The 72,089-nt window shown below is 34.4% G+C and overlaps 2 protein-coding genes across 8 annotated transcripts in view; both read left to right on the top strand.

Annotated features, from left to right (window-relative positions):
• LOC110114443 (protein ANTI-SILENCING 1) overlaps positions 1 to 31,228 on the top strand; it is a 63,190-nt gene extending 31,962 nt beyond the window's left edge. Inside the window, exons 6-13 of one of the 4 annotated variants that reach the window (XM_028696683.1) lie at positions 7,822 to 7,914; positions 17,752 to 17,830; positions 17,991 to 18,081; positions 28,359 to 28,463; positions 30,034 to 30,142; positions 30,478 to 30,594; positions 30,680 to 30,789; positions 30,870 to 31,228. In XM_028696683.1, coding sequence (XP_028552516.1) covers positions 7,822 to 7,914; positions 17,752 to 17,830; positions 17,991 to 18,081; positions 28,359 to 28,463; positions 30,034 to 30,142; positions 30,478 to 30,594; positions 30,680 to 30,730 — 645 coding nt within the window. In that variant the 3' untranslated portion in view covers positions 30,731 to 30,789; positions 30,870 to 31,228. Of the gene's footprint in view, positions 1 to 7,821; positions 7,915 to 17,751; positions 17,831 to 17,990; positions 18,082 to 28,358; positions 28,464 to 30,033; positions 30,143 to 30,477; positions 30,595 to 30,679; positions 30,790 to 30,869 lie in introns of those variants that run through there. The other 3 variants (XM_020847322.2, XM_028696684.1, XM_020847323.2) reach the window with 3 other exon arrangements.
• A 10,836-nt stretch (positions 31,229 to 42,064) lies between these two features.
• Positions 42,065 to 68,081, top strand: LOC110114440 (histidinol-phosphate aminotransferase, chloroplastic). 4 transcript variants are annotated; one of them, XM_020847319.2, is made up of 10 exons: positions 42,065 to 42,425; positions 48,517 to 48,600; positions 49,644 to 49,798; positions 49,914 to 50,011; positions 53,837 to 53,945; positions 54,109 to 54,266; positions 58,352 to 58,494; positions 58,595 to 58,735; positions 67,616 to 67,769; positions 67,878 to 68,075. In XM_020847319.2, the coding sequence occupies exons 1-9, from the start codon at positions 42,216 to 42,218 to the stop codon at positions 67,745 to 67,747; spliced, it is 1,230 nt and encodes a 409-aa protein (XP_020702978.1). In that variant the 5' UTR covers positions 42,065 to 42,215; the 3' UTR covers positions 67,748 to 67,769; positions 67,878 to 68,075. The 4 variants fall into 4 exon arrangements, with proteins under 4 accessions (XP_020702978.1, XP_020702979.1, XP_020702977.1 ...); XM_020847320.2 differs by having other exon boundaries at positions 67,616 to 67,792; XM_020847318.2 differs by having other exon boundaries at positions 67,616 to 68,081.
• The last annotated feature ends 4,008 nt before the right edge of the window (positions 68,082 to 72,089 follow it).

The raw sequence follows: 72,089 nt of genomic DNA, 5'->3' as shown, positions 1-72,089 counted from the left end.
TTGGGAGACATTTCATTGTCAGGACAGATCAGCGAAGCTTGAAATACCTACTGGAACAGTGGATGGTGATGGAAGAGCATCAAATGTGTTTGTCCAAGTTGTTAGGGTATGATTTTGAGATTCAATATAGACTAGGGGTCGAGAACAAGGCGGCGGACGCGTTGTCCAGATGTTTGGGGGAGCTGCAGATGGTGGCATTATCCATTCCTTTGATGCTTGACTGGGAGGCTATCAGGGAAGAAAGTGCTAGAAACGAAGAATTGGGAAGGATCAGGTCAGATTTGATGAAAGTGGAGGGTAGCCATCCAGGCTACTCATTAGATGGAGACAGACTGTTGTACTAGGGAAGATTTGTGATGCCCAGTACCTCGATCCACATCCCAAATTTACTGCAGGAATTTCATGGAAGCGCAATTGGGGGCCATTCAGGAGTGCAGAGAACCTATAAGAGACTAGCGGCCGAGCTTTACTGGAAGGGAATGCATAGAGATGTAGAGGAGATGGTGGCAAGGTGTGAAATCTGTCAGAGGAACAAGTATTTGGCTATGTCACCAGGGGGACTACTACAGCCGTTGGCACTACCGGGATGAGTCTGGGAGGAGATATCCATGGATTTCATAGATGGGCTGCTGCGTTCATAAGGCTTCACAGTGATCTTTGTGGTGGTGGATAGATTGAGCAAGTATGCTCATTTCATTCCCCTCCGATATCCTTACACCGCGGCAACAGTGGCTTCAGCATTCATTAGAGAGGTGGTCAGATTGCATGGAATACCAGAGGCAATCGTGTCAGACAGAGATAAGGCGTTTCTCAGTCATTTTTGGAGGGAATTGTTCAGGTTACAAGGGACAGTTCTAAAGAGGAGCACCGCTTACCACCCACAGACAGATGGCTAAACAGAGGTAGTCAATAGGAGCTTGAAGACCTATTTGAGTTGTTTTGTGTCAGAGACACCCAAACTTTGGGCCAAGTGGCTGTCTTGTGCAGAGTACTGGTACAACACCTCTTTTCATTCGGCTTCACAAATGACTCCATTCAAGGTGATGTACGGAAGGGACCCCCCTCACTTGGTCCACTTCGGGAGTAGCAGTACTCCAGTTTCTTCAGTAGAGGAGTACTTGGCGGAAAGGGATCGAGTGTTAGAAGAATTAAAGAGACATCTACTGAGAGCTCAACAGATTATGAAGAAACAGGCTGATGGGCATAGGAAGGACATCCAGTTCGAAGCAGGAGAGAAAGTGTTCTTAAAGCTCCGACCATACCGGCAGAAGATAGTGGCCAACAGGAGAAATGAAAAGCTCGCTCCAAGATACTTTGGTCCTTATGAAATATTGGAAAAAATTGGAGCAGTAGCATATCGGCTGAGACTACCACCCACGGCGACTATTCATCCGGTTTTTCATGTATCACAATTGAGAAGAGCCATTGGGGATTATACAGCCAGCTCGGAATTACCGGCCACACTTACAGAGGATTTAGAGGTGATTATGGAACCCTTAGAGTTGATAGGGGTTCGTCAGAAATAAGAGGGAGCAAAAGAAGTGCTGATCAAGTGGAAGAATTTGCCGGACTACGATGCCACGTGGGAGCCGTACGAGAGGGTGAAACAACAATTTCCTGTTTTCACCTTGAGGACAAGGTGATTCTTTGGGAGGGCGATATTGATATATCAGTTCAATCTCAACCGACCCAGGTGGGGCCGGCACTGTATACAAGAGGAGGGTCAAACCGCCTCCTTCCTACACCGCCTAAGGGAGGGACCCATGCCCAATTTGTTTGGATTTAATTAATTAAAAATATTTAATGTCTTTTGAATTAATTAAATACTATCTTATATTTGGAAAGAGGATTTAATTAATTAAAAAGATTTGATATCTTTTGAATTAATTAAATACCATCTTATATTAGGAAAGTAGATTTAATTAATTTGAAAAGATTTGATATCTTTCAAATTAATTAAATACTATCCTATATTAGGAAGTTTTTAAGGAGGTGGAGAGGGCTATTTAAAGGGCATGAAGGGGTTAGGGATAGGCATGCTTGGATTGGAGTTTCTCTTGGAGTCTTGTGAGGTTTGAGGGCTCTAGACCTTGCGTCTAGAGATTGGGAGAGAACGATCCTCCTCTCGAATAGAGGATCACTTGTATCTTTCTTTCTGTATGTTTTGCTTTGCTTGTTTAATGCAATCTACTGTTTTGGGGCTGTTTTCGCCCAGTTTTTGATTATTTTCTCGTTGTTTTCATCCAATTAGTGAGTTTGCTTGCGAACTCAAGTATTCCCCGAGGGTTAGTATTTCCTATCAGAATGCTGCTGCTAGGTTGATGACATTGATGGAGAAAGAACTCAACATTGGTTGCGGAGTTGCAAACAATTCTCCTCCTCCAACCCTCTAGTATCAATGTTTATTTCTTGTTATCACATTTGCAATCATCATTGCAATTGAGTCCATTTTGAGTTATTACTATAATCTCGGTTTCCAAACTCCGACATGCTACAAGGGTAAGCACATTCTCCCACTTGCTTTTATCCCACTCCTCTTCCTCCCAAATGTCATCGAGCATAAGTGAGAACATTTTAGGCATCACCCAAGGACTTAAGCTCCTTTGAAATGCATCAAGTGACTCCAAATGAGGCTTCTACAATTTAGGAGATTCCAACACATCCAATGAATCTTTTCACATCAAAGTTGTTGGAAACACAAAACCATATTTTAAGATCAAACTCCTTTGTCATTTCATCCTTATAAACATGCTGCAAGAGAGTTGTCTTCCCTATACCGCCAAGGCTACTCTTGGTAGAAGAGGAATATTGCTCAACAGATCATATCAGTTTTAGGCAAGGATCCTATTTCACATGTTTTGCATAGCTCAAGCGGCTGCTCTTGCTACTCCGGCTTTGTGCTTTCTAAAACATGAAAGAAATTACCAACAGAAATTGTTAACTTATCAAGTTTCTTCACAACCTCCTGCTTTCACATGACGCTAATTCCTCTCCAGCAAACTCCTTGGTGAGGGTATGGCATCGAATGGGAGATACATCGGATAAGAATGGGGAGAGAAATAGAAGTCACATGAGGAGTGCATGCTGTTTAGCCGAGGGATTTGATAGAGATTTTTTTTAGTAAATTTAGTTAAATAATAATAATAATAATAATAATAATAATAATAACTCTTTTTTAAACAACATATGTGTGTTTTGATCTTCCTCAAATTAGATGTTGTTTGCGCATAGAAATTTTTTTCTTTGCCTTGCATATGAAATTTTGTTTTCTTTTCGTGTAGCGACTTATGCAATATGAGTGTCCTTTGTAATTTTTTCGGATATTTCGTTGCAATTTATTTTGTGAAACGAGCAAGTATTGAATGATTTTAATTGTGATTCAGGTGTTTTGAACCTTATTTACATAACATTATATCTGATATCCATGGTCTGTTGTGATCGTAGAGTCCTCCTTGATAACTTTGACTCTCTAGACATGTTTGCATTATCTGTTTTCTGAATAGAGCAATGATTAGATGATTTTGATATATGCAACGCATTTAAGGCTAGACAATGAATCTATTACATGTTGCTTTCATTGATAGATTCAAGTCATGGGATTTAATCAGAGGTGAACACTTACACGCAATATTTATAAACATCTTAAAATTCTCGTCTTTATTATTAAAAACCAATATCCATATGCTTTATTTAACCTAACATAATTATTTAAAAAATGATGATATGCTAATATGCGTATTAAAGTTTGAAATTTTAATTAATAATTTTCAAACTTATATGACTGCAAAACTATATTTTTGTTATAACATAATAAAGTACATTTTTTTAATAGATTTTATTTTTTTACAATTACTTGTGGTCTCTAAAATTCATACCCCAACTCAATCAAGAGTATTTTGATATTTGGGTCTAATTTTTAAAAGGAAGATTAGGTTGCAGATAAGATATCACCTAGAGATTTCGCTCTAATTTTACGAGGATTTTAATGATATGGTTCTAATTTCTCATAGGCATAAGTGATGCGGACATCGATACGAAGATTTGGCGCATCTATCATAGGAGGCGTCGTAAATCGACGGCTATAATTTAAATATTCAATTATGAGTTATTTTTCTGAATTTTAGTTCTTATTTGATGTATTTCCTGTCTTACCCCTAGGTTGGTTTATGTGAGTGTTGTGGCCCAATGGACAATTTTGTATTTTGAGTTTTCTTATGTTGTGACCTATATATAGGGCCTTAAGCTATTGTAATAGGGATGGATTATTGATATTAAAAATTTGTGTTCAACACTTGTATTCTTTTGAGAGGACGGTAGTGAGATTCCTATGGGAAGGAATTAGAGTTTTCACCAGCCGCAGGATTAGTCCGGGCTCATGACTTGAAGTCCCTTGGAGAATGGCTAAGCATCACCCGTCAGTCTTCGGAAGAGTCCAAGGCTCGCGGGTTTTATCTTCTATCTTTGTTTTTGTTTTTTTCCTTCTTATTGTTCCTAGTCGTTGTCTTCATCCTCTGCCTACGTCCACCATCGTCATCTCCATTTCTGCCATAAGCCGCCGCCACCTCACCAAAAAATCCTCCAAACCGCCGACCATGACTCCCTAGCCGCCGGCCTCATCCCCACTTCTCCGTCTTCTTGAAATTTCCTAATTAGGTTGATGTTTTAATTGGGATGATCAAAGATTTCAAATCCTTTTGAATTTGAATTCGAAATCTTTCCTAATTTGATTGTTCTATTTTAGGAAAGTATTCGAATGACATCCTTTTGAATATTTTATTCATTGGGATTTAAATTGAAACTTACCTAATCCCAAAACCTAAATTAGGAAGGCCAAATTGACTCCACAATTTGCTCCCCCATCCTATGCTAGCTACCGGCCATATAAGGCTCAAAACCGTCGGCCCCACTTCAAGTCTTCCCTTTTGGATTTCTAAATTCAATTAATTGGGAATCAATTTAGGACCCAATTAATTAGAATCCGGAATTTCGAATCCTTTTCCTTTTTGGCTTAATTTTATTTTTAGGAAAGTAAATCCATGACAATTTTGGATTTCAAATTTCAAATTTGAAATCTTTCCTAATTGGGTTTGATCCATATTTGGAAGGTTTTAACTCTCCTATTCAAAATTCAAATTTGCATTAGGAGTTAAATGCCCCCTCAATTTCCTCCCTTTAATTAAGGAATTAATCGCAGCTTTAAATATGAAATTTAATTTCAGATTTAAGGATTAATTCACTTAAGTAATTGGGGCCCACTGATTTGAAATCAAACCCCTCTCCCTCCCTCTCTCCTAGGCCGGCCCCCTCTTCCTCCTTCCTTTGCCTAATTAAGAGCCAATTAATGCTCCTAATTAACTCCCTCATTAACTCAAAAAATTCCTCCACAAATCCCTCATTTCAAATTCAAATTCCCTCTCTCATATTTCTGAAATTAATTCCTAATCTAGGAATTTGATTTGGGAAATAAAATTCCCTCCTCAATCCCGCCAGCCCCTCACTCCCACCTTGGCTTTAATTAATATTTATTTCCTTATCTCCCCACTTTGCTCATAGCCGAATTTCCTCAAATCTATTTCCTATTTTATTTCCCAAATCACTTCACTGATTTTGGAAATAGAAAGTCTACATTTTTTTTTCTATTTTTTCCACCGTCTCCCTCCTCTTAATTATTCCGGATTGTTTCCCTAGTCAAGAACCTGGGATTGGAAATTCCTCTCAGCTTTTCTCTTCACCATTAAGACTAGACTTCTCCCTCAAACTTTCTCCACATCCTAGTCTATTAAAACCTGAGACTTCATCTCAGATTTTTTTGTTAGAAATCTGGACTGAGATTCTTCTCAGGTTTTGGGCAAAGAAGTCATTTTTCCTTCAGATTTTGGAGAAGAGATCCTCTCCCTAGCAAAGCCGTTTTTCCCATTCTACATCAATAAGCCTTATGATTAATTACTCCTCCAATTGATGAGAGAAATATTTTGATTATGACTAGCTAATAGGTACTAAATGATTGGCATATAATAGTTGTAAATTTGGTATATGGCTGAAAATTTATCACTTTGAACTTTTAGCGGATGGTAGGGGAAATTATGAGCAACCCGTTCTAGATCCCCGAGCTTTGTCATTTAGTCAATAGAGATAGTAGACCTAACTTGATCGAAGGATTATTGCCAACAATTATGGGTTGCTTCGTCCAAAGGAATCTTATAGACTTGGGATAAATGCTTGTCTAAGGGGACGAATTTAAATCGACCTTAGCTAATAGTTGACTTTAAGTTCTACCAAGTGCACCCTATGATTTATCTCTGAACGGCTTTTTTATCCATTGGAGAACTTATGGGCTTTTACCTTGATCATAGTTTAATTGTGTCATTTTGTGATGAAATCACCTTATCAGATCTTAACCATTTGTTGTGGTGCCATTTAATGAGAAAATTATAGGCAAATGACACGTGTAACATCCTTTCTAGTGAGAGATTGTTTAAGGATGAATTATAATGATACAGATAACAAGTTGTTTATGAGCTTGTATTATTGCTTTAAGTTTTAGGGTAGTTGGTTTTTATAATTTATGATAATTTTTTAATTTTTATACAGATATAGCCTTAAAATAATTTGCATTGGTATTTTGGTGCATTTTGAAAGTAAGGTCCTCTTGGATTGAGATTTTCAATCAACAAGATCGTCATCGGGTATTTGAGTGATTTTTTTATTACTTGAGGCTTGACAATTCTGCTTGCTTACTAAAAATAGATTGATTAAAGCATTAACTTTGCAAGCTACCTACAACATATCATAATTTTTAACAAATTCTATATTAAATTTAAAAATTCCTTGATACGAGTGAAGGTGATAGTGAACTTGATGAAGAATGAGATGTTAACAAGTTAATTCATGTGGAGTAAGCGAGTTAAGTGGCCATGGCATGGGCATATGGATTTTACATGGGACGAGAGCTTGGGGAAAATCCAAGAACCTGTCGGAGAATGCGGAAGGAGAAATGGGCACAACAATTATGATATATTGGTGATGAGGACTAATGCTATAGAAAACAAAAATTGATGTGAGACTATGTTTAAGGAGATGAGAGATGGTTAGGGGCAATCATGTCGGTGGTGGTTGCGGTGAGACCATACTTGGCAATAGCTTGGAGATCAGAACATGGGTGGGAGAGCTATTGAGACAACTGTAGGTCTTAACAAAAACATGGAGGAGTCGAATGGGGAAGGTAAACTCACACAAGATTCGGGTTATTAGTGAAGCATGAGATCTCCATCAAGATGGAATTGCTTGTTTGCATCAAGTATAAATGGCTTGCGGATATTGCAATTAGCATTAGAAATTATGGAAAGACTACCTGAATGAAAGATCAACTAAAAAATCTATCACATGACTATTATAGAAAAGTAATTATGACTTTAACAAAGGGAATGTGTGGTACAATGTTTATTGCAAAATACAAAATCAAGAAAAATTTGAAGGGATCTAGTTTTTGTTATTCTAGAGAAATATTTATGGTAAATTCGACAAAAATTTTTCTGAAAAAATTTCTTAATAACTTCTGCTGGTATTTATGGTTTTCTTATATATTATGTATTTATATTAATTCTACAAGTTTTAGAACTCAAAAACCCTATCCTGAGGGGTATCTTTAGTGGACATAAATATTCATATGGTTCTTTCTAATATGTCCGTTGATTTTTCTTTAATGTTCTGAGAATATTTGATGTTTAGTTCCAGTAATTTTTTATTTTTATTTTTATTATTTATTTTTTTATGTTTAGTTCCAGTAATATTTTAATGCTTATATCTTACATTAATTTTCAGCCTTGGAAAGCAAGAATCGAAAAAGCTCACCACCAGGGAAAACTGATGTTTCTTGAAAACTTGGACCCATCTTATTCAGCAAGTGAGATTGAGGTCTGCCATTCATACTATCCTATTTCAAATATAGAATCTTTGTTTATAATCATAGAAAGATTAGTGAGCAGAAAATAAAATAGAACTCCCAAAAGATCACACACACAAATATTCAGAAAAAAATTCAGTTAATTACAGTTTTAATGGCCCAGAGATTGATATTTTTCGGTTCTTACATCATTTTAAAAGATTATTCCTTGTAAATCTTTGAAGCGCACAACATTCATTAGCCAGGTTCACTGTACTATGATAATTGAAAATTTTACTTGTTTCAATTCAAATGTGCTCCTATACCAACATGCAAATGAAAACATTGCGCATTGTTCTCATTTGTCAAGCTTCTTTGTCCGTGTTGTATCATTTTCCATAGTCATAGATTTCTTTGTTTATCAATATAGTCTTAGTAATTTTAGTGTTGATTAATTAGTTGCATTCATTGGCGTGCCTTTTTTTTCCACTTTTTTTCAACTAATATCTACAGTATCTATTTTTTTTGGCGATGCTTCTCTCTTTGAGAGATGGTGGAAGTCTTGATGCCGTTCTCTTTTTGACAATTGCTAATTATATTGTTGAAATCTCTGTTTAAAATTGCGCAATAAGAGGCACGCCTCTGCGCAATTCTTCTCTTTTTGACAATTGCTAATTATATTGTTGAAATGATGATTTTGTGGCATGTTTGAAGCATGTCTTGCATTCTTGTGAACTATAAACTACTATTAGGTGTTATGACAGTATCATAGTTTCCAAATGCATTCCATTTAGTTGTCTTACTTGACGACCCAGTGACTCTCACCCATGTTTGAGAGTTATATAAGGTTTCATTACAAAATGATAAGCGGAGATTACCACCAATACTACAAAAAACACACTTCTTTTAACTTATTCAATCCAACTCACATTAGTTGATGAGATACTTGTGATGGAACTAGCTTCCAAAAATGAAACTAGATGTGCTTTTGACTGCCAAATTCACGAATATGTGCAGGCATTCCCTGTGTACCACACATGGGTGGTCTGTTATAAATAAAGTCTAGTAAAAGTGTGAAGAGGTCTTAGAGAAGGTACTGACTTGCCATCACACTACATCTTACTGATTGATCCATGATATGATGGTGCAAGTGACCTCAACCTTAAGCCATGCTTGTGGTTCAAGTAGTAAAGCCTACATCACACCTCCCAAAGCTGTTTGCATTGCAAGGAGAATTAAGAGAAATGACGATGAATAAGAAGCTATCAACTTACCTTATTGTTTCTTGAAGATTGCACCAATACTTTTAACTAGTTATTACAAATTGATTTTTGGAGTTTGACCTTAATCTTGTTGATAGGTGAGGGCGCCAAACAAACATGGTGTTAATGGAGCTTTGGTGGATCATTGCATACGTTTTGTGAACCACCGTGCATTCATGCCCAACCTTCCACAAACAAGCATGTCTTGACAATGTTGATAAGGTAATTAGATTTAATAGATGCAATTTACCAGCTCTTTTACCTTGCCTCATAAGATCTTTATTCTAGTCCCCTTCTAGTAAGAAGATCAATGAGTGCATCTATGACTGAGGTTAATTATATATTATTTAACATAAACTAGAGCCGCAAAGAATTTGAGGAAATCTATTGACCAACTGCTACAAATTGTTACAAGCTTGGAGATTCGTAGGGATAAACAACAATTGGGAATACACTACAACTTGAGAAAATAGGGGTTTGAGGAAAGGAAAGAGGAGAATAATCATAGCAAGGGGCTTAGATCATTTAATTGCATACATAATACTCTCCAATTGGAAGTATATAGAGCTACAAGATACTGTAGAACTCATTAATGACCTATTAGACACTAATATCAATTAAGTTACCTATTAAACACCATAATACCCATTATAAACTAGTCACTATTAGACATTAATATCACTTAAGTTGCCTACTAAACACCATAATACTCATTATAAACTTGTGATTACTCGCAGCATTTATAACCTAATAACTCAATCTAATGACACACTACAGGTAGTGACTAACAATACCAACCTCTTCAAATTCTACATTGCCCTAAAGTTCGAATAACATAGGAAAATAAGATAAATCCATTTGAGAAACTTGTGTAGAATCTTCTGGTTATGGTAGGTAGGAGAAAGTATTGGTGAAACTATAGAAGCTGTGCTGTTATCGAGTCTTATTTCCTTCTGATGATATGCTATGATAATAGAGGTGTTGGCCATTCATCCCACAGCTCTTTTGTGTCCTTCAAATATTACTATGATTGTAGTCATCTCGGTTAGGCATGAAGTTTCTTCAACAAAAATTACAAGTAATATAAAGTCTTGTGGTGGAGCAGGAGAGGATGTTTAGAACAATTGTGTTAGGAAACACTTGAAGATCTCAAGTGAAACCTAATGATCAAGATACAATTGATCCTCTTTTCGAGAGGAAGATCTCTCTCCTAAATCTCTAGACGCCACTGGAGCCCAAAAACCTAGCCCTAAGAGATCTCAAATTTCAGCCAAATTCAAGATGCCCTAACCCTAGGAAAACAAACTATTTAATGCATACAATCCAACAGGAAATCTTTAAACAATCCCTACATTCAAATTTCCCTCCTAACTCCCCTAAATATTCTTCCTAAACAGCTCGGTTGGCCCGGGCATGCGTTCGATGCGTACTGGAGAGGCGGAACTTTCGCCTATATTTCGCCTGGGCTAGTCTTGTGTGGACCGATTGGACCGGCCTCTATTTCGCCTAGGCTGATCTTGTGTGGACCGGTCTAACAAATTGCTTGTCATTCATCGTCCACACAAATTGAAAATGAGACAGTTTTATGGTTGAACATGGGTTTGCTATTTGGAGTCTTAGTTGGACTGTTGGATCAGGAGTAATGTAAAACTTTACGTAAACTAATTGACACCCAACGATATCTAATTAAACTTCCAAACCCAAAGAAATGGACTAAGAGTTAACAAAGAATAATTGATTTAGTTTTGACGATGAAATTTTTGTCATCAATTCTTGATATATTCCAACTGTTTGATCTTTGTCGTCTAACAGATGTTGCGCTTAACTTTCATGCTGCCTCCTTTTCCTAATGTCGAGTCTTGAATAGGAAATAATACGGAACTCCCACTATGTTAATATTGACTTAGCTGTATACTTCAATAGCCAAGTAACTATTCATGAGAACAAATGGTGGATAAAATGATCAAGAATTAAGAAAAGGAAAATAAAAGGAAAGAACTACATAGAACCTGTTAAAGGCTATTACGGGTGTAAATGAGTCAAACCGAACTCAAGTGACCCCTAACCTGATCTTGAGCTTGATTAATTAATCGAGTTTGAGCTCAGGCTTAATTCCATGAGTTCGAGTTGGCTCACAAGCCAGGTTATTCATAATGAAAGAGAGAAAATGATTATTATTCAAGCTATTATTATATTAAAATTATAAATTGAATATAAATTAAAAGATAAATAATAAAGAATCTGATATGCCTTGGAGACAAACAACAAACGAACGATGGAAAAATCGCAGAAATAATAATAATTATGGCTAATTTTGGATTATAATGTTAATTTGAAAGTAAGATACATGTGATTTACAATTCGAGAGGTAGATCAGCTCTCCCAAACAATCTAAATGCCGCTAGGAAGCCCTCAAAGAAAAAGCTACAACAAAACCAAATCAAAATCTGTATAAAACAAAATAAGCCCTAAACTTAGCCTTAAATAAGCTTCTCCTACTTCCCTCTTAAATCAACCTCCCTTCCTAATATATTTCCCTCTCCAATTTGAATTTCAGTTAGAAAATCTTTCCTAAATCAGCCTTCCTTTTCTAATGTATTTTCCTTTCCAATTTGAATTTTAATTGAGAAATCCTTATTAATCTCTTTCTTAATTCCACTTCTCACATAATGATTTAATGTTTTATTGGGTCCCACAAAAGGAGCCGAAATCTCTCCAAGTCCCTCCTTGGTCTGGGGTCTACTGGACCTGCTAGTCCAGCTTTTCCCTAGTCCGGCCCGTTAGGGCTGCCAATTTATCAGAATCACTTGGTATAAAAAGTGAGATATAATTTTTAAATATTTTTAATAGCTTGAAGTCTTGAATTCTGATATTATTTAAGTGTATTTTATAGTACTATTTATTAAACGACCCAACCCGCTAGCTAACGAGTAGAATCGGGGTTGGCTGAAGTTTGACTCGTTAGCTCATCGAGCTTAGCTCACGTGCCATTTATCAAGTCAAGCTCAAACTAGCTCATGAGTCGGCTTGACACTCTTGCACCTCTTCGTGGTATATTGGAATTGAAATTCAGCCAGCAAATTGAGATCAATGTTTGGCCGACAGAACCTTTCTTGGAGTATATATTGATTGGCTGGATTGTTGAGTTGTCCGTATTGAGCAGTTAACTATTCACTTGAAAAACAGTTTAATGAAACAAGTTGGAAGAACTGAGAATCTTATAGAAGTAGATTCTTAGCTTATTTTTGAGAATCTATTTTTTTGAATCTAAGTAAATGTTAGGTTTTTAACGGTTGCCTTGATTGTGTTTGCACCTTCTTGTATGGCGCTAAGAGGTTTTGGACACAAGAACAGCTGCCCTGTCCCTTGTTTCAACCCCAAATATCCGTGAACATGCTTAAGAAGGATGAATGTTGCCTTGGGAATCTGATGATCGATTGTGGTAGATTATTTTGACTTGACTATTATCTGCTTTCGTTCCCACTTAGGAAAACTCTTCCTCAACTTAAAGATAATCTGAAGGATAAGTTGTTATAAATAGGCTAGCCAATTAACAAAGTCTAAAAATTCCTATTTACATAACTACCCCTATCTTCTTCGTCTTTTCCAGGTAAACCTACTCTCCTTTTCTTCAATATGGAGATTTCTAAGCTTGCCAGACCATTTGCCCTCTCAATTATCGGAAAGTTTTGTATAGGTCATCATCCCAACATTGAGGTAATTGGCAAGTTCTTATCTAATTTAGAGTTTATTGGTGACTTCTCAGTTGGACTCACAACCACGACATATCATTATTAGACTTATAATTGGAGCATATTTCGTAAAAAATTTCTTAAAATGTTCATATTATAATAGTGGCTTCTTGATGTGCATGCTAAATGGGTCTCTCTATTTGATTGCTTTGTGAAACCCCTTTTCACTCTTATTTGGATCTCATTTCCCAAGAGAGACTAGTATGGATAAATTGGAAGAATTACCGTAATTATAGGATTATCCAATGAGAGAGGTGATTGTGGTAGAATTACGACCAAGAAGATGGAGAGCTAGTTAGCGCAACCCAATAGTGGCGAAGAAACAAGCTACTAAGATATTGAACGAGGAAAGAAAACTGCTAAGAAAGGAGGGAAACCGATACTTAGGTAGGAGCATAAGGAAAGAGTTCACGGTGGCCTACCTGAGGCCATCCTTTATGTAAAGTCCTAGAATTGCACAAACACACGCGAACACTAGAGCAACAAAGATGCACGAGCAAGTAACTAATTCGTGTGGTGTGCAATAGCAGATGATGAAGGCGTGCATCAATGGATTCACATGGACAGATCGTGAGAACATGCACTAGATGATTGCCAGTGGTAGGGCATTGTGTGCCTGGCTAGGGTATCACACGCAACAGATGAGAGTGTATTTTTTTCTTAGTTCTTGGAACAAATGTCTTCTTACTAGTTAAAATTGTTGCGTTTTCAATGCTAGTAATTTTTTGTTGTTTGAGCAAGCCTATCCTTATGATTTTTCATATAACTGATGTAAACTAAATGCATGAGAAATTATGCAATGTCAAAATTACACGCCTTTTTTGAATTAGAGCAATAATAATTACATTAGCTTCTAATGACTTAAACAAGTATTGAAACACTAAAGAGGTGATTAAAGCTTAGACCAAATTGATCATGAATTAATCAATTATAATCAAGATTAGCATAGCATGGGGGACTTTCAATGGAAATCCCTGAATTAACAATAAGATTAGGCACTACTTGGGTCCACTTACTCATTCTCTTGATGTAGGCTAAATGGAGATAGGTTGCACAACCTTTATGACGCCACAAATTAAGGGAAGACTTAGAAAAACAAAAGACTTGAAGGAAAAATTCACCTTGATCTGGATTTGAAAACGATCTGTTACTGAACGGAAGAGAGTTGTTTGTCGATAGCGGTGGCGATGGTGAATGTAATCCTTTCGATGTAGTCTTCTAATGCTTGATTGATCTCCGCATTGAGATCGAAGAATGTTGATTTCAGAATATCAACTTGACCTTAATCGTTGTAAAAAATCATAGTCACGTTCTGGGTCAGCCATACATGAGTGGCCAGCTACTAGGAGGGAACGGGAACTCTCGGGCAGCAAGGAGTGGATTTCCAGAGAGCAGGACAGCAATTTCTCTCGCTGAAGTTCCCTGGACAGCAGCCTAGCAATGTCCAGAAAAATCTAGACAGCAACTGTGGGATGGCAGAAGCTCTTGGACAGCAAAAAGTGGTCTTCCAACAAGCAGGACAGCAAGTATTCCTGCTGAAATTTCCGGACATCAGAGAGAAATCTACACAGAAATTCTAGACAGCACTTTTCCAATGACAGAAATCTGGACAGCAGTTGTAAATGGATCTAGGCACCAAGGGCTTGATGTGGTCGGCTATGGGAAAGAGAAATTATCAATTATTTGGAGAGGAAATAATTGGGGAAATAAAAAAAAGGAGATGGAACCAAAAAGGGAAGGGAGGAGAGAGGAGGCCGGCGGCTTGATTGGGAAGGGGTACTTGATTTGGGGATTTTAATGAGGTGTTTTAATGAGATAGGAGAGAGAGGGAAGGGGCGGCAGCCCTTTATGGGCTTGATTGTGGGATTTAATTGAAGTAATAATCAATTTCTAAGTTTGACATATTAAATTAGGAATGGGACTTAATTTCAATCCTTATTTAATATTCAATTGGCATGATTTGAGGGACCTTTCAAAGATTATTTCCCTTATTTTAGGAAAGAAATTTAAATTCAAATATGTGGGAATTTGAATTCAAAATAGTTTCCAAATTTAGGGGAACTAATTTAGAAAAGTAATTGAATGCAAATTTTGGAAAGTTTGGGAATTCCAAGGAGGTAGGAGGTGGCCGGCGTCTAAAGGGAGGGAAGGGCTTAGGGTTTGGGTGGCAGCTAAGTGGAGGGGATGAGCTTGGAGCCGGCGGCTTGGGGAGGAGGGGATAAACCTTATGGCCGGCGGCTTGGAGGTGGAAGATGGGGTGGCTGGCCGGGTTGTTGTGGTGGTGGGGGTTTTGGCCGAGGGATTGAGAAGGGGAGGGATGGCCAGCGATTCAAGGAGGGAGGGAAGGATTGGGGGAAAGAGAAGGACCACAAACCCGGACGCTTCCTGCGGTTGGTGGGTACTACTTGCCCTCTCCTAGGGTTCCCCTCTCAAGAGAACTCTCTCCACTCTCAAAACTCATAGGTAAACAATTTTATGAAATTTTTAATAATAATCTTCTTTATCCTCTCCAAAGGGGAGGAGGGGATATAAATAGCTAATGTTTACAATGATGAAATAAAAGACACGAATGCCCCCAAAGGTCACATACAACTTTTCCATCAATTGATGGTAGAAATGGAAAAAATACATAAATAAGTCGAATACATATAATCACTAAAAAATTAATCGGTGCGATCGTGGCCGTAGATCTTCGGCCCCGTCTCTGGTAAACTCTCCAGGGTTGGATGTCATCATCACTGACTATTTTGTGATTTTATAAATCCCCAATTTTATAATCTTTCTTGTTGAGCAGTGGAAGGGATTGAACAATCAAACCTCCACTATGTGCATCCTTAATGTGCCTACAGCTTGGTCTTGTACCAATCTGTTACCATAACAAAGGTGGAGCAATAAAAACCGGCAGAAGGGAGAAGCATCCTATGTCACATGCCTAACAGTCTTGTTCTGTTTTGAAGGACAACATTTACAAATTACCCATGCAACGTTGTTGTTATGACTTTTTGTCACTTAGAACTAGCCACATTCAAAGAATAGTGAATAAAAGCACTAGTGCCAAAGCCAAGAACTTTGAAGTGTAACAACTTGGCTAAGTGAATACAAGAAGCGAAGGTTTCTCTTCTATGCTCTTTGCTTTGTTGCTTTTGTTCACTCTTTCCTTGCACTCTTGTCCTCACTTCACTACTTTTGAAGTATCTCCATAACCAAGTTTATATAACTCTTTTCCTGACATCAAAAGTCTTCTTCCTGTGATTATACTGCTCTAATATGCCTGCAGTTTCGAACCAAGATTCTTCATATCTGTTTGAATAATCTCAAATGCGATTGTGTGCATAATGGCTATCCGGGTGTTCTTCTTTTTTTTTTTTTTTAAAGATTTCAAGAACGTAATTTTCAATTCATTCCTAGAGAGTGCAATAAGGTTGTTAACTATTGTGCAACCATTTCATTGTGTGACAATTTCTTTTGGGATTTGTTTTATAATAAGCTTCCTCAAACAATTTTGACATTGTTGAAAGAGGAATGTGATAGAGTAGCTACCACTTAGGTTGTATCCCTTTTTTTTTTTAATAATATGCAGTATGCATTTTCTCAAAAAAATAAAAATAGCATTACCATTTGCAGGCATTTGCTCCTTTTTGAAAGAAAGCCATGAGATGGGCTTATCATCTTTGTTATTGTATTTATCTTGATCAATTGGATTAGTATTCAGAATAAATGCTAGAAATATTAAATTAAAACTGCATAAGAACTGAGAATATCACACATACAGACATCTTCCACCAAACGTTCATATAACTTAGACATGGTATGAATTATGCAGTTAAACTATGCTTTGAAAAATACATTTTCATCAAGTTGAAGGTGCTGATTGGAAGAGGAATGATCATGATCAATCTAGCTTTATATCAACCATCAAATAGACATTGATTGAACAACCACTGCAAAAGAACAACTCTTCAGGAGCACCTGCATATGAACTATTTACTATCCATGAAGAAACTCAAAATTTCAGGATAAAAAGGCTATCTGATGGACTCTGGATGCAACTTCACATGATTAGAATTACCTAAGAAGTTAAGGTGACCAACAGGGCACACCTTGGATTCTCAACATCAAAAGCAGATGTTGCTTAAAGTTGGTCGGACAAGAAACAAAAGAGATTCAACAAGTTCTGATATGATTTTCAACGTAATGAATATACATTGAAATGTGTATTTGTCTTGTAAGATAGAAAGTATTGAGGGAGTTTGGTTGCATTTTATTATTCCCTCTAAATTTCAAAAGTGTGGAACATGAGTCATAATCTTAAATTATACCTTTATCATCATAGTTAATATAATTCAAGCACCCATAATACATTATAATTGATTGAAAAGTGAAATTCAGAATTTCCAATTGATTGTTCATACTTTAGTGGAAGGGAGGATGTTAAAAAAATTATTTGACCATCTTTTGATCTAATTCTCTCCTGTGAAACAAGCTCTTAAGCATTTCTAACTTCTGCTTTTCTAAACTATATTGGTTTCAATTAGAGCTCGAAGGACTTCTGTAACTAAACACGGCCAATAAAATGGGGGTCATATAAAACCTAGAAAAATTTTATTGTTTGAAAACTTTAGGTTATGCGCGCTTCATCAAGTCTATACTAGTATGAGCACTGCATTTGATGATCATTTGCTAAACGAAAGAAAACACTTTTCTATGTATGACTTAGAAACTACGAGTCTAGCTTGTCTGTCTTGTGTCACTCACAGACCTGGCCTGATTTACTTTTCGATGAGATTTATTGAAACTAATATAATACTTTTGACCATTTTATGACTTTAAATTCTAATTATTTTGCTGCGTGCAGGATTTGCTACTTGAAGCCTTCAAGCTTGATTGCACTGTGAAGGTCATACCCCACGTTACTTTCCATAATCCTCACTATGGTATGCCTTGTTAGATTTGTCATAATTTAATATGAATGTACTGTTGATTTTCTCTCTTTTATTGTTCTTTTCTTTTTACAAAGAACATGCTTAAACCTATATTTTTTTTACTTTTATCTAATATCCCTTAGTTTTGCCTTAAGCTATTCTGATGTTATAGGTCAAGCATATGTCATATGCAATTCGAGAAATGAGGCAACCAATGCAGTTCAAGAGATTGATGAAAAATGTTTAATTCTATCAGACGGAAGGTATTGCTAATCTAGATTTTTTCTTCTGTATTTATTATCAATTTGTGTTGGGAAGGCTTCAATCATTCCCTATTTTCTGAATTATTTAATTATAGTGCTATTGTATATTATTCTATATCACAATATCTTAGTCTTGGTGCTGGGTTTTGTTTTGTAAGTGACAATGAAGCTTTCGACGACCCTGAAGGTTCGTGCGGCAGAAGGTGCATGAGAAGTTGACGTATGTGTTATTTCATGCGAGTGCACAAGCTTAATATATTTGCACGTCCTGGTGTCTAGTTTCAATAGGTTCATTGAGGCATGGGTCATCTGTTAATGTATAAGCTAGCATTTTGCATCATGCTTTTCACGGTAGGATGAGTTTCAAAATAAATAATTGGCACAGTTTTTGCATAATTATGACGTTTATAGTGGATTTGTGATGTATTTATCTTAACAATATAATGATACATACACACATTATATATATATATATATATATATATATGGACACACACACACACTTTAATGGGATATAGAATTGTTATATTGCACATAAAGAGCTAGTGAATATTTAATATGAAGGTTATAGATTGGACTCAAATCAATAACCTCTATTTTGAGAATTAGGGATCGTGTTTTTTGAGCTAGAGCTCTTTGATATGGCAAGAAATGTACTTGAGTACATACAAATTAATTTTTTTCCTTACTCATTTGTATGCTCCTTATTATAATTAAAATATCGTAGATGTTAATTTTGAATGTGCTCCACAAATAATAAAACTTATAATTTTTATTTTAATAATTTATTGCTGCAAACTAATTTAAATAAATTAAAAGTGTTTACATGATGTGTGCCTGTTTTTAAAAATTCAGATTAAATTATTTCCCACGCTTTTGCCCTATATATTAATAGGTTTTAGTTTTAATATTATAATCATTCATTTCATTTAACATCATCAAATAGGGTAACATACATATTTTCATGAATTTTAAAGATTATTTTATCATCAATTAAATGCATAAAAGTTTTTCAATGGATGAATCTGATTGTATTAGTAGATAATTGTGATTTTAGTGAAAAAAAATTTAAAATAGCTTGGATTTAAATACGTATGTTGTTCATGATATCTTGCATTGAATGATTTTTATTTTTGAAGGACATAGTTGAAAGTGGGTTTTTTAGAGGACTTCTATATGTCATTTGGCTGTTCTTATATCTTCTTACGCAAATAATTAAATTATCAAAAAAATTGATTAAACTTGACCAACGATTCTTGTATTCTTTATCATAATAAATTATGGTTTTTGAGTTAGAAGACAATATAAAGTGATAGTACAACAACAACAACAACAAGCTTTATCTCACCATGTGAGGTCAGCTACATGAATCCTTTTTCTCCATTGTGTACTAGTAAGGGTCAAATTTTCATCTAAATCTAATCAAGAAAGGTCATTTCTAATATTTTTTAACAATCTTTTTAGGTTTAACTCTACCTTTCTTAATATGAGTCAAATCTAATACATCTACTTTCCTAACCGTTCATTGGAAGGCCGCCGTTTTATATGAACAAATCATCTAAGACGGCTTTCTCTAATCTTACCTTCCACTGGTGCTACTCCAACCTTTTCACGTATATGCTCATTTCGTATCCTGTCTATAAGAGTAAAGCCACTCATCCACCTAAGCATCCTCATCTCTGCAACACTTAACTTAATATTATGTTTCTTTTTTAATGGCCAACATTCTGCACCATAAAGCATTAGAGGTCTCACTACCAAAATTTAGATTTTGAAAATATGAATGTGAGGAAAATAGAAAATGAGAGATTTTATAAACTTTTTTTCTCATTTTTCTGTAAAAAAAATTCACATAAATAGGTGGAGAAATAACTATTAAGAAAAAATGAATATGAAAATCTATTTTTAATTATGAGATTTAAAATCAACTACGTATTAGAAATGAAATATTATGTATGGATTGCTTGGTTGTTGTTGATGAAAAGTTAACGTCCATGAATTATTAGATTCTCGTGGATGGAATATTGTTGTCCATGAATTTTTAGATTATTATAGATGGAAAGTTGTTTTATGCTTAGCTTATTGATTTGATTAGGTTATAAAAAATCATTCTAGGTAAATCCTTGTTGATGATATCTGCAGTTGGGGGTTAGAACATAATTTTATTGGGCCAATTTTTATTTTTTTTATTTTTTTTTTTATTTTTTTTTTTTATAGATGAATCTTAAGCCTGTCACAATGTGTTTATTTTTTCACGGTGAACAAATTATTCTGCAATATTATGGTAAGCTGGTTGTCATGTTACACTTTTAGATAATTTTTCACTTTTTAGTTTAATTCTTTTAACAATCATTTTAACCCCCATTTCTTTGTAAATAACAAGTATCATTGCCTTGCATTTAGCTTCAACACCATTTCTTGATATTCAAGAATTATTTTTTTTCTTCTCCGCATAAATAGATTTCCGCATACATAAATATAATAGCTAGAGTTCGATCTTAGGACTGATGCTTCTCTTTCCCAATCAACCTATGTGAACATTTTAATTTTTTATTGATTAACTATTTATATAGCAAGTCTTTTATTGATGTTATTTTGAGGCCCCTTAGAATGCATTTAACTTTCATTTGGTCTTCAGTAGCTTACAACATTAATAGAAAATGAGAGAGGTAGATGAGTTTGCCCATAAGGTATTGATGCCTACCTTTATTAATGGCATATTGTAGTGGTGATTCCAATATTCTTTGTTATGTCTTTTGGAGTTTTTGCTATCTTACATCCAAACATTCTTATTTCTTGAAGTAGATCAACAATATACTTATTTAGAAATATCAGTACTTTTTTTATCATCTCACTTATATGCCAATGAAGTATTTTATATTTCCCAAATCTCTTGCATCAGATTCTCTTTCCCAAACCCATTTAATTTAGTTAGCAATTCCTTGAAGTCATCTATAAACATAGTATTGTCCACATAAACGACAAAAACCGGCCTTTTTTCCCTTTAGGTGAACACTTAATAAAGAGAGTGTGATCAACACTATATGGAGCATACCCACACTTTTTATTTTTTAAGCATATTTAAAGAATATGCCAAATGAAGTATGGGATTATTCGAGGCCACACATAGGTTTTTTTTTAGTTTGCAAACCTTATTTTTGTTTTGAAAAGTATTCTTGATTTCAATTTGATATATAAGCTATTTCAAATTTGCCAAAAGATAGCAAAACTCAAATTGTGTTGAGTTTTACTATAGAAGAGTTTCTTGATTGCCAATGCCATTTGATTGGTTGCATCTTTCTGCAACAATTTTGAATTTAAATTTATCCACACTTCCAGCTATTTTATATTTGACCATAAAGATCCATCTTCATTCAACAGATTTCTTTCATTACAATTCTTTTTTACTCCAAGGATTTTGAGATCTTCATGAACATTTTTTGGAATCTAAATATTATCAAGAGAAGTGACAAATGAGTTAAAATCTAGGCGAAAGCCCTTTATAAGTTGTGAAATCATAAATTATGTATTTGATGATTGACTTCACCTCTTTCCTTAAGGCAATAGGGTAGCAGAGATAAGTATCATTATTTATAGATTTATTCTCACATGTTTGTACTTCATTAGTGCTTAAACTAATTTTATTTTTTGGGTATACTGGAGAGATTTTGATTGCTCCTATTCTTGATTTTTTTTTTCGTACTAGAATAAATAACTTATTCTGCATGGTTTGGTGTTGCCAAGGTGATGTGGGAGTTTGCAATTTTGGCGACGCTTCATTAAGTTTTGGAAAACTTGAATTATGGAGTCTAAAGGTTTTCATTTAAGTATATCTAAAATTGAACACATGAAGAGTAATTTTAGTAGTAATGGATCTAATAATGGGTTTGTGACTATGGGTGATCAAGTCATTAAAAAGTCATTAAAAAGAGTGCACGTTTTAGATATCTTGGGTTTATTGTTAGAAATGATCGTGAAATAGATGGGGATATTATTAGTAGAATTCAAGTTGGATGCTTGAAGCGCATGAATGCATTAGGCCTGTTGTGATAAAAAAGTATCCCTCAAACTTAAGGGAAAATTTTATGAGATAATGTTGAGACCTGCAATGCTTTGTGGGCACAGAATGTTCGCCATTAAAAGAGAAGCTTAAAATTATGTTAAGTGTTTCAGAGTTGAGGATGCTCTGGTGGATGAGTGAGTGGCTTTACACTTAGAGATAGAATGCCAAACAAGTTTATACATAAAAAGGTTTGAGTAGTTCTAGTGACTGTAAGATTAGAGAGAGTCGCATTAGATGGTTTGATCACATAAAGCGTCAGCCTTCCGATGCACGGTTAGGAGAGTACATCTTGTTTGATCTGACCAATGCTAAGAAAGGCAGAGGTTGATCTAAAAAAAACTTGTTTAGAAAGTATTAGAAATGACCTTTGTTTATTAGATTTACATGAGAATTTAACTCTTAATGGGACATAATGGAGAAAAAAGATTCATATAGCCGATCCCACATAGTGAGATAAAGGTTTATTGTTGTTCAATAAGTTGATTTACTGATAAATTGATGAGGGGGTTTTGCAGTTATCGTGAGACTTTTTTAGGTTGTATGAGAGGCACAAATAAACGTTCATTTCCTATTGGTTTCATGAGGATGCATAATAAATGATAAAATAAATTTCCAATTTGAAATTCTTATTCTTAAATTTTTGTTAGGAAATTCTTGGAATTCCCAAGTAATTCCTAACTATCTTGATGAAAACATCAAGAACGATCCCCAAATCCAAATGAAAGATCAGAAAAAATAATAATTTTATTGCGATAATCAAATGAACAGAAGAAAAATTACAAGATACAATTAATCCTTTATTCGATAGGAGGGTCTATCTCTCCCAAATCTCTAGACGCCGCTAGAGCCCAAAAATCTAAACCTAAGAGATCTCAAATTTCAGCCAAATTCTAGATCCCCTAACCCTTGGAAAACAAAATATTTAATGCATACAATCCAAAAGGAAATATCTAAATTGATGCAGGCAACTAGATTATAAAGAGCCAAGATAGGAGAACACTAGGACTAGTAGAACATGACTTGATTCAAGACTTAGAATACCAACATCCAAACAAACTTAAAAACAAATGAAAAGCCAAACAAACGAAACAAAATTAAAATTAAAAATAACTATCCTCAGAACAACCGATAAGCGGCTTCCTCACATGCAACAAAAAGTTGGCAATATAAAAGAAGTGCTTAAAGGCTTACAAACCAAGGGTCCACCACAGCTACAAGGTCCAACATCCTCCAAAACTCCTCTGACAAATTTTACCAAACCAGCCAACAAACTCCTCCAATAGCTCAAGAAGAAAGGTACAAGTGGAGTGGAACTTGCAAATAGAAGAAAGGTACAAGTGGAGTGGAACTTGCAAATAGAAGAAAGAGGTTAGAAGCCCAAGACAAAATAGGGGAGGAAGAGAGAAATGAAACAAGTTATCAAGCTTTTCTAAGGAAGAAGAAACCCTCAGGTTTTTTAAGAGACTTTGCTCAAATAATCAACAACCTTTTATGCATCTAAACACCTCTAATTTATAAGAGAAAAGGGGGAAGCCAAACATCCAATCCACCTCCAATCGAACCAATTAGGTAAGGGGAAATAGAAGGCCGGCATTTAATCCAGAAACATCACCTGAACAACCACACAGAAAATCGGAAAAGGCAGCCAAGGGGGAAGGAATGGACGGCCAGGGGAACCGGGACGGACAGCCAGGGGTATTAGAACAGGTAACCAAGGGGGAAGGAACGGGCACCATAGGGAACGGAATAGGCAACCAAAGGGGAACCAGAACAGGCAGCCAAGGTGGGAAGGAACCAGCCACGGGAAGAAGAGCTAGGTGGGGAAACCAAAGTGTCATGAGAGGTGGGGGGGGAATGAACCAAAATAAATCCTCATAATGAGCTAATAAGAAAGTAAATTACCCATAGTAATGAGCTGAAAAGCAGTAATTCAAGCATTAATGAGTTAATTTTAGTAGAGGTCATAGAAGCTCAGTGTCTCCTGATGAGGTTGTTATGGATTTTTTTGACGAGATGAAGGTGCTGAATCCAGCTCTTGAATCTTGTCCTCATATTTTTTCAAAATCAGCTCTCGTTCATGCTTGAACTATTCTTGTAGAAATTTCTTTTTCTTCATATAATTTTTCGTACACATATGCATCTTCATCTATAGTTTGTATAGTTCATTCTGTAAGGGATCTGTTGAACTTTCTTCTGTCGGAATCCATCTGTCCATTAGAAGAGGGACTTTAAGATCTTCTGGATTACTTTCTTCCACAATTAACTCAATATTTTTGTTTTTTTTTTTTTCATTTTTCTAAACGCTTAAAAACAAACAACTTAGGAAAATCCTAACTTTGGCTCTGATACCAATTTTGATGCAGACAACTAAATTAGAAAGAGCCAAGATAGGAGAACATCAGGACTAGTAGAATATAACTCGATCAAGCCTTAGAATACCAACATTCAAACAAACTTCAAAAACAAATGAAAAGCCAAACAAACAAAACAAAATTAAAATTAAAAATAACTACCCTCAAAACAATCGGCAAGAGGTTTCCTCCCATGCAACAAAAAGTAGGCAATATAAAAGAAGTGCTTAAAGGCTTGCAAACCAAAGGTCCACCACAGCTAAAAGGTCCAACGTCCACCAAAACTCCTCTGGTAAATGTTATCAAATCAGCCAACAAACTCCTCCAATAGCTCAAGAAGAAAGATATAAGTGGAGTGGAACTTGTGGAGAGAAGAAAGAGGTTAGAAGCCCATGATGAAATAGGGGAGGAAGAGAGAAATGGAACAAACTCTCAAGCTTTTCCAAGGAAGAAGAAACCCTCAAGTTTTTTAAGAAATTTTTCTCAAATAATCAACAACCTTTTATGCATCAAAACACCTCTAATTTATAAGAGAAAAGGGGGCAGCCAAACAGCCAATCCACCTCCAACCGAATCAATCAGGTAATGGGAAATAGAAGGCCAGCATTTAATCCAGAAACAACACCCGAACAGCCACACAGAAAACTAAAAAAGGCATCCAAGGGGGAAGGAACGGACGACCAAGGGTATCGGACAGGCAACCAAGGGAGAAGAAACGGGCACCACATGGAATAGAATAGACAGCCAAAGGGGAACCGGAATAGGCGGCCAAGGGGGAAGGGGAGCTAGGTGGGAAAACCAAAGGGTCATTATAGAGGGGGGTGGGGGGAATGAACCAAAATAAATCCTCATAATGAGCAAAGGGGGGGGGGGGGGGATGAACCAAAATAAATCCTCATAATGAGCAAAAAAGGAAGTAAATTACCGATAGTAATGAGCTGAAAATTAGCAATTCAAGCATTAATTAGCTGATTTTAGTAGAGTTCATAGAAGCTCACCAAAATTACAACCCAAAATATTTTGACCCCCCCCCCCCTTGCCTACATCATAAATCCCCCTTTGCCTACATCATAAATAGTCCCTACATTCTAATTTCCCTCCTAACTCACCTAAAACTTCTTCATAAATAATTCGGTTGACCTGGGCGTGCATTCGACATGTACAGGAGGCAGAACTTTCGCCTCTATTCTGCCTAGGCCGGTCCCATGTGGACCGGTCTAACAATACTCCCCTTCCAAAGTTCCACATTGTCCTTAAGGTGGAACGAACAAAATTGCTATTGAAGCACTTAACTAATACTATTTTACTAAAAAATGGACTGACACTAGGTCGAATAATCCATGCCTCGAGCATCTCTTTGATTAATCTGTCAATCTTTTCGTTCTGGATTTGGGGCTGAAGAAACATGTAAACAATGATAGATGAGACTCCTTCCTTTCAGATGATAACATACTTTCCTGCGAAGCAATCAACCCTTGAACATGATGGAACACCCCTCGATACTATTGTAGGTGTGGTAGAATCATGTTTGTTGCTTCTATCGTCTCCCCATCTTTTTCTCCTTCCAAATTCTGTAGTTTTTACTAAAAGTCCCAATCATTCACCCTTTTCTCTCCTTGGAAGTGACTCCAAAAGTGGCATCCCCTCTTCTTCCTCCAACATTTTCACATCATGATCTTTCCATCTCCTTATCAGATTAAGGTTTCCTCCACTCCCTTGGTTGTTGGTTGTTCCTCTTGCCTCTGGCGACGTAGCTTTGGTTTGAAACTCAAGCAACTTTCTTATCATCTTGTCCATGATTTCAAACTTCTAATCAATCTTCTCATGGATTGTTGAAATTAGTTTTTTGAAATCTTAAATCTTACACAATCTGATTTCAATTGCTGGATCTCCCCTTCCAATACTTCTACTTTTCTTCCAGCCATGGGTGCATGGATCGAACAACTATGATACCAATTTGTTAGGAAATACTTGGAATTCCCAAGTAAAGCCTAATTATCTAGATGAAAACACCAAGAATGATCCACAAATCCGAAGAAAAAAATCAGAAAAATAATAATTTTTTTACAATAATCAAACTAACAGAAGAAAAATTACAAGATACAATTGATCTTCTATTCGAGAGGAGGATCTATCTCTCCCAAATCTCTAGACGCCGTTTGAGCCCAAAAACCTAAACCTAAGAGATCTCAAATTTCAGCCAAATTCAAGATGCCCTAATTCTAGGAAAAACAAACTATTTAATGCATACAATACAAAAGGAAATCTCTAAACAATCGATATGTTTAGATTTCCCTCTTTAACTCCCAAAAAAAAATCCTTCCTAAACAGCTCGGTTGGCCCAGGCATGCATTCAACGCATACAGGAGAGGCGGAACTTCTGCCTCTATTTTGCCCGAGCCGGTCCCATGTGTACGGGTGCAACGGTCTAACAATTTTCTCCTCTTTAATTTTAGGTTTGGAGTAATAAAGTTAAGTTTAATGAAGGTTACATCCATCAAATTGTAAATTTTTCGGTGATTGAGGAATATCACTTGTAATATTTTTTATTTGAGTATTCTAACAAAAAATATGTTTTAACATTTGCATCAAGGAACCATTCACATAAGAGTTTCACCTTGAAAACAAACTAGAGTAATATACTCCAACAGATAATAATTATATAAGTTATTAGCCCTGGTTGGACTTTGCATTTTGAGTTTAATTTTTAGCTTGGAGTTGCTAGCTTTTTTGTGGCAATTTCTACTATTTTTTTAGGAGAATCTTTCACATATGTTTCGTTATGATTGTTTGATGAAGACTGGAATTCAATGTTAGCAGACTTTTTGATAATATTCTGTTTGATTTCTAAATAATCTGCATGTCTACATTTCTACATCCAATGTTGGCGGAATCCCAAATGGTTTGGTCAATGGGGTTAAACCAAGTGCTAAAAATGAGGTTTTCTTCATTTAAATCTCTACCCTTGATAAAATAAATTCTAAACATTTATATAAGAGGTGTGTATTGACCCAATGCACTTCACCCAAAAGTTTAAAACTAAGGTTTGACTTACTTGAAAAGAACGGGTTGAACCAAGCTCTCCAAAACCCATGTTTTTTTACCTAACTAAGCCCAACTTGAACCCAACCACTAGCTTGAATGCACTCTAGAACCTTTCCTAAATAGCCCACATTAATCTCAAGCCACATGGGATATTGATTTGGCAAGATTCCTTAAACCTATCTCTCTCTCCAATCATTGGTTCACCAAAAATTGAATGGACGCTTGGTCTAATGGCATGAAACTCTCCAAAACCTTCCCTTGGCTCCCATTGGTTAGTCAATAATTGAATTGGTTGTTGGCCATGGCTTAGGTGGGAAGATATAGACCCTCTATTATTTTTTCTCCTATAAATACCTCCCTTTTTCTAAAGAAAGGGTTGATTAACTCATTCCCCTTGCTCCATAGGAACCTCCCTAGCCTATCGTAAGACTATCCAATCACCCCCAGTTCAAGAAAACCCCAAACTAGCAAAAGAGAGAAAGAAAGTTAGAGAAAGGATAATCTTGATCTATCTCTTAAGCTAAGTCTAAAGTATCTCTTAGAGTCTTTTGGAAAATTTAAGAGGATATCTCCAGTAATCCATATAGTCATGATCGAGGAAATCCAATCACATGTTAGTGAGATATCTTGATTTGAAGTATAGACTTTAATTTGTATTTTCAACTAAATCTCAATGCATGGAGCCGCCAACTCCAGTCATTGCAAGATTAGGACATATTTAGTTTATGTTTATTTTGTCAAATTGGGACTATTAAATCGAAAGTTATGAGTATTTAAAGTTATAGTTCAATTTGAACTAAAACTCCTAGCCTGATCTGGACTGTTCGATCCCACATGTATCACAATTGGACATATCAGATCGAGCCGGATCGCAAGCTACAATTGATGGGTTTCAAACCCGTGCCAAATAGAATCACCCATGGGTAATCACTGTAGTACACGCTATTGCAATCCGGGATACCTAGTTTATGATTTTAATGATAACAATTATTATTGATTGAATTCATATTTTTCCTTGCATTTATATTGTATATCTGCTTTTTATGTGTACTAACAATTTCAGGGACATCATGCATCGCTCAAGAATTTTCAGGGCTCAAGATCGAGTAAAATAGGATATGTTTTGAAAGAGTCTGTATTTTTCATTTATTTAATTTTATATTTCTTGAGCGATATAAGGGTGTATGCTGTTTTCGCAACCTTGCACACACACACACTTGGGAGAGAAATTTTTTTTTAATTTTTTGAATTAATCATACCGTATGATCCCTATCATACTGTACGATCAATTATTCATAAAATTATTAATAATGATTAATTCATAATTATTTATTTTAATCTAATCATACAGTACGATCAATATTATACTAGATGATCAGTTTAAAATAAAAATCCTAGCCGCCAATTAAATTTAAGTATTTTTAATTTTTGATTTTGTATTGTTCATATTCTAAGAACATCTTCGTACCGTATGATGTTTGAAAACTTACTTAAATTAATCCCCACAATTAGTCAATCAAATCAAAATTTAATTAATATGATAGACCGTATTGTACGATGTTAATCGTACCATACGATAGGCCATGATGATTTCTAATCATTCCCGCGATCATCTTGTACGAACTTAAGATTTTTGAACTAATTGTATCGTACTATCTTCAGATCATACCGTACGATCAGTATAGAGATCTTGAATAGTTTGTCCCGTGATTGTTCCATCATACTGAAATCAAACAGAATATACTCCATGCCCTGGTTTGTGTTGAAATGTTTTTCTTATGTGGAATACATCTGCATTTTTTTTTAGAAAAGCCAGTGTGATGATTTCTACTCTAGTGAGTCATCCTATGTCTCTTCTGACTTGGATTTCATATTTTCGGGTTATATGCTTATTTAAACAGTAGCGAATAATTAATCCAGATTAGCTGGAATTTCTGGTTTGAATCAGATCCTTCCATGCAAAACAAAGTGGAATATAATTATCTTCAAATTCAACATCTGTAGCCATACTGTGCTTACAGTTCAGCCGTTTCAAAAATGGCGCTCCTCTCAATGAATAATTACCATTTTGGGTTTTGATGAATCTTCAAATTATTTTCTTGACATAACAGTTTCCTGTGCTTTATGATATATTATATATCTTAATCCAAGGAAACATTATCATTTGTTTTGAAAGCTTTCTTTATCATTATCAAAAGTTTATGTCGATGTGAGCTGATTTTAATAGCAAATTGATGCGTGGGTCTCTAGTAAATGTTAATTTGATTGGTATGTTCTTAAGTTTTCTTTGCCCACGTAAATAGTTCAAAAACTCGTAATTTAAAGAAAATAATATTCATTTATTGCTGATCTGAAGCATTACTTATGTAAATCCGTATGTATTTGTTTATTAATAGTGCTTTTCCAGGTTATATTTACTGTTCTAATGTTCTGAATATTTCGTTATAATTCATTAGAAATTCATTATCGTTGACTTGATACGTTTACGCGCAGACCTCTTTGTGCCAAACTTGGTATGATTGAGCTGCCTCAGAAAGCAGCTAAATTTCCTGGCCATCTGAAAGTTGAAAAAGGTCGGCTACAACCTGTACGAATAGAACATGTAATATGACTTCTTCGTGCTACCACTCTTTTCTTGTTTTAATGCAGCACCATTTTCTAAGATATCATTTATTTAACGGTAAATTTTGTCTTATGATATCTAATATAATTTATATGAAGATGATAAGGCAAACTGTTTTAGAATTATAAGGCAAATGCTCAGACTAGAAGATATTCAAACAGAAATAAAAAGAACACTACAGATTAATTTTATCCTAACAAAAAATTTGATGTCCTTAACTTCGAGCATTTGACTTACCATCTACTCTATATAATTTGTTTTCTTTCTTATCGAACGCTTTATTTATTGTCTTTGTCGCTTTCCCTTTCCAACAGAAACAAGCTGTGGCAACCTCCCACTGTTCTCAGCCCAACACGATTGAGTATGAGTTGGCTATGGAGTGGTTACTTCTGTTCGAGAAATATCAACGGTCTAAAGAAAAACTATTGAAGGTCCAATATTACACATTTATTTTATTTTTTTGCTTTGCAATTCGAAAATTTAATATAATCCAAAAACAAAATGCCAACTTCACAGAAGCAGCATCGACAATTTCGAGCATTCATCAGCAAGTACTCAGATAAATAGATCCGGTTTAGAATCAACTGAGCTTTTCTTTTTTAGCCATCCATTTTTTCTCTTAGAAGGTTCGTATATCATATAATCTGTCTTTTTTGCGTTCTAATTATGTACTGGTAGCTGAAAACTTTAAAAATTGTGTTTACAGATTAGCTTTCTTAGCTTAATTGAGAGCTATGGAACCTCTATACAGAATGGGATTTTGGGAAGACAGCGTACAGAAACTTGGATGTTGAAGGTTTGAGCACTTTTGCTGCTGTCCAGATCATATGGGCTATGTTGATCTCTTTTATTGATGCATCCAGTATTACAGAAGCTGTGTGATGCAGGAAAATATTTGTGTAGCTCATCATTCTGCATATTTGTATTACCTAAAGTTTTTTGTTATCTGTAACTCGAGAAGTAGATGGTATTTCATTAGCTTCAGTATGCTTGTCAGGTGTCTTGATAATTAATCTAGTTAGATAACAAGTTGAAAGGTATAATTAGAGAACTCTGTTCTAAACATTGGCGTATATCATATCTCATAAGCCAATCTTTTTCACAGAATAAGTAGAGGCAAATCTAATTATAAAAAAATAATATTTTATTACAAAACATTATAAAAAATAATAATACATTATTTTAATAGAATGGTGATTATGATCTAAATAATAACAAAAAACATACATCTGTGGTGAGATAAGTGTAGCCATCTGCAGATGCTAAAAAAAAAAAATATTAACTGTAACTTAAAAAACTTTTGGGTTCTGGTCAGTTTGTTATTTGAAAAAAAAAAGGATTGATCGAGACAGGTTTTTTTTAATTTGAAAAAAATAATTTAATAATTTATTTTTTAAATTAAAAAATATATATTAAATTATAATTTCTTTTATTTTTATTGCCTGTGGTATTGAAATTGATAAGCATCTATTGTGAGTTGGGTTTATGTTAAACCGTAATGATCAAATGTTTTTTGTGTTACGTTGGGTTTGGCTTTTGATTTTTGGCTAGTTTATGAAATTGATTGAATTTCAAATGATTATGTACGTGTTGGACTCGAATTTAACTTGTGCTCTCGAATAGACGCTCCTATTATTTAGCTACATGTGGATTGCTGCTTGAAGAAATTCTGTGTTCTAATAGGACGAAGCTCAATGGTCATTACTTCATACTGTGTTTCTGGTTTTAAATCACTTCAAGTTCTTAGATTCTATAAAGTTTCATAGTTATTCATGTAAAGTTAAAAACGTAAATTGTACAAAAAAAAAAAATGGCGATGTTATATTTGACAATATTACAAAAGTTTGAACCAGGAAGAATCTGGAAGAATGAAAATACAAATAAACGTAGCTTCTAGTGGATAAAGGCATAATTTAAGACAACATTTTTTTAATGCTTTTAAAAATAGATTTTTTTTTTTAATTAAAATTTTTCGTATTGAAAATTTATTTAAAAGCAATAAAAAAGCGGTCTCAAATTGAGCCTAAAATACACTATACTTGATTAATTTGATGAAAGATTGTAGTCATTGACTCAAGTAGAGCCTCACCCTTTCCTAAAAATAATAGATGTAGATGAAGTAGGGGTGAGCAATAATAACTCAATAGGCTACTTCATTATTTAATATAAAAATTAAAAATAACTTATATGCCAGTATAACATCATATAAATAGCAAAATATGCTTAAATTAAGCTAATGCATATTTATGTTATATGTTGTGACTATCAAGTATAGCATAAAAGCTAATATCAATAGTGAGTGCATGATAGAGATAATAATATAAATATTTATTTGAACATGGCATGAATATGATAATATGATAGAAAATTAATTTTAATATTTCATTTTAGAAGATTTCATACAATTTCTAACACCCCTTATACCTTTACTTTCACTTATGCATTCACTTGCTCATATGTCTGATTTGCCTCTTATAACTTCACTTCTCACATCTATTCAAGCGTATCCATACATAGATGGATAATTAAAGTGGCATGCCCTATATAATAATTTGGCATTTTTTTAATCAACCATAAATTTTTAGAAGTTTTTTTTATGTTTAAGGTAGTCATTAAAAATTATTGTGGGTTGAATTGGAATGAAATTGATAAATAGAAGTTAGCCTTGGGAGCGTTGCGTCGTTGACCTCTCTGTTCTTATGGTGTTGATGTGCTGTGTTATGGCACAATAATGTTCTTTTCCCTATTTGTACAACAACATTATTTGGCGCTATCAGAATGGTGTCACGGTGCTGAGCTTTCTACCCAAGTCAAGAAATGTAATACCTAGTAGAATAATACTTTTAACTGGTTAGAACTTAATCTTTTAAGTCATATGTGTTTGAAATTTCAACATCTGTTTGTGAATATTCAGCATCTGTATGAATGCATAAATTCTATTTTGAAGCATGTCCAAAGGGTCTATGTGTGTAAAATCTAAATTCTGAAAATTTTTCTTGGTAGTGCCACTGCATTAAGCTTGGAGCAGTGATGCTGAGCTCTGTGCTATTTTGGTCATTTAATTGAATGTTGTGGTGTTGCATGGATGAGTGATATGGCACTAGGTATGCTCTAGAGCACTCAACACTTGTTTGAGATGTTGCGGCCCATGATCTCTATTTGGTTGGGATTTCAAGAGGAGCATTATGGTGCTAGTTCACTAGGCACCACGATGGTGGCATCAAATATTTAATAAATATCAAATTTCACTCAAAAAACATTTTGAAAAAATGATTTTATCCTCTTAGGCAATCTCCTAAAGAAACAGGAGAAATTCTATAAATAGAAAGTCCATTTCAAGCAGCTTTGGGTTGATTTCATTAATCAGGGCAGTTTGAGAAGTTGTCCGAGCTATCGTAAGTTATATTTTGCATATCTCAATTTTTTATAATTTAATTTTTTTGGGATTTTCCCAATGTTTTACATTAAATTTAGATGCAAAATTAGGCATATTCGCTCAATCGAAAAATTTTCACAATGTAACTTTGGTATGTCATAGTTGGAAATATTCTACACATTTGATATTTTATTTGTAAATTTTTAATGGGTAGTCTTGGAAATACCTGATGTTGATGATTTGAAAAAATATATTCTGACACCTATAATTAATTTCTATCAAGATGGTTGTTAGTAAGACATTATATGAAATCCTCTGATAATTTTGACATAATGTATTAACTTATATATATATATATATATATATATATATAGCATTTATATGCTTTAAATATGTGAATGTGAAACAATTTTGATGATTGGTAGAGTTATGATATGATATATATTGGGAGTAATGAGGGCAAAAAAACTCTTAATATTAGTGGTGTTATGCATGGGAGTTATAAGAGTCTATTATTTGATATGCTTGCATATGCACTAATATGGGTCTAACTTTTAAATTCTAATATTTGTTGAGAGGTTTAGGGTCGAGAGAAATTTTGTCAATTCAACAAAATGAAAATGGTGTGTTTACGATTTTATTACTAGATAATTCTATTATTTATAAGTACTATGGTAGAATGTCTGTTTACTACTCTGTAGATATTTGATTATTATGAATAGTCTAATTATACTTGTGAATGGATAAACCTACTTTATTATTTTTACTTCATTATTTTTACTTATTATTATTAAAAAACTTAGGTAGGTTGAATATAGTCTACTAAATTGTTTTTTCTTATGCTGCTTTTTGCATCTATTTCAAGTTAGGATAAAGAGATGGGATAGGCTCAATAGAGAAAGGTGCAAGTTGAGATTTGAGTCTATATATATAGGTCTAGTTAGATTTTGACAGTCATAACTTTTCTTGGGTATCATTTGTGCCATGTACTGTATGTATAAAATTATAATTATAAATATTTCTGAGATAAATACAAAATCCATTGATACAACAACAACAATAAGCCTTTGTCCCACTACATGGGGTTGGCTACATGAATCCTTTTTCTCCATTGTGTTATGTTAAATGTCAAATTCTCGTTTAAATCTAACAAAGAAAGATCTTTTCTAATATTTTCTAACCAAGACTTTTTAGGTCTACCTCTACCTTTCATAATATAAGATAAATCTAATATTTCTACTTTCCTAATCGGGTCATCGGAAGACTGCCAGTTTTTGTGACCATTAATCCATCTAAGGTGACTCTCTCTAATCATATCTTCCACTGACGTTACTCCAACCTTTTCATGTATATGCTCCTTTCGTATCCTATCTCTAAGGGTCAAGCCACTCATCCACATGAACATCCTCACCTCTGCAACACTTAACTTAGTATTATACTTCTCTTTTAATGTTAACATTCAGCACCATAAAGCATTACTAGTCTCACCACCATCTTATAGAATTTTCCTTTAGGTTTGAGGGGGACGTTTCTATCACGCAACAAGCCCGATGCATTCCTCCACTTCAACCATCCAACTTGAATTCTATTGATAATATCCCCATCTTTTTCACCATCACTCTGAATAATAGATCCACGATATCTAAAATATGTACTCTTATTAATGGCTTGCTCGCCCAAAGTCACAATCCTCTCACTAAGTCTATTACTACTAAAATTACACTCCATACATTTGGTTTTAGATCTACTCAAGTGAAAACCTTTAGACTCTAAGGTTGATCTCCATAATTCATGTTTACCTTCAGCTCCCTCACTAGTGTTATCAACAAGAAGAAAATCATCAGCAAAAAGCATACACCAAGGTACATCCTCTTGTAAATATCCTATTGACACCTGATCTTTTTTTAATTAATATTATACTATCCAATTTAATTAAAATGATATACAAGTAAAACCTTCTCGATGAAATTTTAATATTAATTAGTCAAAATACTCAAGATGATGATGTATATCACATATTAAAAGTAATGTGGATCACTAGAACGAAAAATATTGTATTTAAATTAATTTTAGGAGAGATAAAATCCAAGAAATAAAAATTATTGAAAATATATATAAGATTCGATTTACTTACTGTGATCAGAATACTTTTCCCAATTGGAGGGACAAATAAAAATGGCCCGAAATGAACTTTCACTCTCTTCTACCTTCTCCTCTCCCCCTTTTCTCATCTCATTTCTCTCCTCCTTTCTCTCCTAGAGAAGTATTAAATAAGGGAGGAATGGTTGGGGTGATGACTAAATTGAAATGTATTTAGATATTTTAATATAGAAAATCAATAACTTGACCTAGTGTTGCGTCGTTAAACTCCTCATCTCCAATGCAATCCTAGAAAATTATTCAGATTATCAAAGAATATCCTCACCTAAGATCCGACACCATGATGGATCCGCCCAGATGTTGTAGTTATCACAACCCGAGTCAATATGAACCGAAACTAAACAGGTTATATTGTGCCCGATTGTGACAAGAGCTAGAAATAAACCCTAAGATCCAATTGGAGAAGTATTGAGAAAAACAAGCTTTGAATTTATGCACACCTTAACAACACTACTGAATAAAATATAAAGTGAAAGACTAAATATAAAAAAAAAAGTGATTTATTTATATATCATATAAAAATACATGTACGATTTGAGATTGGATAATTAGTGAATATCTGACCCCATATAAATAATGCCTCCAAATATTCAAAACAAATATAATAATTAACTCCAAGTTTTATGTCGAATAGTTATCATATGGTTGTAAATATCGAGATGTATATACAATAACTCTATCATGGTATATCAGCAGCATCAGAATCCTTTTAGTGAATCATCTCTTAAAACTTGAAATCCATCTGTACTTAAAGGAATAGTCAAAATCAATGAAGTCAAACAATCCTTCAACATCTAAAAACTCTCCTCACACTTTGAAGTCCATATAAAAGCTATACTTTTGGTATAGTCCAGTCAATGGAAAAGATTCAATAATAATCAATCAAGCCTAAGAAACTATGTACCTTTGAAATTATAGTAGGCCTTAGTTCAACAAAAATAACTTGAATCTTCTAGGGATCTACTAAAATATTTGCACTTCTCATGACATGTCCCAGAAGTAAAATATTATTTAACAAGAACTCACACTTTGAGAACATAACATATAATTGATGCTACCTCTGAATCTCCAAAATAAACCTTAAGTGTGTTACATGCTCATCCCCATATCTGAAATAAATCAATATATCATTTATAAAAATTATCATAAATTATTCTAGATACTTCTTGAAATCTTTTTCATCAAATCCATGAAGATTGCTGGGGAATTAATCACTCAAAATGGTATGACTAAAAACTCATAATGCCCATATTTTGTGCTAAATACAATCTTCTCTACATCCTCCTCTCTCTCACCTTCAGCTGATGATAACTAGATCATGAATCGATCTTAGAAAACATTGAACATCAATATAACTAATCAAAGAAATCATTAATCATATGTATAAGATACTTATTTTTTATAGTTACCTTATTTAAATCTTTATAATATATACACATCTATAAGGCATCATCCTTCTTATTTATAAATAATATAGGTGCTCCCCATAAAAAATATATTGGGACAGATGAAATCTCTATCCGCTAACTCTTGAAGATATACCTTCAACTCCTAATGTTTCTTAGGTGACATCCGATATAGGCCTTAGAGATCATAGTAGTACCCAAAAAATATCTATATGAAACTCTACCTCTCTATTTGGCAATAAAGTCACTAACTCCTTAGAGAAGATGTTTGAAAACTGCCAAACTATAGGGCACTACTCATAGCTATAAAACAAATCCTCACATCTCTAATAGATGTTAAAAATATTGGACTACCTATCCTCTAAAGTCTATCCACTTCTAGAGCAAAAATCATACAAGGAAGAATACTTATGATTCCCAAAAATACAAAACTCTCACCATTTTGATGTAGAGTAACTTTCTTCTTCAGGCAATTAATATGCGCCTCATATCGTATCATCCAGTTCATACCCAATATGACATCCAATACAAAATTAGACAATAAATCAAACTAGATATCAAAATAAGTAAAATCAATCTTATAAAAAAACTCTAAATTATAGAAATAAACCTTATTACCACCATACTATCTTCTATAAGAAAAATCATAGATAAAGAAATAAGTAATAATACAGAAAGTAAACTAAGAGAAATAAAATACTACTCTTATATAAAAGAATGACAAGCACTCGAATCAAATAAAATATAGTAATATGATACAAAAAAAATGTAAGTTGTACTATTAATAATATCTAAAGATTCAATGGCCTCTTGCTACATTAAACTATAAACCCATGGATGTACTGAAGTCAAATCAATAAAGCTCCCTACACCCTGTAAACCTCTATTTATTGACCTCTTTCTAACAGACTAGCACTCATGGTACCAAAAAACCTCTGAATTTCATCGAGACAATACTATTCTTGGCCTATCCACTATCGGCTATCCAGAGCTTTCAGCTCTCAAATTAGGATGTTTGTTAAATCTACCCTATGGATGCTCAACAATCCTATGTTTATACTAATCATAGTTAAAACACTAACCTGATGCTCTATAACACTGACCATTATGTCTCCTTCCACAATACTGACATAATGGTGCCTCACTGACTGAACATAAGAGATGGCAATACTACCTCCATCCGATTTAGAAGAAATTGCTAATAACTGTCCTTTCATTCTAAACTCAATAGGTCTAAACTTGCTATTTTTTAAGAATGGCTACTGCTAGCTGTCTCGTTGCCAAACTTCTTCCTGCTTTTCATCCATCATTGCTGAACTGCTACCAAATCAGCCTCTATCCTTTGGCCCTATCAACTAACTAAGCAAAATCTATAATGTTCTATGTTAATAATGGCTAACTCAAAGCATCTCAGAGTTTCTCTAGAAACCTATAACACTTCTCTTCATAACTGTTAATCAACTAAGGAGAAACCTGGAGAGAGAAGTAAGCTTTGCCTCGTAACTACATCATAGACATATTCCCCTAAATCATTTAAAAAAAATAAATTAAGACATCAAATAGGTCCTGAATGTCTTGTAGACTCCTCCCAAGTAATCAGAGTGTTAGCACGACCCTAAAACCTCTCATGTTGGCCAAGCCACGTACAAATGTTCAGCCTCATAATCTAACAAAAATATAGCTAATGCAACTCTCCTCTCAAGAGGACAATGCCTCACATCCAAAGTTTTCTCTACCCTCATCAACCAATTCTTAGCTTCCCGTTCATAAAAAAAAAAAATAAAAAAAAATCTTAGCTTCCCTAGACTCAAAAAACCCAAAAATATGGGAGGTTATAATCTCATGAAATTTTGCAAACACATACCCATTTTATCAGAATGAGTACCAAAAATTCATGTATGTGTCTCGCCTACTAGCTATGCTATAGACCTATAATTTGAGAAACTATCTCAGAACTAATTGCATGAGCTTCCTGACTAAAGCTCTAATCATTAGTCATATCTAAATTGAGCTGATCTATCTCAAAGATATTTAACATAGCTGCATGTGACACATGTATATGAAAGTAAACTAAATGAGCTCCCAAAACTATCCAAAATCATATTACTTTTTAATATGTTAAATTATATGGCTATATTATGATTCAATTTTCCAACTGATGCTTTGATACCAAAAGATTTTCATAAACCAACCCGATATGACCTAATACCACAAAGATCATACCATGCTTGATCATGAAAAAAACTAAAATTTGACACGAAGATCAAGGTGGAGAAGTATTGAGAAAACTAAACTTCTAATTTATACACACTGTAGAGAAACTATTGAATATAATATAAAGTGGAAGACTAAATCTAAAAAAAAAAACAATCTATATATCATCCAAAAATTTATGTATAATATGAGGTCCATCTATAATCATACTTGGCAATAGAAAATATAATAAAATAAAAGCCAAGTTTGTAAAAAATGAAACTAACCAAAAAGTATACCTACATCACAAATTTGAGCTTGCTATTAAACTACTTAGCTCACTACTTATAGTTTCCCTAACCGAAAAAATGAAAGCAAATGTAAGAATGAGCTAACATGACTCAGTCGGTTATTGTAGTCTAAAATAGAATTTGATAGCTTAAACCAAACTGAGTAAAAATACTATGTTGAAATAATATGCTTAAGTACTATATGAAAAGCAAAAATAGATACTGATACAAAATTTTTAATATACGATTAAATAACTACTGAAACTAACTTAATATAAACAAAGAATTCTTAATAAATATCAGAATAGGTCTCAGGCTCAATTTTTCCTTGTGAAAAGTATCGAATAAATACTCACATGACCAAAATAGATGAACGACTAAAAGTTACCATAATCTAATAAAAATATATTTTTGTAAAATGAATTATAAATTTGATCAAAAAAATTTCAAAATCAAGAAACTATTAAAATTTGGATAGGAAAAATATAACCTGTCTCATTTAGAACTAGGTCGATGGCTAAAAATGACTCGTAGCAGCTCAATCAGACTTGTCTTTCTATAAAATTCCTTTATATCTCTAACTTCATTGTCCAAGAAATAAAAAAAAAGGAATAGTGAATTTGGATATTCTTAATATTAAAATTTTCTCTAGCGTCGTGGTACCCATGGCACTCGCCACGACGCCGCCTTATAAGACTTAAAGTGCTTCCTCCCACACCACACACTGGAGTGCTAAGTTAAATGTAAATTTTCCCAAGACTTTAATTGGGGTGCTCTAGGTAAAATTTGAAATTTCACTAGCATGCAAACAAACCCCTGAAATTTTCTACAAAACACATGTAGACTTTCACATGCATACAAAATAATATTAAACATGAGCAAAAGAGTTCAAATGAAAAAAAATAACATGTTACCTGACTTTTAGTTAGGCCAGATCGGTTTGAAAAGAACTCTAAATCTAGAGGTCTCATAGTAGTGCATGCCTGAAATATATATATATATATATATACACACACACACACAACGCTGTGGTGCCGCTAACCTTAGTGCCACAACGCTCATAGAGAAAATCTTTTGGAATAGGAATGTGGCTATTATAAGTTTCCCATATTGAGAAAATGTTGTTTGTAATATTATCCATTAGGCCCTTAAAAATAGATAAAATCATTGATCACTGTTCACTTCAATGCTTAATCAAATCACATATTCATTTACAGGTATATGCATGTCAATTAATTAATTTTAGTGCATTTTAATGTAAAAGTGATAACATTCAAAATAAAGAACTATACTAGTGGACCTCTATGGAACATCTCTCACTTCCTTCTAACTCAAACCATATACCATTGGTTGTACGAGTGTTGTCATCACTAGATGTGTGGGCTACCGATGAATTTTATTCAAATTCACATTCCTAACATTAGTCATATTTTTTTTACATACAATGCTTATAAAAATAGGCAAAAATAAACATAAAATAGAGTGTTAGGTGCTCCACAATATGTTGAAGGTGGCTTGAAAAATGAACATAAAATACAACCAAACAGATTAATTGAATGTATTAAGGCTTCGTTTGTGACAACTTTTTCATTGCTTCTTAAAGCTGTTTTTAGTACAAAAAATTTAATTTTTGTATTAAAAAGCTGCTATAAGAAACAATAAGAAAGTCATCCCAAACGAAGCCTAAATTTGATTTCAATATATCAAATTTCTCTCAAAATCGAACAACAACTGTTTCAACATAACTCTAAAAATTTATTAAAATTAGAAGACACTAAATAAACATGTAAGTCTTATCAAATCCAAATTAGATTACTACGTATAAATCCAAAGACTGTTGAAGCTATCTTTATACTTAAAGTTCAATGATTATTTTGAATAGATCTGTTGGCTATTTTGCTCATGGGATAGCTACTACAAAATATAATGTCATCTCATAAAATTATCAATTCATATCATCAACTTGAGGTTGTTCAATTGTTGATGTGTTTTCTTAGAAGATTTAGCTAGCTTGATATCTAATCGAGCTGAAATTATTACGTGCGGTCACCAAAAGCTCTCCGGAGGTGAATCAGGACGTTTAGATATGAATCCGCGCCATGTTACAATTTTATTGTGTATCACAGCTATGTGCTGCTGTGTACCGGGTGGCATGGTGCATTCTGATTTATCTCCGAACCATTCAGTGACTGAACATAATACTTTCTCGGTACTAATCGAGACATCAAGCTTATTATAGATATAATTCTTGTATGATTTTAATTTTTAATGCATTGTATGACATGATAATTATTAAACTCTAGGTACATTTTGCATGCATTGTTTGGCGAAAGATTCATAAAGCTCCTTATATTATACAAAAATCAAATTTATGAATCAATATCATATGTATTTTATAATTTTATAGTATTCAGCATTTAATAATTAATTCCCAATTTTAATGCTAGTTAGGGTTGGCCAAAAATAGTTGCAGCATCTCACTCTTCACGTCGAATGATCCACCGAATCTCTTTTTCTATTATTTTTAGCACTGTCTATTCATAATCACATATCTCAAATACGAAAAGTTCCTCTAAAATCACCTCTGCTTCTTCTCGGTTGATCTGCCAAGTTCAATCTCGTGACCAATGAGCGTGCTCAAAATCTCAGTCGCTTCTTCTTACCTCGGCAGATTCATTCATGGCTCCGGCTCCGTTAACAGAAACCGAGAGCGCGGCATGGCCTCTGCTATGCTTTCGGAACAGCTAGATGGAACCCATAGCAAGGTGACCGGCGATTCCTTCATTCGTCTCCACCTCAAGAAAATTTCTCCGTATCAACCAATCCTCCCATTTGAGGTAATCCATTCTCAGCCAAAGCTTACTCTATTGGAAAGGTCGTCGTTCCTCTCTCATGCATGCTAGCTGTTTGATCGATTTCCTCTTGGTAAAATGCTTAGCTTAGAACAGGTTCTGCAATTGATAGAAGGGATACGATTTTATTAATCATGCACGTTCTGTTAGCTTCTATGCCTGTACTTTAGTTTCCCTTTTGATGGCTCATGTTACTGCGGTTTAAAATTGTCCATTTGAAAGGAAAGTTTGCTGTGCTCGTTGCCTAGTGTTCTAAGTCAAAGGTTACTTGTGAAATATGTCAGGACACATGATGATCCACGATTTACTGAGCTCCGACTTTCACTACTCTGTGCAAAGCTATTGTGCTAACGGCTTGTCCACGTGTCATGTTTCTATTTGTCAACTTCTTCTTAAATACTAAAACACTGTAGCTGCTGGTTCATCTTCATCAATGAATGAATATTCCACATCTTCTTCTTCTCTGCTTTTCTACTGATTCTAATTGCAGGAACTAAGTCTTTATGGTATCAGAGCCTTGACGCAGCTTTTTCGGCAAGCTCCATGACCGAACAAAGCTCGTCTTCCCAAGTTCCTCAGACCTCTGCTCCGGCGACATCATCTGTTTCTGCGGCAATGGCAGAGCTCATCATACCCTCTTCTCTTAAGTTTCTGATGAATAATTTGAAACTGATTGTTCCGAATCAGTTGACCAGTGACAACTATCCGATATGGAAACTTCAGGTTTTCCAACTCTTTTCTGCAAATGGTTTTGAAGGATATCTTACAGGTCAGATATCCAAACCATCAACTTCTCTGGCCGAATCTAATCCAGACGAGTTCAAGCTGCTTAATCTCATTGAACAAAACCTTGTTGTCGCACTTCTCTCTACCATATCTCCGTCTGTTTTACCTTATATATTGAACCTCACGTCTGCCCGGGATATATGGTCGACGTTAGAGCTTCGTCTTCAACCTTCAAATAGGTCTCGCGTGATTCAGCTAAAAAATGAACTCTATCATGTTCAAATGCGGGATCTCACAATGATGCAATATCTTATGAAGATCAAAGCTCTGGTTGATAACATTGTAGCTACGGGTTCTCAACTTGAAACAGAGGATATAATACTTCACATTTTAAATGGATTGCCGCAATCCTATAACCCTTTTAAAACTGCTATACGCACCAGTCAGCAACCCATTAATTTAGATGTTCTCTACTCACTCCTTTGTAGTGAGGAGATTCACCAACAGACCAAAATTCGGCGAGATACATCATCTCTGACAGATCATACAGTTTTGTATGCGAATAGAGCAGCTTCACCACGAGGTCGCAATAATTACAGAGGATCCAGGGGACGAGGAGCTTCCTTCAGAACAAGCTCTAACAACACTAGTCGACCTCCAACTGGTGATGAAACCCATCCTACTTGTCAAATTTGTGGTAAACAAGGTCATGTTGCCATGAATTGTTGGCATCGGTACAATTCTAACTACAGCTCCACGTCTTCATCCTCTGCTGCCAAAGATTTTCTCACCAGTCCGTCCCTCACGTCTAGCAATGATTGGGTACTGGACTCTGGAGCTAGTTCGCATTTAACTCCTGATGCTTCTAAACTTCAATATTCAACTCCATATACGGGACCAGACTCTGTATCCACCGCCAGTGGCAGCTCGCTTCCAATTCTTAATATCGGTCAAGGCATTCTCCCTCTTCCCGATTCTACTCGTAAGCTTAAACTTCAAAATTTACTTCATGTCCCTCTCCTTTCTCATAACCTGTTATCCATTCACAAACTAACTACCGATAACAATTGCTATATCTCTTTTGATGCTCATGGCTTCTGTATTAAGGATCTGGAGGACAATCGTATCCTCATCCGTGGGCGCAGCCATGATGGCCTCTACTCGGTTCCTAATCCATCCAGTCACAACTTCAAAGTTCTTCACTCTACCTCCATTACCTCTAATGTTTGGCATGCTAGACTCGGCCACCCCAATGTCCGAACTCATTAACTGTTAGCCAAAACTGTTCCGTTTATATGTAATCTTGCTTCTAGTTTTCTTTGCACGTCTTGTAATATGGCTAAAAGCCATAAGTTGCCTTTTGTGTCAAAGTTATCTCGTGTATCCAAACCTTTTATGTTAATACATTCAGACGTTTGGAGTCCGGCTCCTGTTTCATCTCTAAATGATTTTTGTTATTACGTACTCTTTATTGATGATTACACGCATTATACTTGGTTGTTCTTGATGCAAACAAAATCTGAAACCTTTCAAAAATTTCAGCAATTTCAAAATCTTATCACAGCAAAATTCAACTCTAAAATCCAAACTCTTCGCACCGATGGTGGTGGAGAATACACCAGTCATGCCTTTAATCAATATCTTCTTAAAAAATGTATCACACATCAGTTAATCTGTCCTTATAGTCCAGAGCAGAATGGGATTGCAGAAGGGATGCATCGTCATCTTCTAAATACAACCCGAGCACTTTTAATTGGAGCTTCTCTTCCGTCCACTTATTGGGCTGAAGCATTGCTTACTTCCACATATCTAATTAACCATCTTCCTAGCAAAGCTATAGCCTCACAAATTCCATTTCAGCTTCTGTACAATCAACCTCCAAACCTTTCACATTTAAGGACCTTTGGCTGTTTATGTTTTCCATGGCTTCAATCCATGGCACCTAATAAATTTTCCCCACGCTCTCATGAATGTCTGTTCTTAGGATACTCTTCTTCCCATAAAGGATATAAGTGTCTTCACTTAACCACAAAAAAATTTCATATTTCTCGTCATGTTATCTTTCATGTGACAACCTTTCCATATAAATCAAAATCTCCTCCTACATCATCTACATCATCTCAGTCTACATATCCAAATTTTCTATCACCATACTTACTACTTCCAATTTCCACTTTACAGTCACATGAAATTCCTCAATCAACTCTTTCTCCTCCATCTATCTCATCCCCGCCTCCATCCTCTTACACCCACAATTCTGTTTCCAATCCAACTGACCAACTCTCAAGCTCGTCCACTACATCTACCGTTCCTCTCCCACCACAACCTACTACAACAAAATCTGTTCATCCGATGCAAACCAGGCTCAAACAGGGCATTCATCGTCCAAAACAGATTTTTGATCTTCTTACCAATCCAATCTCCAATTTCATTCCAAATAATTATAATCAAGCTGTCAAGTTTAAACACTGGCGTGATGCAATGTATGAAGAATTTTTAGCACTCCAAAATCAAGCCACCTGATCATTAGTACCAGCTCCAACCCATGCTAAAATTCTTGGTTGCCGATGGATTTTCAAAATCAAACGAGCTCCTAATGACACGGTTGATAGATATAAGGCCCAGTTAGTGGCCCAAGGATTCACCCAGGAGTTTGACATTAATTATTCTGAAACTTTCAGTCTAGTGGCGAAGATTCCTACAATTCGCATTCTGCTCCTAGTTGCTCTATCGAAGGGTTGGTCTACCCTTCAATTTGACATATCAAATGCCTTTCTACACGGTGATCTACATGACGACATTTATATGCATCAACCTCCGGGTTTTACCAATGCTCAATATCCGAACCAGGTTTGTAAGCTACTTAAAGCCATTTATGGCTTAAAACAGGCTCCAAGGGAATGGTACAATAAGCTTACATCCTTTCTTATTGGTCTTGGCTTTAAATTCAGCAAAGCAGACCCTTCTTTGCTTTTATATATCAATGGCAATGTGCAGATTTTCATACTCATTTATGTAGACGATCTGCTTATTACCGGCAATACATCTCCTTTCATTGAGCAACTCATTCGACAATTAACATCCAAGTTCTCTCTCAAGCAACTTGGCTCTGTGTCCAATTTTCTTGGTCTGCAGCTCACTACATACAATGGTGAGACGTTTCTTCATCAGACAAAGTATGCCAATGAATTGATTCAGGCTGCCGATTTTCAGAACAGCAAATCTGTTCAGACTCCAATGACACTCAAGCCGTCTGTCTGTTCAAATGCCACCGCTCCGTACTCAGATCCACATTATTTTCGGAAGCTAGCTGGTTCACTAAATTACCTCAGTATCACCCGGCTTGATATTGCATATGCAACCAATCATATTTGTCAGACTATGCATCATCCTACCATGGCAGATTATCTTGCTTTAAAACGTCTATTACGATATATACAAGGAACACTCAACTATGGCATTCCTCTCATACCAGGCCAACTTCAACTAACAGCCGATGCAGATGCTGATTGGGCAGGTGACACCATTGATCGCAAATCAATTACTGGATTCTGTACTTTTCTGGGTAAGACACCTATCTCTTGGTGTGTGAAGAAACAAGTCACTGCCGCCAAGTCTTCTACTGAGGCCGAGTACCGTTCTCTATCGTCTGCTACTTCCAGCATTATCTGGTTAAGGACCAACACCTCTCTATTGTGATAATACATATGTGACAGCCATAGCTTACAATCCAGTTTTTCATGCTCGAACCAAACATATCGAAATAGATTATCATTTCATTCGGTATCACATTGATTCTGCTGCCTTAGTGGTTCTTCACATTCATTCACTTGATCAACCAGCTGATATACTTACCAAGCCTTTAAATCCTAGTCGATTTACCGAGCTCCGTGACAAATTGGGCATTCGTTCATCTTCTGCACAATTTGAGGGGGAGTGTTAGGACACATGATGATCCACGATTTACTGAGCTCCGACTTCCACTACTCTGTGCAAAGCTGCTGTGCTAACGGCTTGTCCACGTGTCACGTTTCTATTTGTCAACTTCTTCTTAAATACTAAAACACTGTAGCTGCTGGTTCATCTTCATCAATGAATGAATATTCCACATCTTCTTCTTCTCTGCTTTTCTACTGATTTTTAGTTAATTTTAGGTCGCTTGTTAATGGTGTAGATATACCTATTTCAGACAAGGCAGTGCATGCTGAAAATTAGCTCGCATTGTAAAATTAATAGAAAAATTGGCCTTGGATTTTTATCTATTCAATTCCAATTGAAGGTCCAAAAATAAAAATGCAAGTTTGAAGTGGAGCTGAATGAATATTTATGCATATGTTTAATTTCATGTGCACAGCATAGATTAATTGCCATCTAACTGATTTTCATGAAGTATAGAGCTTACCGGATTTTCGTAAGGTCTCTTGGGTTTGGAACTGCTTTAAATATGTTAAATATAAGATTTTGCTTGAACCAAATTGATTGAGCTGATTTATCCTTGATTAAGTTCATACTTTAGCACTTATTTTATTTCTTATTTAATTTAGTTTTAAGCTTATGTGAGACTGTTATTAATTTTTTTTTGTAGAATACCATGCCTGGTAGTACTACAAATTGCTGGTTTAAATGAAAACATATTATTTGAAACTAACCTGCAATATTTTAATTATATGTGTATAGGCGTATTGGTATGGACTGAAATGAAGTTATAATAGGTTTTCTTCGGCAAGTAACTGCTTAATAGAAGATTATTACCCCTGCTAACTAAAGTGGCTTGAAATTAATAAAGTTCATTACACTTGGAGCCTCTGTCAAGTTTAATTTAAGCAAGTTGTGCATTGCATGCTAAGCTCAATTGATCAACAGTAGTTATTAGGACATGTAATTTTATTGTTTGCTGAGCATGGGCATTCATCTAGAAGGGAGAGAGATCAAAATTTGATGTAAAGCATATTCCCTTCATATGAGACACCTTAAGGCATCCAATATGGAATACCTTATACACTTCAGCTTGTTTTTCACCTTATAAACCATTCAGTTGTTGGGATTTGGTACTGACGTAGTTATTGAATTTGGTAGCTGGAAGAATTAAAATCATTTTTAGATTTCTCAGATGCATCTCTTTCTATGGTTCACCTGAAGTGTGTATTATCACTTGTTTCTCCTGAGGTATTTAAATAGCTTCATTCTGTTTAGGAAGGATTGTATGCTTGTCTCTTGATACAACATATTTGTGATGTTTATTTTCCTGTTTCAACGTGCTGAGAAGGCTTTCAAAATATTCGTCACCATTTTACTGGTTGTATTTGTTTGATGCTGATAAAATTCTGTAGAGTTGTTTATGTTTTTGCAGATTTTGTCTGCACGCCTTGGGAGAAAGCCTGAAGAGATAATCAAGCTTGATGCAAATGAAAATCCATATGGTCCTCCTCCAGAGGTGAGTTTGAGATTTATTTCTACCAAAGAATGTGACTGTATCGATCTTTGCTGTCTTTTTTAATTCACCTAAAAGCTCAATGGTAGCCTAATTCTAGCAATTATAGTAAGTGGAGTGTGGGTGTCACTTCAATAGTGTGGACTTGACTAACTTTGGTCTGTTTTAGTTAGTGCATAGTTCTCATCAGTATAGTGTTCAGGATGTTTGCTGTTGGTCACCAGAATAGAGAGGTTTGCACAATTGAAAACTATGGTGATGGTGCGAGGTGAATTGAAAAGCACACATGAAGATAGATGCGCAATCAAAAACACTGACTTTGGAAGATAATAATAATTGATGAATGAAGAACACAGGGACGGTAGTGTGCTATAAGATAAGTTTGTCAGATGGCTAGGGTCAAGTTCTATTTTAGGTATGCAAAACAACCTGAACTGGCCGGTTTCATTGCTTCCATGTGTTTCATATCTTCTTCCCCTCTTATTCTAATAATAAAGCTTTGGTCATTTTTAAGTCATATGCATATGTTTCTACTGTATAATCAAGTACCTTAATTCATGTAATCTTCTTTGTAACAACTTCTTGATAAAATAATTCTACGGTGATAGAACTAGTGGAATTTTGTATCTTAGCTAACTTGATGATTTCATTATTTTGTTGATGGTGACCTCTTCTTGTGTTTTTGCACCTATTTAGCCAATGAATACTGTTGATTCATTCTCAAAATCAGCCCAGCCTCACTTCTAAAATTTCTCAAGATATTTATTGAATATGCACGCGGTTAGTTCTTTATTTAAACTCCACAGTTCTTACGAAGCCTTTTATATGATTTAAGGAGAAATCAAACACATGAGTGATGAATTTTTAAAATAAGTTCTTAGATGTTCGATATCTCAATCTTTCAATTGTTAAAAATCTTATACAAAAAATAAAGTATTTAAAGTCCAAAATGAGAATTGGAAGGTAATAATTTCATCAATAAAATGCAATGAGGTAGTTTTTGAATAACTTCATCTTTTTCCTTTTCTGTTATAATGATGTCATAGGTGGCTGAAGCGTTGGGAACATTGAAATTTCCTTATGTATACCCAGACCCAGAGAGTCGTCGTTTACGTGCTGCGCTTGCTGAGGATTCTGGTCTTGAAAGTGAGTATATCCTTGCTGGATGTGGGGCTGATGAGTTAATTGACTTAATCATGAGGTTTGAAATCAGAGCTTGAACCTTGTTTTTTCTTCATGTTTATTTAGACTTTCTCCCTTTGATATATTATCTTAATCAGTACGGACAATTATGCCTTTCTTATAATCTCCCACAGGTGTGTGCTTGATCCCGGTGATAAAATTGTTGACTGCCCTCCTACATTTACGATGTATGAGTTTGATGCCGCAGTAAACGGTGCTTTAGTTATCAAGGGTAAAGAACTTTCTTTTCTATATGGGCTTTGCAATGTTTTTTGTATGCTAATGAGGCTACCTTATTTAAGGATGGAGAGCTCATCTTTTCTTTGATCTATCCAAACTTCGCATGAATAGATGAGTTGGGGACATTAAGGCTTTGGATGTGGAGGGGATGCATAGTTGTTGCTATCCTTCGAGTTGGTAGAGCTTGGATTTAGGGTCTTTGGAAAGATTTGATAGAATTTAGCTGATGAGGAAGAAGGAAATTGGATTGGGTGAGAAATTGAAAGGAAGAAGAGGAGAGGGAAAGATGAATAGAGGTGGAAGGGTTTTGGTTATTAGCTGAAGAGAAGGAGATTTGGCTGGCTATGAGTGAGGGGGAGGGAGTTAATATAGAAAGGTTTATTTAATTTATAATCATTAAGTATCAAATTTACAATGACATGAGTTTATTATAGAAATGAGAATAGGCATGAAGGAGAAAAGGGGATACACCATTTGCCAAAATGCTTAGTAAGTCAATCTTTATATAAAGAAGTGCAGCAAGTTATTGAGTTGAGTTTAGAGTCATGTTGGGTATCGATGCTTATGGTTTGATTGTTAGGTTTTGCTTGCACCAATTCCCTTGGGGTGAGAGGAGCTGTCCTTTAAAGAGTGAAGGCCAAGGTATTCAATCGAAAGTGTAGGGACCACACTACATAGCACATTGAGGGGTATTTGTGACTTATTCTTAGGAGGGTGATCGCACAAGAAGACCAAAAAGCGTGTTGTCCAGAAGGGATTGTGGTAATCTTATATGTAATGATATGCTTCACAATGTTCATGGAAGGGGAACAACTGTTGGATGATGGCACAAGAACTTTCCATTGTAATCGCATGAACTCCAGCTACAAACATATTTCTTGACAATTCAAAAAGCTTGGAAGTGTCTTTAAAGTAGAAAAGATCATCGATGTTAAGAATAGGGCTAATGTTAACTTCACCTAGTGATTTGATTAGATAAGCATAATGGCCTAGCTTCTTAACAATTTTGTATGGGCTGGATAATCTTGCATGCATCTTTTTGAAGGTATCCTTTATTAAATTTCTAATCTACACGTTTATACTTTTCATTTTACTTTTTTTTTGTTGCAATCTCATCTATAATGATATGCTTAAATTACTTATACAAGAGGAGATGAGGACAAGTGTCACTTTTTGATAATTGAAGAAGCTCACCCTTTAGACTCTAAGGTTGACCTCCATAATTCAAGTTTCTCATCGACTCACTCTCTAGTTTTTATCAACAATAATAATATCATCAGCAAAAAGCATACACCAAGGTACATCCTCTTGCAAAAATTATAAAATTATAAAATTTTAAAATATCCAAATGAAATGGATCACCCCAAGATTAAAGAAATGATCGATTCACTTTTCATAGTAGTTCAATGGGGGTGATAAGTTTAATATTAATCTGTGCTCACCAAAGTCAATGTATTGTCAAGAATATTGCTATGATCACTCTCAAAATATTTCAATCCGGTAGAAAACATGGGTGCTCTAATGGGATAGTTTTACAATCAAATGACACCTCTAAATAACTATTATGACGAGGGCCTTTTAATCGGCTTGTTTCGTCACATAACAGTACAATTATATTACAGTCATTGTCATAGCCCAGATGTTCCCAAACGAAAACAAAACCATGAGATCTTGATCAGGGCCTATGATAACTTAGGATGACAGAACTATAAGATCTTGATGAGGTTTATCACCATTCTTTCCCCTCACCATCCGCTTTGTATTAACGGCGGTAACTTTTTCTCAATTTAAAATGAAAATAATTGTTACTATATGCTAAGCATTTAGCGTATATTTATCGACTAAACTTAATTGAAAATTTTCTTGTAATTAACTATAGGGTTTACACCTATTTGAAACTTCGAATTAGATTTTATTTAGTCATTGTAAAATGAGGGTGAAATATATCATTGTAAAATGAGGGTGAAATCTGTAGATGGTGTTTTATCTACAATTTAATATTTCTTTTGATAGTTTGACCCAAAAAAAACTCTCCCAGCAAAGCCGGGCATGAATTTTTCAGTGTCCATTAGGCTTTTATGGATGAATCCTTCTCTAATTGTCTTTTGATACAATAGGCTAATTTCATGTGATCTTTGGGGTTCAATTGGTAATGCTACTAAGGTTTAGGGAAACTCTACGAACATTGTTTCTAAGCAATCTAATAGGAAATGGATGTAGAAATTGGGAAAACTAGGAAGTAGAGCACACAAGAACTTTTTATTGAAAGATATATGAAATAAAAAGCATGATACAATTGGATCTTCAATTGGAGAGGAAGATCCTGCTCTCCAAAATCCTTAGCTGACAGCTAGAGCCCTCACAACCTAAGAAATTCTAATTTCAGCAAACACATACCTCCGCTTGAAATCACTCTATTGTTAGTCTTAAACAAGCTCCCCCAATTTCCATCCCAAATCAACCCCCTTTCTTTAAATAATTCTCTCTCATATTTAAATTCAAATTAGGTGTCTTTCCCTAAATAATTTCCTCACAACTATAATTAAAACTTTCCTAAACAATTCCCTTTTGATTAAGAGCCTTTTTAAACAACAACTTTTTGATTATGAAACTTCTTAATTTTCACTCAATCAAATCGTTCAGTCCGTCACAATCATGCCCTTTGTCAATTGAAATGCAATATGATTGACGAGTGGAAACACTTCAGAAAAAAAGTTGAATTGCAAATGAGTAGGGTGAAGATCAGCATAAGCGCATTGAAAACAACATACGTAGATCAATTGAAATGCAATCAAGGTGAAGATTTTTTTGGCAATTATCATTAACAGAAGTAAAAAATGATCGTTAACAGAATTAAAGATGCAGATAACTGTAATATAGATGATCGTTAAGAGTATTCAACTTATGATGCAAGCAGGAGTTGCAACTATCTAATGATGCAGATAACAATATTGATGTAGTGGTGAAGAGCAGCATAAACAAACAGTGAATGAAAGCAATTCAGCAGCATATGCATTAAGCTAGTAAGCAGGAAATCAGTGTGCAATGATTTCAGCAACCAATGAAATAATTTGATGCATGAAATCTATAAGCTGCATTCCACGCCATGTTGCGAACAAGCAATTAAGAATGCAATGGAAATTAGACCTCGCTTCTTCCCTCTGTTACGAATTGGGGTTGCCTCAATAGGGTTAGGCTGATGCGCTTATCATCTCCTTGATTATCCAAGCTCTCCGTGAAGGAAGAGGGGGAAAAACAGGGTTTTGGATATGGAGGGGATGTATTCCTGTTGGATTTCTTGGAGAAGCTTGGTGGAGCACAGGTTTGGAGAAGTTGAAAAGATTTGACGTGACCTAGCTACTGGGGAAGAATGTAATTTTATTGGGAATAAGAAGAGGATGACATGAGGAAAAGAGGGAGAATTTTGAAGAGTTTGGGAGCATATGGGTGAGGGAGAGAGGGACTGGCTAGTATAGGAGGAATTCATTTCATTAATCAACCTATTAAGTTTACAATGCATGGGCATATTTAGAACTGAGGTTAGATATGGTGGACATAAGGGGATAAACCATTTGTCAAAATGTCCAATGGGTACAATCTCATGCCAAAGAAACTCAAATAGCCATTAAGTCTAATTCAGAGTCACGTCAGACTTGGATGAGCTGACTGTCATGTTTGGCCTGCATTAGCTTGTTTCTTTTTTATTATAGCATGCCAATTATTTTGTTCCTCTGCTACTTTGGTTAACGAACAGTTAGACCCATTATCTTCTGATTTTTTTTTTACCATCCTTGAGACTTGTTATACTTTAATGCAGTTCCAAGACTCTCAAATTTCAGTTTGGATATCCCTCGCATTATTGAAGTTGTCAATCTAGAAAAACCAAAATGCATTTTCCTGACTTCACCAAACAATCCTGATGGGAGGTATGTATTTTTATAATTCCCTGAGCATGCATGTTTGCACTGAGCTGTTAATATGTTGTGATTCTAATTTAAAATGAAATATGAATATAATTTTTTCTTAGCTAATATTTAAAGAACGAATCCATTCTCCTGATTTCCCTAATTCTACTCTTGTTTCTCTCAGTATAATTAATGATGAAGATCTTCTAAAGATTCTGAAATTGCCTCTTTTGGTTGTTCTCGATGAAGCATACATTGAGTTCTCTGGTCTTCAATCAAGGATGAATTGGGTAAAGAAGCATGATAACTTGATTGTTCTCCGCACATTTAGCAAAAGAGCAGGTTGGTTAGATGAGCTCTGAATTCCTATGTATTATTATGTTTTAGAGAACTTTGCTCTAGCTCATGATTCAACGCCTTTAGATTTGCGATGTCTTTGTTCACGGTGGATGATACGCCTGTTCCATTTTTGGTACAAGAAAGTGGGCTTTTGTGTTTTTTTGAGGCGGGGGCAAAGAGATAAATAGAGAGTGAACTTGAAAACTTCATATGAATGGTGGGAGTATGAGAGATTTATGTTCATCTCAACTTTGGAATTTTAGGCACAAACTCAATAAAATAGTTTATGAAAAGAACTTGAATTAGAGGTACCATGGATGAAACTTATTTAAATTCGATGGGTCTTCTGTTGCATGCTTGAACAACATATGAATGGGGAGAGTATGAGAGATTTACGTTTGCCTAAACTTTGAATTGTAGTCACAAACAGCTAAATAGACAACTAGAGAACTTGAATTGATGGTTCCTATGTGAAAATTATTTTACATAGAGGTCTATTGTTGCATGGTGTAGATAAGGATCAAAATGGTCCACTGACTCTTTTTGAAAGTTCAAAATTACCTCCAACTATTTAAATGTCTTATTTTAGACTCCAACTTTTTAAATAGAGACTTAAATGGTTTCATAGAAGGACTAATGTGGTTCCTATTTAAAGGTTCAGGGGTCCAAATTGATATTTTAAATTTTAATTTATATAGTTTAGGACTATTTTGATCCTTAAAAAAAGTTAGAGGATCAATTCAACCAATTTCTCTTGCATGCTAAGACACTCCCTATGAATGGGGAGAGTATGAAAGATTTATATTCGTCTTAACTTTGCAATTTTAGGCACAAGCACAAAAAAGTAGAGGCATTTTTTAGTAGGAAAAAGGAGGGAAAATGAGGACATGATCAAGCTGATGAACTTCTACATTAGTAAAAATTCAAGTAAAAACCCTTTAAAAATGCTTGCCCTCATTTGGCAATGATAATCTTTTTAGTATTAAATATTTCCCATATTATTTTAATTTCAATGCCGCACCTCATCAAGAGTTATTTGAATATCCCTCTCAATGACAAATAATTCCGTCATATTCTGTGTACACTGGAGTTCATCTTTACCACATTCAAAGAGTATGAATTTATTTTAAGATCAATAATTGCTCAAAAATTGGGTAAAGTTTTAGTTCAAATGGAAGTTATTTGGCCAACAAGAAGCTGAGCTTGTTTTGTATCTAACTTGAATTAAGCCAAGACTTGATCCAATTCAACTGGCCAAATTTAACAGTGTATGTGCATGCATGCACACCGCACATGACTGAACCATTAGAGGCTGATGCCATTCACTGGCAGCGGTCTAGTGGCAAGGCCTTCCTGATTTGAATTTGCAAGATTTCAAGGATATGATATTTCTAATCTCTCTTATCTATTTTAGGTTAGTGTCTATGATGGGGACATCAGAGCTTGGAGGGTTTATCACCGTAGAGGCCGGAGATTTACGACCTTGATTTAGTCTTTATATTTTTAGTTTTCATATGTTGTAGGAGATTTATGTGGTGTTATTTATTTTATTACAGTTTTACCCTCTCTTGATGGAGCTTTTGTGTTGTTTGGCCAAGGGCCTTCTTGTTTTTTATTCCTTTAATTCTGCATTTAATTGAGCATTGGACTGTTGACCTCTGTACAATACCCAAAAGAAACGAAAATGAAATCATACCTTGACTGTCGGATCCCAGACGTAGGAAACCAGAACTCAGATCATAAAGTCCTCGCAAAATGAGGGCGAAATCTCTGAGTAGTGTCTTATCTACAAACCCATCTGCCTTCCAAAATTTACCTCGGAACTTAGTTCGTTAAAACTCCCTCGCCGAATAAGAAAAGCGAGTGGAGGCCGAGGCCGAATTTTCGGAGCCCACATGGACTTTCAAAATTCTGCATGTAACTCACATTAATTGAGCATTTATCTCAATTAATTGTGACATTTGGAGGTCCACATCCACTTTATTTTTCACCCTTTCCCAAGACAACTACTCTTCCCAAGCAAGCCACATCAGCCCTCTCCCTTTCCCATGGTAATTTTTCCCTTTTCCAAGCCAACTACTTCCCTTCCCAAGCAAGCCACATCAGCCCTCTCCCTTTCCCAAGCTAACATTTCCCTATCCCAAGCCAACTACTTCCCTTCCCAAGCAAGCCACATCAATCCTCTCTCTTTTCCAAGCAACCAACCCCACCTCTTCGCCTCCCAAGCTGACTTCTCCACTTCCATATCCTCATCTAGCTAAAACTTTCTTTTCCCCTCACCGTTTTACCTTTTCAAGGAAACCTAACTTCTTCTAAAGCAACAAGGACATCGATTCAACAAAGAGCAAGAGTTTCAAGGGCAAGCCAAGGAGGAACTTGCCGGCATTTCATCAAGGACTCAATTCCTCCCAACTTGCCGGCATTTCATCAAGGACTCAATTCCTCCCATTCATGAGCTAAGTATCAAACCGTCCCCTTGTTCTTCATCTTACTTAATATTGGTTTTCTCATTTCATCTATAGTAGCATCATCTCATACGTGTTGATTAATCATTTAATCCTCTAAACCCTACCTAAATTTGAGCGATCAGAAACTCTAGTGACTAGTCCTTTAAATTAAATATTGGACTTGTATCAACCCAGGTTAGCTTAGTCTAAATTGATTCACCTATTTTTTATGTTTAGCCTTGTTAGTTTCTTGATCTAATAGTTCAAATTTTCTTATTTTTTTAATGTTTTATGAAATTTATTTTGCTATCTTTGATGTTATCTTAGTATAAATATCTAATTGCATGACTTATTTTGCTTAGTCCTGCATCAGTCTAATTCATGATTGAATATATCTAGAGTTTCCCAAATTCTATAAATAAGATCTCATATGCTCTATAAAAGTCTAGAGCTGTGGAGGGAGATTGGATCACAATTTGACCAATGCTTTTGTTTTTACCTAGTATTAGTGTTGTCATTCTTGCTTTCTCTTGATTTAGTGCTTTCTTCTATTATTGGATTCATTATTTGTGTTATCAACCGCTACCGGAGCCGCTGATATTGTAGTCACCCACTATTATCTAATATTCATTATGTCACTCTTAGGAATTGATGCCACCCATTTTTGTTGTCCTTTGGATTTGTTGTCAAATAAGAAAAGTCCAAAATAGACACTCGACTATTCCTCTATGATCAATTTAGCCCTAGAGTATCACAATTCTCTAATTTAGTCTCTCGTTTATACAAAATTGATACCAAATATCCGTCATAGAACTTTATGGCAAATGGGATCCAAAATTGATCGCAATTTGTCCCTTGATTTTATAAATTGATCCCAATTTAATCTTTGAGGTGACCATTTGAGTTAAATTTTGTATATTCAAAATATTAAAATGGAGAAATGTGTTACTCTGATTGAATTGGCTGTAAATAAATAGTCTGTAGATTATTCTGAGCTTTTTCTCATTGCAATGGGAGCTGTTGTAGCCCATAGCTGTCATCACCTAATGTTGTCTATCCAGAGCCATTGCCCCTCACCATCAACTTTTCAAATTGCCTTTAATACATCATTATACTGGCATCCCTAAAACTATTTGGTAGGGCATGAACTTCTGCACTCAAGTGTTTTGCTTATTGTCCAGGTTCATCTGAAACATTCTCCATGGTTTTTTCCTTTTTGATTTTTCATGTTTAAATCTAACATCTACTTTGTAATATATATGCCTAAAATTCCAATGTCAAAACAAACATTACTCTTTACGCTCTTTTGCATCACGTAAATTTTGTTTGGCATTCAACCCCAATAAAATGCTTTGGAATTTGTTCCTACATTTAAACATTGGAGATTCTCTGTACATTGGCATGCCTCTATGAGTAATTGGTAATGTCGCATCTAAAACTCCGTAATTTGTGGGACCGAAAGTAACTTTTGAAAATTTTCTCAAGAGTGATTAGCTCTGAAATCATCATATCCTGCTGTGGAGTTTCCAGAAATCTGGGTAGAGTTTTTGTTACGGATGTTGTAAGAGCAGATTTTTTTTGCCATAGGTTTTTTCTTTTTGCTTTCTTTTAATGATAAAATTGGCCTTTAAAATGATGCAGGTTTAGCTGGACTTCGTGTTGGTTATGGAGCTTTTCCTCTCAGCATTATCCAATATTTATGGCGGGCAAAGCAACCATACAATGTGTCTGTGGCAGCAGAAATTTCTGCATGCGCAGCTTTGCAGAATCCTGGCTATCTAGAGGTACGTCTGCAGTTTTAGTGTTGCATAATCTTATTGTATAATGGTCTGTTTTAGCTGGGACTTCTTACATATGAGCCTCTATTTTCCTCAATTTCTTCAGAGAGTAAAGAATTTTCTTGTGCAAGAACGGGAAAGATTGTTTGATCTTTTGGAGAAAGTACCATACCTTAAGCCATTTCCAAGTTTCTCCAACTTTATTCTTTGTGAGGTTACTTCTGGAAAGGATGCTAAGAAGCTGAAGGTCGGGCACCTTGGTCATTACTTTCATAATTTTTCTGATTCCTTTCTTTTTCTCTCTTTATCTTCCCAGAATATTTATGTTATACGAGTTGCCACATTTATTTTAATGGAAATACTTAATATGATAGTATGTTGTTCTGTTGATTAGCCACTGATTTTATTTCATATACTACGATGCACATTTTGTGAGCATGAACTGCTTTCCATGTTTAGAGTCGGGAGTTTTTTTAGGAATTTGGCTGCCCCTCATTGTATGATTGTATCCTTTCCTTTGTTATAGATATTGTTTAGTTGTGTTTTTATTTTCTTTTCCTAAGATGGAACACAATCGATGGTTTCCACATAAAACCAAATACTTTGTATATGTTGCCATTACGTGGATGAAAAAAAAACTCAATTTAACATCGTTTCTGGTCAAGTTACATAAATTTTTAGGATCCCATCGTCTTCTTTTGCTATATATGTTAGAAATCTGCAACAAGGATGGAGGTCAGCAATAGGGACGGTGATGATGGGCCATGGCTCCAATCTAATGAGATGAGAAGGCATGGTTACCATCCTCAAGGATCTTAAAACATGAATAACTTTGGCCTTGGCTCAAAACCAATCCCCACTCGACAATTTTACAACAACACAGATAATTTTCAAACTGAATGGCCCAAAACCATGGTCTGTGGTCCCTAATTATCAAGATGAATTTTTTTTTGCAATGATAAGTTGGGACATTTCAGTGGTGATATACCATAGCCATAACCACATGATCCTCTTTCAAAATGTGTGGAACAGAGAACTTGATTGTCAAGGGATAGTTGATTAATTCAATGAATCTGTTAAGCTTCTTGACATCCAAGAAGGAAGGGCACTTTTAGAGTAGGTGTAGACTCTAAGGAGCGGAAGAAGATGAAAAGAGAGACCAAATTTTTTCATTCCATAACCTTTTCTTATAATAAGTAGTGTATTTATAATATTTGGTAAGATCAAATTTACAATATAGAATTGGTCTATCTAAAATAAATTAAAAATTGAATAAAAGAAATGAAATAGTGCTTATTACATATGTACAGACCTTTTAGTTTGCACTTTATTTGGCCAATGATATATTGTTGTCCTTTGCTTGTTTGTAGTGTCAATGTGGAATGTTTTTGGTTCCTTCTTCTTTGGTAAACTTTTATGCTTTTAGGTTGGTCTATCATGTTTGTAGCCCATGCTTCACAATTTGATTATACTATTTTAGGATCAAATTATATTTGTTGATGGTTAACATTCCCATCACCATGAAGAATAATCTTGTCCTTAAGGTTGAGAGAAAGAAAATAGGAAGAGAGTGCTACAAAATTTTCCTATATGACATTATTCGGTAGATTTAATTTCCATTGCAATAATACTTGACGGGGAGGCTGATCGCAAAGTTGTATAATGCATGAAGCTAAAATGATATTAAGGTACAAGGAGTGGTTAGTTGTTATAATTGAAACTTGGTAATTGTGAATTTTTTAGTGGAGGAGCCCTTTAAATGGTTTTAGAAGAGAAATATGAAAAACATGATGAATTTTACTTTTCAGGCAGAAGAGTAAGGCAGTAGACCATCGGGCTAATAAAATCTTTAATTGGGAATTGTCTAAAATGTGATGCCTCAGAATCTTAATTAAAAAAATTATTCTATTATCTTTTAGTATACAATAATCAAAACTATCTAATTTCTTTTATCATTATAAATACCAGCGGAAATAAAACTATCAATCAAAACATCAATATATATATATATATATATATTTCCCTAAAAATTATATACATTCCTCAGAATATATATAATCATATCATAACTACTCTGTCATGAGTACAAAAGAATAAATAAAATAATAAGAATTTGAATTTGAAGGATCCTGATCAATCTCTCACTCCTGCTCTCTTGCTCTAACCTGAATCATTTAACATGTAATGAGTTTAAGAGCCTAGCAAGTAACTAAATCCTACAACTGAACTCAAAATATAACAAAAGAGCAATGTGCATATTATTTGTCAAATCATAGCAGTAGTATTTATATGATTATGAATCAATGCAGAAAAAGTAAAACACATATGCAATAGCAGTAAATTCTATAACCAGTAAAGCAATGTGGTACAAAAACCAGCAAAGCAAATACAATAGAGAAATTGGTAAATTATTACATGTGTTGAATTACTAAAGCAATGATCATATCAGTAGAGAAATCATATAAAGTGATAAAATTAAAGCATCTGCAAAGATGGTTGAAATCATGTCAATGTGGTAAAATCATATAGGAGTGTACACATATTATCCTGACATTCTTATCAGTATCAATTCAGTATATTTTGTGCTCAATATGTCAAATGCCTAGTATTTGTATAGTGAATCAGTAGTATCAAATAATATTAATGTCTATATCGCTAATAGTAACAGTCCAACAACAATAGAAATCAAATAATACAATAATAGTAAATATGTGCAATAATAATAAATCCGTACAGTAATAAAAAAGCTTCAATAACATGTATTTCAGTTGTCACACCGAATCATATCAGTAAAATAATATAATAATAATAAATTTGTACAGTAATAATAAATCAGTACAACAATTGGAAGATTGTACAATAACAATGAATCAGTAACATGCATTTCAATAGTCACACTAAAAAAATAAGAATTCTTGGCTTAATCATTGTTTTTTTAGTATTGTATTAGTATCAATAAATCATTGCGTTAGTAAATAAAGTCATCACTTTTTGTTAGTCGGCAACATAATCATTTCCTTATAATCTCAATCAGTATCACGTGAATCTGTAGAGGATAACACCAAGCCACAGTATTTAAAGGAAAATCTATTGGTCCATCGTACGAAAAATTTCAAATAAATATTCAAAACTTTCATAATCTCAATTTCTATAACATATAAAAAGTTACGCAATGAAAATTTTACCAATATAAAATTATCCTTGTTTTTCAGTAGCAGAAATACAAATTTGATAAAAAAATATTTCAAAAATATGAAATTATTGAAATCAGAAATAGGATAATGATTCTTTATAATGAAACGAGCAAATCTCCTTACTGGATCGACTAACGAAAATCACTCTACGGCCTCTAAATCTTAGATTTCTCTCCTTTTCCTCCTTTACCCTTGATTTTCATTTTTTATTTCTCTGGTTTGGGAAAAAAATGAAATGATGACATATATAAAGTTTTGTTAATGGATTAGGATTTTATAATAAAATAATAGTATAATATTAATATAATTATATAATTTAATCAATTTTTAGTATAAAATTCATATAAAACTTTTTGGACTTTCAAAAATTGTAAAAAAATATCAAAAAAATAATGTTAAATCCCAACCATCTCTTGATATTTTGATCCCACGGTTAAGATGGGGATCCATGGGAAGCTCACCTGGATTGCGCCGATCTCTGCCATCACTTGCCATTTTGATCCCATGTTTAAGATGGTGATTCGTGGGAGGCTCACCTGGATTGCACCAATCTCCTTTCATATTTAGGTGGCTGATTTAGGAAGGATTATATTAGACCAATTATGTATGATTATGTAATTATTTATTTCTTTATTAAGATTTGTTGTATAGATCTATAAGTAGGGACAAGTTTATGCAATAAAAGTATGCCTTTTCTCTTAATTTAACATGGTATCAGAGCCTAAAGTGATATTATATGTGTGTTCCACCAGCAGCCTTCATTGCCGATGTCATTTAAAGACTAAAGAGAAGGAAGCGGAGAGGGGCAAGAGGCCTTCTCTTGCTATTTCTACTACTCTTATAACTAACACAGCCTTCATTGCTGCCCTACTACACCTTACTAACTTGATTAATTAATATAACCTTCATCGCTATCATTTGCCACCAAAATGTCTAAAGCTAATTCCTCCCAAAGCTCTATAGAGGACTCTATGGTGCAACAAGGAAGAGAAGATCTCCAAAATATGCAAGCTTTCTATCTATTAAATGTGAAGAATTATTTGAAGTGGTCTCAATTTGTGAAGACTTGAAAGGGAAAGGAAAGATAAATCACCTCCTTGGGCTAGGACCAAAAGAAGAGTATCCTAATTTTTGGGCATGGGATGAAGTAGACCCCATGATCATGTCATGATTGTGGAATTCCTTGACTCCAAAAATTAGCGATACTTTCATGTTCCTATTTACTGCAAAAGACACATGGGATGCCGTCAGGAAAACCTTAAAAGCTCGGGATGCTACACAAACTTTTGAAATTAAAGTCAATGTGAGAAGCGCAAAACAAAGAAGTAAGACTGTGACTAAATATGCCAGTCTTCTTCAAAGCTTGTGGCAAGAACTTGATTACTATAGATGCATAGAGACTAGGTGTCCAGAAGATGATGTTATCTTGAAAAAACTTTATTGAAAAAGATAGTTTATGACTTTTATTGCAAGATTAAATGTGGAGTTTGATCAAGTTAGAGTTAAAATTCTTGGCAAAGAGGAGACTCCTTCATTAAATGAGACAATTTTTCTCATTCGTGTTGAGGAAAGCCAATGAGGGGTAATGCTGGAGCTAAAAGTAGTTGAAGGTTTAGCCATGGTGTGAACTAAAGAGGTGTCATGGAAGGAAAAGTATAAGGATTTCTCAAAATCTAAAGACAAATACTCCATTTAGTCTAGCTATTGCAAGAAATCAAAACACGGAAATGAGACATGTTGGAATATCATGGAAAGCCCGGAAGTAAGGAGTGGAATTGTAGAAGTTGACAAAATGACACATCACAAGCCAACACTACAACAAGTTAGTCTAACCCAAAAACCTAGTATAACTTTAGAGAGCTCAATAAAAAATATTTTGATAAACTAAAATAACTCTTGGTATCCATTAAAAAATTGCATGCATCTTCTTCTCTTTCACTTTCAAGTAAATTTCCTATATCTATTAGATTAAGTGCCTTTAGAAATCATTTGAAAGCATTACGGATCATTGACTCAGGAGCCACAGATCACATGACATACTTTACTACCCACTCCATCAACTATACCCTTTGTCAAAGTGACAAGAATATCATCACTGCTGATGGTTCTCTTATAATAGTAGTAGGCTAAGGAGACATACCCGTATCCTCCCTCAAAAAAAAATATGCTCTTCATAACTCAATTATCTACAAATGTAATCTCTATACAAAAACTTACTAGTGATCATAATTGTCAAGTCTTATTAACCTTATTTATTGTTTATTTCATGGCTAGGAATCGGAGGAAGATTAGATTTGTTAAGGAGAGAGATGGATTGTATTACCTGGAAGATCTGAACAAATCTAATATTATTAATAATGACAATGTTATCCATATTTTATAAAAAATTTACTATTTGGCTTCATCATTTTAGATTAGGACATTCATCTTTTGATGTCTTGCAAAATATGTAGCAAAAATTTTTTTTTAAGTTGGAAAATGTATCTTGTTATTGTGAAACCTATGAGTTATTCAAACATAAAAAAATTTCTTTTCCAAACAAATATGAGAGATGTAATACTCCATTTTACCTTATTCATAGTGATATTTGGAGACCCTAAAAAATTCCTAACATCTCAGGGGCACGATGGTTTATATCATTCATTGATGACTGCACTCGAGTCTCTTATATTTTTCTTCTAAAAAATAAATCCGATGTTAGCACTATCCGTCCTATTTTTCATACCATGATACAGAAATCAATTCGGGATAAAAAGATGCATCAAAGCCAGGAAAACTGAGGACAAAACTAGTATGGATAATATAAGGTTTTGGCAAGTGTATTACAGGCGTATAAATTCAAATTATGTTCTAAAGCATATCCATGAATCTGAACCGTCTCATGAAATTGAGTTAAATACAAGCTCACCAAAAAAAAACCTCCCTTGTATCCCGTAACCAACTTTGTATCATTTTATAACTTCTCACCTTCACACAAATTTTTTCTGGTTACACTAAATAATATTCATATTCAATTCCTAATGATATTTCTAAGGTCTTATACGATGAAAATTGGAAAATGCCATGAAAGATAAAATGCAAACTTTGGAGAAGAACAATACATGAGAGATCATCGACCTACTAGTAGGAAAAAAATCAATTGGATGCAAATGGATATTCTTTGTGAAATACAAAGCTGATGGTAAATTGAAAATGTGTAAGGCAAGATTTGTGGCGAAAGGGTACACTCAGACGTAAGACATTAACTACCAAGAAAAATTTGCACCTATGGCCCAGATGAATATCGTGAGGATCTTGCTCTCACTAGAAGCTAATAACAACTGGCATCTGGAATAGCTAGATGCCAAAAATGCATTCCTATACGGGGACTTGGAGGAAGAAATATTTATGGAGAATTCACGAGGATTCAAAGAGAATCTGAGGGTGACAAAGTGCGTAGTTTAAAAAAAGTTCTATATGAGCTAAATAAATCACCTATAGCTTGGTTTGGAAGATTCTCAAAAGTTAAGCAACTTAATGGTTACCGACAGAGCCAAGGCGACCATCATTATTCTCTGAGCACTCAGACTCAGGAAAAGTCATAATTTTATTAGTTTATATGGATGATACAATCTTGACTGGGAATGATGAAAATGAGAGTGATTATGAGGAAATGTCTTGCCAAGAAATTTGAGATAAAAAATCTTGGTAGATTAAAATATTTCCTTGGAATTGAAATAGTCCACTCCAGCAGATGAATCTTCATTTCATAATAAAAATACATTAATTATTTTCTTAAAGAAACAGGTAAGCTAGCTATAAACCAGCACCAACACCTGTAGAATCAAATCTTAAACTGGGGGAAGCTAAAGAAAATCTAAATATAGATAATGGAGCTTACCAGAGACTTGTGAGAAAATTGATCTACCTTTTTAATAGCATGCCAGATATAACGCTTGTTGTATGCATGATCAACTAGTTCATGAAGCATGGTTAGACAGTTTATGAAAAATCCAAAGCAAACTCACATGCAAGCTGTAGATTGAATACTACACTATCTTAAAGTGAACCCAAGGGATCCTCTTCATAAGAGGAATAACCCCAGAAGCATATATTGATGCATATTACACATAATCACTAGCAGATAGACGATTTATCTCAGGATACCGCACATTTGTTGGAAGAAACCTTGTTACATGGAGAAGCAAGAAATAGAATGTGGTTGCAAAGTCTAGTGAAAAGCAGAATACAAAGATATGATATTGGGAATATAGCTACTATGGATTAAGGTGATTCCAAAAGACCTTATGATGAAGTGGGAATGGCACATAAAGCTGCACTGTGATAGCAATCAACATAACTCACAATCTGGTTCAGCATGATAGGACAAACCCATAAAAGTGGTCAAACATTTCATAAAGGAGAAATTAGACAACGGTATTATATGTGTCTACCATGTCTCATAAAAAAATCAGCTTGCAAATATTCTTATCAAGGGATTTGATAGCTCTTCCTTTCTGGGTCTGATTACTAAGTTGAGAATGATATATTTGTATTCCCCAACTTGAGAAGGAGTGTTAAATCCTAGCCGTCCCTAGGCATTTTGATCCCACGGCTAAGATGAGATCCATGGGAAGCTCACCTGGATTACAGTGATCATTGCCGTCCCTTGTCATTTTGATCCCACGGCTAGGATGTGGATCCGTGGGAGGCTCACTTGGATTGCGCCAATCTCCTTCCATATTTAGGTGACTGATTTAGGAAGGATTACATTAGAGCAATTATGTATGATTCTTTAATTATTTGTTTATTTATTAAGATATCTTGTATAGATCTAAAAATAGGGACATGCTTGAGCAATAAAAGTAAGCCTTTTTCTCGCCCCAATTCTCTGAATTTAACAAATAGTCAAATTTATTTAGAAAATTTTGATGAAATCGGTTTGCAAAACGGACTCCTAACGACCCTCCAAAACTCACTTGTACTGACATATATCAATTTCTTAAGGATTTGCACCACCACCACCACCAACAACAACATCAACACCAAGACTTTATGTTGGCTACATAAATCTTTTTTCTCCATTGTTTCATGTTAAGAATCAAATTCTCATTTAAATCTAATAAAGAAACGTCATTTCTAATATTTACTAAACAAGTTTTTTTAGGTTTACCTCTAAGGATTTGCGCAAATGTTTAAAAATTATGAAAAATTTAGTGTAATTAAATCACTACAATATCTATGTTATGGTGGAGATGGTTTGTGATTTGGACTTATTATGACTCCTAAAAAAAATTATTTGATTGGATTATTACTCAAAATATAATTTAGTTAATTTAGAATGTGTGCGGCTGACAACATAATATTGTCTGAATGGTTGTAGTTTAAACACGACCAAGTCACCAAAAGCGCAAATCTCTTCAATGGTGATCTGCCTTTATTTTTATACGATTTTGTACTTGTTATATGTTTTGTTGGAGTGTTTGGAGAATTGTGTCATGGTTAGTTAAGAAAGTATCAACGACGTGGATGTGAGAAATATCATGAATATAGGAAGGGATGGCCATATAAAGCATGTGATGGCATGATGTATTGTGTATGGCATGATGTATTGTAGTATAATTTAGCTCAACGAATGGCTAGATTGCTCATTTGATTGGTTAGAGTTATAAATTATGTTTTAAAAATGATGAATTTAGTTAAATCAATCATTTGATTAGTTGTAGTGAGATGTTATTATTATTGAATTCAAATTTTACAGACTCTCTCCAAAATACTGGTTTTATTTTCATAATCAAATTAAGAAGCATGTTTCTTTCATTTTAAAACATTTGGATTTGTTTTGAGATTAGTGCAATATATAAATAACATTTCAACTCTTGTATTGCACTCATCTCTATGCTTCTTGTGAAAGCTAAAATCATCTAATTTATATTATACTTACCATTTCCCAGGAAGATCTTGCAAATATGGCTGTCATGATACGACATTACAATAACAAAGAGCTGAGCGGCTTTGTTCGGATCTCTGTTGGAAAACCTGAGCACACAGATTCACTAATGAAGTGCCTCAAACTCCTTGAATAAAAGATGCCCTCACACAAGACAAGTATGCAAAATTTCCATGTTTTGCTAACTTCTTATTTGCAGATTTGAACATTTTATTTTGGCAATGAATGTTTTAGGTTAGCCAATTTTAAGTCTATGAATTTTGTAGGTATTTATCAGTTCATGCTAAGATCACCCCCATCTCTGTCCCCTTTGGCTCTTCAATTAGTTTGCTGCTTTCGAACTATTGAAGCACAGTTCGTTCTTTTTATGCCAATTATTTATAAATATAGGCCTTCTTGATGGACATATGTGCTGCAAACGGTCCATTTGAGGCATTTGTAATTGTTTGTGGAAGTAACCGTTAAATTATATTTTTTCGCAACTCATGCTGCATCCACTGTATAGATCTCATTCCCGAAGTCCTGTTTGTCGCTCTGGAGTTGGCTAATCATCAAGTACTCAAAAATCAACTATTTAAATACATGCGTAATTTAGAGGATCATAATTTTTTATAAAGCTGAAATATAAAACTCGAAGGAGTAGCTTTAGTCATCACAGTTTAATATGGTATAGCAAATGCCCCTCTATATTAATATACTAAATGAACTTCCTTGTTCCTTAAATTAAGATTATATCGGATATATACTAAATTGCTAAGCAGTTGATGCTAAAAAAGATTGCATCCATTTGAGTGAATTGTTAAAAAACACACTTTAATTTCTTTAACATCTTGATGAAGATGACATTTGACTTAAAATTTGTATTTCTGATTTCTGCAAGTTTAGAGTACTTGATCCGAACAACTTCCACCGTTTATTTATAGAATGTCAGATTAAAGAGCTTAGTGAATATTCATATTTGTAAAAATAAAGTAGAAGAATATATTAATATTAAAAAGGAAATTTACCAAGTTACATTTCTCTTGCCATTGTGAAAGCAATTGGCTTTTCAAAACTTTCTAAGGTATCTCGAAAAAGTTTGATCTTATTCATCGTAAATGCCGGCTTTGGGCAAATATCCCTATTTTCAATTAACTTAACAATATTTTGTATAATTTCTGGCTTATGATAATAGTTCTCTTTATCGTATTAAAAGTGAGGATTGAGGAAAGATGTTGTAGAGTGAATGTCTTGCCTAAGTTAACTATCCCATCTTCTATTTATTAAAGGGGTGTATGACTTAAACAATCTCTTTATATTTCAAAACATTGCTTTGATTGCCTTTTGTGCTTTATATATATTATCATATAAAAATCCTAATGAATGTTTTTTATCTAAGTCGATAATATGCAATAATTTGATCAACGAACTTGATATCATTGATAGGCACCCATTCCAAATTTCTATTTTAATGGATTAAGTTCCCTGGTAAATTTTCAGAAACCAGATTAGGCATGTAGATAAGACACTACTCAGAGATTTCGTCCTCATTTTGTTAGGACTTTTAAAAAAATGATTATTAAAAAAAGATTTAGGTAATATAATATGCTGAACTGTATCAACTTATTATGTACTCTTCATTTTATTTTCAAGTCAGGGCAGGTGTAAAAGGTCAGTTGAGCATTCAAGGCTAATTTTTTTAGTCTATCTGGTGTATAGGTACCTTTTTAATTTTTGTTTTAGATTTTTGAACGGTCCTAGCATTTTTGTTTATCCTTCGTTGTTTATGTCTATTATTGGGGACTATTATTATAGAATCTGTACAATATATCATTAATAGATAAATAAAAAGAAAAAAAAATTAGGATGAGTAAATTTATGTATAATAGAAAGTTAGAAGCTATGGTGTCTATTATTTAGAAAAGAAATATGATATTTCTCCAAATAAAAGATCTTATCCTATTATATTTCACCTCTATTTTGTCACCATCCAATACTGTGTGACCTACATTTGTGGGTCATATCAGATAGGTTATGACAGTCTTTTCTTTTCTATATCAAAGTGGTTGTTTGGAGAAAAAAAATTATAAACATAGCTATATGAATATATCTATAGTCGTATGAGATAGTTCTGGGTAGTATCATTCATCTATTTTGCTTTATTATTTTTGTTCATGTTTTAGTTGTTGTATATAGTGTGAGTTCTAATGATCAACCCAAGCATGATATGAATGATGGGCATAGTTTGAGCCATATTGCACTAATAGTTAGTACAACCACTACTATTGGGTTTGATATGATGTCATAATTTGTTGGTTTGGCAGCACAATTTATAAGCAAGAGTTCTTATGGTAGGACTGAGGATGCAAATCAGTGTTTATAAAATTTTTTGAGATTGAAACCTCTGAGATTAAAGGGTTCAATTGAGCCTATGTTTGCGAAGGTTCTATTAATGAGGCTGGAGAAAACCTTTTAAGGTTTGTAGTGTCCTCCTAGAGGAGAATACCTTTGGCTATATTTTTGGTAGATGGTACAGCTAAGTGCCAGTGGCTAGTCCAATAGTAGTGAGAGGTTGAAGGCTGGTTTGTACCTCTATTCATCTAACAGTAAATATGAGAGACATTTTTAAGATAGATTTAGGGGAGTAGAAGAGGAAGAGTTTATTTCTTTAGCTAGGTGTGCTCTATAGCTTATTAGTACTTTTGGAGAGAAATGTTACCATTTTTTTAGAGGCTTATGAGATGCACTGAGACTGTTGTTGATTTCATTCCAAATTACTAATTTTTTTAAGCTCGTTGGGTAAGTTAGATTGATTGAGGATGATATGACTATTACTTAGCAGTGATGGGATGCTAGTTGAAAGAGGTTTGATAGGGAGCCATATAGGAGTGGGGTTTAATATTTTGGAAAGATAAGTAAAGTTAGACCCTTTGAGATCAAGATAGACACTTCGTCTAGGCTGATTTCTATTGGCAATAGCAAAATTATTATTTTTAGTGATGTATAAATATACTTGAGTTATGGTAGGATACATACAAGGCCATATTACGAGATGAAGTTATAATATTTTTATTGTGGTCAGAGTCAACATAGAGTTACAAAATGTCCACAGGGGCACCTACTCATCGTTTTTATGTTCATTTTGAGAGTTTTGTGAGATTATTAAGGAGATTGAAGACTATTCCACCTCGGAGATATACTGATGCAGCTTCTAGTAGAGGAAGTGGTCCCATGATAGGACACAACCTGTAGGTGCTCTAAATCTGATTCAATTATGTGCATACAATCTTGTGGACAAAATTTTATGTAATGCCCACACATGATTCACTTTAATAAAATATTTCTTTTATAAAATCTGCATAGATTAATATTATTCCTTCCTAAAGGATAGACTAATGTTTCACTATCAATTTTAAAAGAAAAACTCAATTTATTTTCATAATAAAATGCAACAAAAGGAATATTCAAATTGCCCTAAAGGATAAAAAACAAATTTCACTTATCATTTTGATTAAGAAACTAAACCAAATGTATTTATTTTTATAATCAAACACAGCATAAGAAATATTTATTATACAAAGAAGGATAGAAAAAATATTCACTTATCATTTTAATTATGAAAGTAAATCAATGTTTCAAGCTAAGTCTGTGTCCACAAGTTCTTCCCCCACCATAGAAAAGAACTAAGAATGGGTATATTTTATTACTATGTTCTAGACTTCCTATAAGTGCAAACCCTTATACCCTTATAACTAATTACATCTCAAAAGAGAATAAACTCAATAAAAGTGAATATTCAAAATTTTTAAATTCATATAGATTTAAAGAAAGGCTTAGGCTATCAAATTTTAATTTATAAGGTTTAGATTATAAATCTTTAATCTTAATTTGGAATTAAGATTTAGGCTTTGAATTTTAAGTTTTGGAAGAATAGAAAGAACATGCCAAGACTGAAGGGTATATACAATATGAACTTACACTTGCCTAGAGTGAGCTGCCATCTACTAATCTTAATCACAATTAATCAACATATGAATGCAAGATTAGATGGCTCTATCCTAGGAATCAAAGAATTATAATTTGAAGAACTTTAATTAAGGTTTTATAATATTTACAATATCACTTAATGAATTGATGTGTGAATAATAATGTATAAATAAAAATCTTTCATTCATTGGTAATTTCTCAAAATATAACCCAAGATCTGTTGTATGAAATAAAGGTAACCAAGCTCCACCAATAATAAGCCAAGATTTCTATTCCAATAAAAATACATATTTGATTATGTTTGTTTATTATAGATTTACACTCTTTTGGCTTCTGAATCTTCTATAGAACTCCAAAAAGATAATGATTTTCAAAAGAATAATAATAATTTCTCTTTGGATTTTATAAGTGTATATAAATAACCATTTTCAAATCTTTTATAATTCTTGACATTGTATAACTTAATCTAGCTATACAAGAATCTAAAATATTTGCATTTACAATACTACTTT

The sequence above is a fragment of the Dendrobium catenatum genome, unplaced genomic scaffold, assembly GCF_001605985.2.
Source record: "Dendrobium catenatum unplaced genomic scaffold, ASM160598v2 fragScaff_scaffold_813, whole genome shotgun sequence".
Classification (NCBI taxonomy): Eukaryota; Viridiplantae; Streptophyta; class Magnoliopsida; order Asparagales; family Orchidaceae; genus Dendrobium; species Dendrobium catenatum.
The sequence above is the reverse complement of the archived record's forward strand: the minus strand, read 5'-3'. Positions and strand labels throughout refer to the sequence as shown.

What these genes read in the sequence shown, in the direction of transcription:
- LOC110114440 (XM_020847318.2), top strand. Translation starts at nt 42,216, where the DNA reads ATGAGCGTGCTCAAAATCTCAGTCGCTTCTTCTTACCTCGGCAGATTC. An exon ending in CCAAACAATCCTGATGGGAG is followed by an intron (nt 53,946 to 54,108) that starts GTATGTATTTTT and finishes TGTTTCTCTCAG; the next exon opens with TATAATTAATGATGAAGATC. An exon ending in CACATTTAGCAAAAGAGCAG is followed by an intron (nt 54,267 to 58,351) that starts GTTGGTTAGATG and finishes AAAATGATGCAG; the next exon opens with GTTTAGCTGGACTTCGTGTT.